This window comes from Copadichromis virginalis, linkage group LG4 (assembly GCF_057382275.1).
Source record: "Copadichromis virginalis isolate Kocher_CV1m ecotype Utaka linkage group LG4, C_Virginalis_male_GT1.1, whole genome shotgun sequence".
NCBI classification, from domain to species: domain Eukaryota; kingdom Metazoa; phylum Chordata; class Actinopteri; order Cichliformes; family Cichlidae; genus Copadichromis; species Copadichromis virginalis.
The window spans coordinates 26638340-26709208 of record NC_140621.1 but is presented as its reverse complement, the minus strand read 5'-3'; the positions used below and the strand labels follow the sequence as shown (position 1 = coordinate 26709208).

General features: G+C 39.6%; 5 protein-coding genes across 13 annotated transcripts; 3 read left to right on the top strand and 2 right to left on the bottom strand.

Annotated features, from left to right (window-relative positions):
• The first annotated feature begins 10906 nt into the window (after positions 1 to 10906).
• gpr146 (G protein-coupled receptor 146) lies at positions 10907 to 22541 on the top strand. The gene is made up of 2 exons (XM_085454616.1): positions 10907 to 11249; positions 18641 to 22541. The coding sequence occupies exon 2, from the start codon at positions 18682 to 18684 to the stop codon at positions 19681 to 19683; it is 1002 nt and encodes a 333-aa protein (XP_085310742.1). The 5' UTR covers positions 10907 to 11249; positions 18641 to 18681; the 3' UTR covers positions 19684 to 22541.
• Positions 22542 to 31071: 8530 nt separating this feature from the next.
• Positions 31072 to 33857, top strand: gper1 (G protein-coupled estrogen receptor 1). Its single transcript, XM_085455461.1, has 2 exons — positions 31072 to 31125; positions 32031 to 33857. Exon 2 carries the CDS (start codon positions 32480 to 32482, stop codon positions 33542 to 33544), a length of 1065 nt encoding a protein of 354 aa, XP_085311587.1. The 5' UTR covers positions 31072 to 31125; positions 32031 to 32479; the 3' UTR covers positions 33545 to 33857.
• Positions 33858 to 40447: 6590 nt separating this feature from the next.
• unkl (unk like zinc finger) lies at positions 40448 to 57842 on the top strand. 4 transcript variants are annotated; one of them, XM_085454611.1, is made up of 16 exons: positions 40448 to 40546; positions 41171 to 41380; positions 46062 to 46238; positions 47252 to 47385; positions 47526 to 47661; positions 47740 to 47857; positions 48849 to 48933; positions 49035 to 49201; positions 49374 to 49565; positions 50546 to 50596; positions 50697 to 50874; positions 50972 to 51061; positions 51162 to 51398; positions 51618 to 51805; positions 51886 to 52143; positions 52322 to 57842. In XM_085454611.1, the coding sequence occupies exons 1-16, from the start codon at positions 40482 to 40484 to the stop codon at positions 52475 to 52477; spliced, it is 2442 nt and encodes an 813-aa protein (XP_085310737.1). In that variant the 5' UTR covers positions 40448 to 40481; the 3' UTR covers positions 52478 to 57842. The 4 variants fall into 4 exon arrangements, with proteins under 4 accessions (XP_085310737.1, XP_085310736.1, XP_085310739.1 ...); XM_085454610.1 differs by having other exon boundaries at positions 50951 to 51061; XM_085454613.1 differs by lacking the exon at positions 49374 to 49565.
• Positions 57843 to 57929: 87 nt separating this feature from the next.
• Positions 57930 to 66990, bottom strand: LOC146711669 (dynein axonemal assembly factor 8). 6 transcript variants are annotated; one of them, XM_085454605.1, is made up of 28 exons: positions 66309 to 66990; positions 66120 to 66221; positions 65831 to 65926; positions 65627 to 65746; positions 65442 to 65544; positions 65260 to 65365; positions 64944 to 65183; positions 64638 to 64856; positions 64411 to 64555; positions 64156 to 64341; positions 63924 to 64064; positions 62896 to 63087; positions 62684 to 62791; positions 62404 to 62548; positions 62017 to 62323; positions 61704 to 61783; positions 61383 to 61537; positions 60829 to 60955; positions 60570 to 60701; positions 60331 to 60489; positions 59898 to 60200; positions 59549 to 59830; positions 59346 to 59455; positions 59124 to 59238; positions 58584 to 58786; positions 58407 to 58483; positions 58262 to 58331; positions 57930 to 58123 (listed from the first exon to the last, which is right to left on the bottom strand). In XM_085454605.1, the coding sequence occupies exons 1-28, from the start codon at positions 66393 to 66395 to the stop codon at positions 58055 to 58057; spliced, it is 4179 nt and encodes a 1392-aa protein (XP_085310731.1). In that variant the 5' UTR covers positions 66396 to 66990; the 3' UTR covers positions 57930 to 58054. The 6 variants fall into 6 exon arrangements, with proteins under 6 accessions (XP_085310731.1, XP_085310730.1, XP_085310733.1 ...); XM_085454604.1 differs by having other exon boundaries at positions 61704 to 61786; positions 66309 to 66989; XM_085454607.1 differs by having other exon boundaries at positions 61704 to 61786; positions 62017 to 62296; positions 66309 to 66989.
• Positions 66991 to 67502: 512 nt separating this feature from the next.
• On the bottom strand, positions 67503 to 69947 carry igfals (insulin-like growth factor binding protein, acid labile subunit). The gene is made up of 2 exons (XM_085454615.1): positions 69879 to 69947; positions 67503 to 69741 (listed from the first exon to the last, which is right to left on the bottom strand). Exons 1-2 carry the CDS (start codon positions 69895 to 69897, stop codon positions 68000 to 68002), a joined length of 1761 nt encoding a protein of 586 aa, XP_085310741.1. The 5' UTR covers positions 69898 to 69947; the 3' UTR covers positions 67503 to 67999.
• Between the last annotated feature and the right edge of the window lie 922 nt (positions 69948 to 70869).

Genomic DNA, 70869 nt, shown 5'->3' with positions numbered 1-70869 from the left:
TAATAGTTTGATTCCTAACTCTGATGTGATTACTGAGTTTAGGAACAGTAATGTGCTTCTTAATGCATGCATTGCATTATCCTAAATGCTGTTTACATGTCTCCCCAAGATACTGCATTCTGAATATTTTTCATTTTAAATGCATGAGATGTTTTTACACAACACTATATAAATTTCTAGCAGTTGTGGCCATTAAAAAAAAAAAGAGACAACGCTGTCAGATGATGGTGTTTGTCTGAGCACTTCTCTCCCACAATACCTCAGGGAGAGTCTTGTTTCTCTAAAAGCTTTCATGCTGTTCCAGAAATTTAGGAGTTCCTGCTGTCTGCAGTCCGAGAGTTCCCTGAACTGTGAGGTCAGCGGGAGGGAGAAGTGGTTCAGGGTTGGAACCAAAGCCAGAGACAGACCAGAGGCCAGAGCATTATGAAACACAAAAATACACAGCTGTGTGTGGACAGCCTCCCAGTGTTCAACAGCTCACTAATCCCTCTTAGATCTGATCATCAGCGCCAGACAGTGCCCATCCAGTTGTGCTGCTACATCTGGTGGAACCAAACAGTGCAATAATCTTGGCTTACGGCCACATCAGAGCAGGGGAGCCCAAGAGGCAGACGTCCTGGTCTCCTTCACTGAATCCCATTTTTGATCCTCTTTGTCATATGATGAAACCAAGGATAAAACTCACACATAGGTCTAAAAAGGCTTTCAGTTGATTTTTCCCTGTTTCGAAGGCATGTGGTCATAGGTAGAATCACATCAAACCATTAAGCAACTTAGCTATGTAAATTATTGTTTACCCAATTCTAATTATTCTCTCAAATTCAGCTAATTACTTCATTGAAGACACTGTAGTGCATTCCTAAATGTTATTTTCCTTAAATAAGCAACAAAAAGCTGTTGAAAACAAGGCTGTTGCACAATTAAAGTGTTTAAACCCAATAAATTCTTAACTAGATTAGGTGCAAGAGGATTTGCATGGCCTCCCCAGACTCAGCAGCTCTAATAAAAACAAACATCTGAAAACGACTTGCACTTCAATATGACATAACCCAAGCATATTGCATGCACACACTAATGACATTATTGGTTTGATTATTATTATTCTAAGAATTGATTCTGACTTGCAGTTTCAGAGTTATCCATTTAAATTTCCTTATCGCTATAGTTTTGCCCATGTTTTCAGAATATCTCAGCAATACCTGCTTGACACATCTTTTTTGTGTGTGTGTTCATCCACCCGTTTTTGTATTGTTTTCTCAGTATGACCTTAATGCAAGTTAATCTGGCAAGTTGTAAATAGGTCTTTTATGCTGGTGCCAAACAGCACCACCAGGGAGATGCTTAAGTACCACTAATAACCTATAAGCAATCCAAAACATGGCTGTTCATCCACATTACACCAAAAGAAGTGAATCGAAAACATAATGAATACATATCGAGGGGACATTTAAATGTGCTGCGCAGCAAAAGCTTGTGCAATAATGAATCTGCCAGCAAGAGAAAGTACATAATCAAGACCTATTTAATCACTCACATTCCTCATGGAGGTCACCCAAATCTTCTGGATTTTATTACCACTAAAAGCCTCACACAAGCTGGCCTCATTTGAACTGCTATACTGTGACAAAAGGCAACAATTAAATTTCCCATGAGATACAAGGAAAATTCAAGGAACGTGCCATAAAACTACCGCTAAAGCATACAGCTGAGGTGGATGTTATTGAAAAGGATAGATTACAAGGTTGATCTGAGGTCAGTACTCATTCTGTCACTGGGACAAGGTAACAGGAGAGCAGTGTATGGAAGCAGCTGTCTGTTTTCCTCCCTGAGCTCGAGCACCTCCTCGGTTACTCTGTAGTTTCTTCTCGAATACGCCCAGTCCCAAAACATCAGTCCTATTTAGTTACTCCAGGAATGTTAGGCCATGCAGCCATGTACTGTGCAATTTCACTACAACAGCACATTTAAAACAAAGGTATAACAAGTATTTCTGTTTAAAACTAAGTCAAGTGTGTATCAGATTACAAGCAATCAGTATTTGTTTATTTACATAGCTCAAAAAGCCGAGTATCAACGGAAAATGTGGAAAAAAAACAAACCAAAGAAGGAAATTGCATTTAACGGTTTCCTTTCATTGCTTCAAAGCAGATGTGTGCCTCAGCAGTTGAATTGTGAAATTCCCTGAAGAATGTCTTAAGAGGCTGTGTAAATATCTTTCAGTTCAAGAAAATGTGCAAAGAAAGAATTATTAGACTATATGAAACTGCCCAAAAAAAATGTTGCCTCAACTGATGATAAAATATTGGGCATTGTTTGATTGTCTTTGTACTTGCTATGTAACTGTGAGCAACACATCGTATATCTATTCTTGATTTTGTATCTAGAGTTAAAGTCAGTCAGATTAACTCTTTCCTTTGCCCTGTTCCTTATTGAAATATATGCAAACAGTCTTGAATTTTAATCTCTTTGTTATGCAGTTTTGCATTTCCTCAAGCACAACAAATTAAGAATTGACAATTGTATCGGTTCGAGTAAGCAAAAATGTCAAGCTAAGCTCCAATCCCAGCAGATCAGCTCTCTGTGTGCCAGCCTGTATCAGCTGACCGATCAGCTGATAATCTTCTATGCAGCTGATTGCCTAATCTAAAACAGGGCATGCTGTTTAAGCTTTTTCAGCCTGCATGCTGCAAGCCACTGAGCAACCCACCTCCACCTTAGCTCCTCATTTCATCGATGCCTCCCTGTTCCATTCCGAGAAACAGCTATCTGACTTTGATTATAATCATCCTGAATTAAACCAAATTAAATAGTTAATATGACTGCTGAATTGAAAAATAAATGGATGGACAGTATGTTGATATATATATGTAATAATGTCTCCCTACATTATACATGATTCATTTTACATGAGGAATATCTCCAAATGCATGGAGACATTGACTTTATTTTATAGGTTTAATTAGGAGATTTCCTGGTGAGTTATTATATCTTCCTAAAAACTCTCGGAGCAACTATGCTGCAACTATGTACTCACATACATATGTTATGTGGGTTGATATTCCTATGCTGAAAGTAGCTACTTACATGTGTAAACTTGATGGTTTGGATATAAATACATCAAATTTGCATGTGGCACAAGGCCGCAGTATAGCTCACCATGCTAATGTATATCTCTGGTCCTGCCGTTATTAACGTGAACCGTTGGGTGACCTAGTGATATTACACAGGTGCTGAAAGTACACACACAAGGTTGATTATTTCTTTTTTATTGCAGATGCTGGGAACATGGGCAGCACAGGAATAGCACATAATTGGTTTTTTTCTGCTGCCGATTGCAAAGTGTTCAGCTCCCTATCAGACAATTACGTCTTTCCTGTTATAAAATATGACTCACTGCATGTGAAAAGTCGCACATAGTGGGTCATGGTCATGGTTAGCACAAATACAGTTTTTCTATGGCGTGGGAGGGAACAAATATATTGCGCCAATTCTGGAAACAGCTTTTATTGGACAAAAAGGAACATCAGATGTATTAGCCTTAATTAATTAGTCAGCTAATTACTGGTATAACTAGTTAGTCTAATTAATAGCTGGTTATTGACTACACAACAGTTATTATATATGGTAAGAATATGGTGAGGGAAGTGTGAAGACATAAAAACAAACAAATGGATCCCAATAAGAAACCCGGAACTACAATTTATTAAGGCTTTCACAGCACAACTGTACATAGTATAATGAGTATAAGCTTAGAGACAGTGTTGTACTGTTATACATATGAGCTACATGTCTTTAAAATATTCATGTTCTACACCGAAATCAGTCATGATGCATGTGTGCTCAGTCATTTAAGTACATGTACACACACTTTACGGGACTGTACATAAATTATAGTGCCTGACTTCTTCTCAAAGTGTTCTGTTATGGCCATTATACCTTTATCAGCACTGATTAGAGTAAGATGTTTCTTCAGACTGACAGATGTGCTATTTGCCATCTCCCTCCAAGGCATACTGCTCATTTCAGCATAAATATGAGGATGAGCCAGGACAACAAAAATATCACCGCTGCTCGTGACATTATTTGGCTCACAAAGCCCAAATGTTAATGAATCTTTGGAGAAAAATGGATGACACAAACAGATGGGAAGGGAGTACCAAAAAGTGACAGCAAAAATCTTTCCAAAGCATAATTTGTCCCAGCAGGGAAACACACGCAGACACCAGCTTAAAGGGATAAGCTTATGTCTTGTCATATTAATCCATTCTCCATTGGGATTCCTTCCTTTCGAGAAACACCATTGGTTATATGTATTCATCTATACCTGGTCCACCATTAAATATTTTAATACTGTATTTACATTCATATTTCTAGTAAGAAAACCCTGGCACACAGACACACACATACACAGAAACACAGGCAACGCTTCTATTAGTAAAAACTGTTGACACAAATGCATATTACCATATTAAAAGTCTTTTTCCAGGAAACTGTCTGACAAGATAACAGACCTCAGTGTGTTGCAAAACAAAAACAAGCTGCACAGAACATACTGTTGTTTAAATTATGAACTTGTCATGTTTTATGATGAGAGCTTGCTCTGTCCTCTGCCAGTAAATGTAAATATTATGCAAAGCTTTGCTCTAGTTTGTTCTTGGTGGTATGTTGTGTGCGACCATATTATACTTTTCCTCTATTAAGAAATAAGAGCGTGTTTCTATTTTCTTGCTCTCTAATTGTATGTAATACAATACGGTTAGCCCTTTGTCTGAAACGGAAGTGTCAATAGTGAATAATAAGAAGAGCTCCTCCACTCTTTCCCCTGGCCTTTAAAAATGAGGAGATGTCCAAGCTGCTGGACAGCGCTGCCTGGTCTGCAGTAAACCATAATCTCCGCCACAGACTTAATGAGCTTAATGTGCACTCCCAGGCCTCTGAGCTTAAAAGGAGTGTGCACAACATAGTGCTATGCAGTTTGCCTCAATGTGTTTGTGAGGAGGCAGTTTCTCACATAAATATTTTTGTAAGTCAAATAAGTATTTAGCTGTGTCTGCTCCTGTGAAATATCTCAAATTTCTTTGAGCAACCTAATCATTGATTATTTAGGCAATTGTTCTGTGTAAAAGGACACAAAGTAAGACTAAAATCTGCTGAAATGCTTCATACTTTCAGAGTGTCCACAGACACTGTGTTTTTTCATTATCATTAGACTCACATTACGTGTCTGAGACCATCTGGTGCCAAAGTGACTGTGCAAACAGATGCATCCAGGGCTGAATGAAGCTGAGTGTGGATGAGCATTTGTAAACAACCCCTATGTCGTCATGCAGCCTAACATATTTAGGGGAAAGTAAATTCAGTCCAGAACCTTACAGTGGATTGAGGCTTCCAAGAAGAACAGATTTTTTTTTTTAGCGTGATTAGGGATAAACTGTGTTTAGTCCTCAGACTCACGACACACTGTGCCCCTAACACTCACTTTCTCCCTGCTGGAGTAAATGCCAGCATCACATGCACTGCCACGCAAACAAATACACGTCAGCACGTTTTCCTTGTTTAAACCTGCCATTAAGACTTTAAAAGAATTCACTTTATTCTGATGACGCTCATTAATCTAAAATTGAAAAGGTGTTAGACTATACCTCTGATCTTTAACTGATATAAACACGGGAAATATGAGGTGTAAATTCAAGGTTTAAATTCTTGGTTAGAGTAACAGTGGTATGTAAAAGTGTCTGCCTCTTCCTGATTTCCTATTTGGTCATATGTTTGTCACATTTAAATGTTTCAGATCATCAAACAAATTCAAATACTAGACAAAGATAACATAAGTAAACACAAAATGCAGGTGTTTGTTATTAGGGGAAAAAAATCCAAACCTATTTCCTGTGTGAAAAAGGGATTGCCCCCTAAACCTAGTAACCGGTTGGGCCACTCTTAGCAGCAACAAGTGAAATCAAGTGTTTGCGATAACTGGCAATGAGTCTTTTGCTGCACTGTGGAGGAATTTTGGCCTACTCATCTTTGCAGAACTGTTGTAATTTAGCCACACTGGAGAGTTTTCGAGCATGAACCGCCTTTTTAAGGTCATGCCACAGCATCTCAATCCGATTCAGATCAGGACTTTGACTAGGCCACTCCAAAGTCTTTGTTTTGTTTTTCTTAAGCCATTCAGGGGTTGACTTGCTGGTTTGGTTTGGATAATTGTCCTGCTGCAGAACTCCAGTGCACTTCAACTTATGGTCACGAACAAATGGCTAGACATTCTCCTTCAGGATGTTTTGGTAGACAGCAGAATTCACAGTTCCATTTCCATTTCTTCCAGGTCCCCAGGTAGCAAAGCAGCCCCAGACCATCACACTACCACCATATTTTACTGTTGGTACAATGTTTCTTTCCTGAAATGCTGCGTTTGTTTCACGTCACATGTAACAGGACTCAAACCTTCCAAAAGGTTCCGCTTTAGTCTCATCATTCCACAGAATAAATTCCCAGAATATGTTATGTCTTGGGGATCATCAAGCTGTTTTTTTGGCAAATGTGAGACAAGCCTTTGTGTACTTTTTGGTCAGCAATTGTTTTCTCCTTGAACTCTCCCATGGGTGGCATTTTTTCACAGTCTCTTTATTCTTCTCTTCTTCTTATTGTTGAATAATGAACTCTGACCTTAACTGAGGCAAGGGAGGCCTGCAGTTCTTTGGGTGTTGTTCTGGGGGTTTTTGTGACCTCTTGGATGAGTCATCGCTGCACGTTTGGGGTAATTTTGGTCAGCCGGCCACTCCTGGGAAGGTTCTCCACTGTTCCATGTTTTCGCCATTTGTCGATAATGTTTCTCATTGTAGTTTGCTGGAGTCCCAAAACTTTAGAAATTAGTTTGTGAAATTATGTTGTGATGCAGATATGGATGATGGAGAACATTCAACCAGGGTATGTGATAGTTTAAAATAAATTTTTGACAAGAGATTGTGTCTTGATTAGCTACAACAGATGTGCAGCATAGGTGAACCTGAAATATCTAAGCTGTCAGAATTGTTCATCCAACCTGGATAGCCTGTGCAGACCCAAGTTTACATGACAAAATGGTAAGTATAATACATAAAATCTCATTCTGTTTGTTTCTTTATCTGCAAACTCCTCTTAACACCATAGCAACCAAACCTTACCTGGCTAAAATGACCCATTTTTAAAAAACATTTATACACTTGTAAAATGTTACAGATGTATCAGATCATTTTTATTTTGCAACAGTGACATCAAATTTATAACCACAAAAACTGAATTGATATGATGATGCATTACGATGCAATCACATTGCCTGCCAACATTCTAGCAACAGGCTAAAATTATTTTGACCTTTTTGCACCCATCACATCTTATAAAAGCATTCTAGTTTTAAAATACCTGGTTGCTTCTCATTTATGGTGATAACATTTTCATTATAACTGCCTAGCAACCATCTAGCAACATGTTAAAGCGACCTAATATTAGCACATAAATAACACCTACCACACATTTTCCCCCTCCAGTGTGATCAAGAAACACACAAATAGGCCAAACAATACTGTAGCATGGACATGTGGTAGTTAAATAAATAAAACTGGTTTCCTAGTAGCAGGTATCTGTTTTCTAGATCTCTGTGCATTAAAGGAAATGTGGGGGATTTGTTTTTTGTTTTTTTTGCTTTTTAATGATAAATCATTTAAGTATATGATTCAATGAATACCTGTGGGGTTGAACGTGCCCCTGCTTTTAATTGTTCCTTACTTAAAGTTCGCCTCAATGGCCTTAAACAATTGAATGCAATTTCATGATATAAAACAGACTGTCAATCTGCGAGACAGCGGGCTGTGAGATTAACGTAATACTGAAATTCACTGATTGTAAAGAAAACCAATCGTTCATGAATTTGATCAGTTTTTTTCAGAAGCAGAGGGGGTGGTTGCATGAATGAGCACTTTGTGTTCCAAGGACAATGTGACAAATTCTGAATGTCTTACCGGACAAAGGAACACAGTCAACGGTGTAATCACTGGAACAACATCTCTGTCTCCAGGGCAATGCTTTCACAAGAAGTGCAGCGAGTGTGTGCTGTTCTACTGCAGCACCTCAATTAGCTGAAAAGCAATGATAAAAGACTGAGACAAGCAGGAACAAGGAAAATAAACACTTTACAAGAACTCTGGGGATTGAAGTTATACTTAATTTACAGAGTGGCCACTTTCAATCTAGTTGTGAAACGGAACTACAACTGCTTCTGTTTTGTAAAGGTTAGACTCTTTTTCGTGATGCCTTTATGTTGCTAGATAGTTGTACTATTGTTGACATTTTTCTGCTTGGTCCAAGCCTTTTGTAACACTGACTAATAAACTAACACACTCATGCGATACTCAGTATCCCTGCCTTTTGCATGTATAGCACAGAGTTTTCAGTTCTTATTAGCTGACAGAGTCAATGATAACAAAGGAAATAGTGTAGCATACAGTTTCCTGTATTATGACTACTTATCTGATTAAACTTAATGTTCTTGAACATCACAGTTCTCAGTATCTTTGACTGGCTGTAAGTAACCACCAGAAATTGTGCCGATGTAGCTACTTTGTTTCTTTGAAAGTGGAACAAGAGACTAATGTTCAGCACTCTTAAAGGGCAGGAATACTAACTGAGACGACGAAGCACAAAAAGCACAGGTACTGTACTTCTACTTCTCTTAGATATTAATGAAGTATATGTTTTATGTCCTTGAATACTGTGTTTTACTTTGTTACTGTATTCCTCCTTCCCTCAGGTAAGCAGTAAATTCACACTCTATGTATGACTCCTGTATGGGCAAAAAGGTTTTTGTTGTAGGGTAATTTAAATACTTAAGATCACTGAGCTCCAGTTCAGCTATAAAATGATGATATCCCAATAATTGCATATTTCTTCTTGAAACACCATTGCTTTTAAATAAATGAGTTTCTAACTTGGCCCATTATCTTGTAACAATGTAATGTTTGGCAAAATGAGCTATTAGTTGCAATAATCCTATAGTGTTACTTTTTATGTTACTGACATGTCTCATAATCCGGATTTCTGCTTTAAACTGTAAACAATTTGCATTATAATGCTTAAGCTCCTTAACCAAACTCCCGCTGCTTTTTCAGAGTCCATTCAGCAGGACAATGCAAACGATTTTTATTGTACTGCATTTATTGTAATGTTTCCTCAAGCTAATTACAAGCTTTGTTATATTCCAATTTCTTCCTCGTGCGTGTAACAAAGTAGAAATCCACCAGTACGCTACGTTTGGGGTTATGAATGTAACCTTTGTTTTCTTTCTTTCTGAGAGACGGGAACATTGCATTTCATCTTCATTAAAGAAAACAGAAACGGAACGTTATCATTACTTTCTCATTTAATTTTCTCTTTAGTTTATAAAAATGTGTCAAAATGCATTAAAACACAATATTTTTCTCAGGAATCATACAAAGCCACAGCAGAAATTGTATATACAGGCATCTGTCTTCACCTCTATCAAGACTTCAATTGTTTCTGGTGTTGCTCTCAACAGTTACTGTTTAATCAGCTGGAGAAACACCAAAGCTACTTTGAACTTTGCAGGTGTTATGAAGGTCAGTAATGGGTTGAAAGCCAAATTCAAATTTCTGATCAGTTCTGATTGAAATGAATTGAGCAAGAGCGCCTAAAAATGTTGCATGTCAAAGCTTTTGAATCACAATAAGAGTTTAAGAGTAAAGCAAGTCATGCAACTTGCAACATTAAGTTGGAAAGGAGGTTTGGAAACTTTCTTTGTACCCCAGAGTTTCAGCAATACAAACTCAGCTTTTGCCCTATTCTTTCACAACCTGATGTCTTTGACAGATTATACACTGATCCCAGACCAATCGACTTACCATCACTGGGTTGTCTGAACCCAACATTAAATTAGGTTATGGTTAGGGGTCCTTTGGCCTTTAAAAAAACGCATCTTTTAAAACAATGAGCTGGATTGTTTTAGATTGTGATGAGACAATAAACCAAACTGTGAAATACAGCTTAAGTAACAGACCCATGCATTTAAAGTTCAAAAATACTTTGCTCAGACAGGATACTACATCTCAGAAAAACATAACATTGGTAGCTGTTTTGTCTTTCACCCCAAAAACTAATCTAAAAATAATGCCGCCCAGTGATCCTGTTACAAACTGTGTGGAATGTAGAGGAGGAGGAATGCATGCCTATTTTGTGTGTGCATCATCATAAAAGCACTTTGTCTGTCCTGTGACAAAACTTTAGGTTACCTGTATATTTTTTTTCATGTTGTTTTGAACAGGTAAGTAAATTAAGGTAGAGGTTAGGTAAGTTAGGGACAACTAGTTATGTTGGGAATAGGTTTAGGTAGGATTAGGTTGATTGGATGGTTAAAATTAAGCATTGCATAAAAGGGTTAAGTTCCTGGTTGGAGTTAAGCAAAACAAAATTGGGGGACAGACTGCTACAAAAATGTTCTGTTTATTCATGATGAATGTTTTGAGATTTCGCCATTCACAGAGAAGTCCATAACAAATCAGGCTGTGTATTATGCCATTCTTCTGATGAATTACTGTGTATATTTTGCACCATGATGTCCTGGAGATTCATTGGACTCCTTTTTGGGGGGTATACAAAATTAAGTCCACCAAACGTTCGTAACTGATTTTAGTATGAAGGCTTAGCTTGAGGTTTGGATAAGGTTTGGATTAAGTTGAACGTTAAGACAGGACTCCAGGAAACAAACATAAATCAAAGTAATGTCCTCTAAAGTGATGAAAACACGAGTTTGTGTGTGTGTTCGTGTGTGTGTGTGTGTGGGGGGGGTGTCCCTCGCGCCCCACCTCCCTGTCCTCCATCCAATCAGAGCACAGAACGGCCACTCGGGCCTCGCGACCATGGAGCGGCAGCAGCAGCAGCGGGGAGCGGAGTGAGGAGACAGTGGGGGAGGGTCACGTGTGTACACACTGTAGAGCTCAGCAGCACTCCAGCAGTAGTAATGCCTGTAACGGTCGGCCCCCTTTCAGATCCAGCCTCGTCCGAAAAGTTGATAGATGCGAAGCGAAACAACTGAAATCCACTAAAACGTGATTTTTCCCTTCCCGCTGTTTTACTTTTCACGAGCGCAAGTCTTTTTTTTCCATACCCAAATGAAACGACTGAGAAATGCCAGTGGAAATGCTACATCAAAACCCAATGCCTCCCTAGGGTTGTCACCGATCCAAGCCTATACGTTTGTGGTGAGTTCTCTTCTCGTTTCCATTGTTTCATCTCGACAAATGCGAAAGGTATCGGTCTCTGGCTTTCACCTGAAAGTGGGAAGAAGTGAATTTGCACCGCTGGGGATGACTAGATGCGAGAGTGAGTAGTCGCAGTTGTGCCAACAAAGAAGGGGGTGTAATAAATAATGGTAAAGTCGTGACAGCTATCCTCGCTTTCATCTGCCTGGTCAAGTGTAATGACACGGCGTGAAGAAAAATAAATAAACCCCCCCTCCAACTCCATTAGCTGGTGTTTTCTTAGCTTTGTTCAGCTTCAGAAGTTCCACAATTTTAGCGACGGGCTTGTATTTGGAAAACAACACCTGACGAGGAGGTTTCTCACGGGATCAGCTTTCTGAGGTGCAGGGGAGAAAAAAAGTTGTATCATTTTGATCAAAAGGCCTCTCAGGTAATCTGCTCTTTATATGAATAATCATTTCCAATCTGTTGTTGATACCTTCTGTTGGGAGCTAAAACTAGTGGCTCTGTTAACTGTGAGGAATATGTATGTTATGACAAGCTGCAACATGAGCACAGCTTTGTTACCTAGGTCTGAATGCGCTCCCTTATATCCATGCCTACACATATACAGTCTTGTAGTGCTAAACCATTAAGATACACACAAAAAAAAGTCTTAATCTTAATTTTAATGAGGTTTTACACCCAACTTTCGGTTTGTTTTGACAGATCGTGTGTCTTTGCTTTACCTACTTCAGTCCTTTTTTTACTTCATCATTGCTTTTAGCAGATGCAGGAAGGTTATTACTGGTAATTACTATATTTTATCATTCATTTTGAAATGGGTGCCACTTCATTGCGAAGTAGCTCTAGCCACTAGTCAGTGGTGCTTGTCACCCAAATGAAATGCTTCTTAAGACTCGGTCTTTGCACTTGTTGTCATCAACTTCATCCATGTGACCGGAGGGCAACTGGGCGTGTGTGGCTGTGGCTTAATGACAGTAAGCCTGCTTTGTGCTGACCATTGAACTCTTCACTTTGTTGAAGCCGCTGACAGTTCAGCAAGTTGCCGGAAAAGAAGCCGGGAAGTCTGCTGAGACTCAGACCGACCTATGTTTGACCAGACTCTGTTACACTAGAACTCAATAAGAGGAACTACTGTTTCCTCAAAGATAATCAGATGATGTTTGACACCCCTTTTGAAGTAGATAATCCATTAAAGCATCAGTGATGCGCTCATTAATCAAGGAAGCAGATCTCTATCGTTTGCAGGAAAATGTGCCGTTTAAAAGCTTTCAGACTCAAGCTATTTTGCCTCCACTGTACAAAAACTGATAACAATTTGTACAATTTGTGCATAGAACCTTTCCCCAGGGCTTGAATTGGAATGCAATGAGTTACTTTGTAGATTTGAGGGTTATTAAAGAAACGCATGTGCTGTATTGTGTCACCTGTCACGTCTGATGTTGCTGCATAGCAACAGTATCTGAGGCGAGTCTACTGGGGTGATGGCCACCCCTCAGAGTGTGGGTTATTTTGAATATAAAGATTGTACTTAATGTACCATTTTATATCAATGCTGTAGTTATACAATACATACATAACAATAAACCAATGTCCACATTAATAAATCAGTAGTTATGATTCAATAATATCCTATATATGATGATAAGAATAACGCTTGCTTTAATTTTAGATACTTGAAGCATATTTCTTTATATATTTTTAACAGTCTAAATATTGGAAAACAAATAGTCCATGCAAAAACAATCTTCAGTGTCCAATATATTCAAAGCCAATTTTCTACACTGTTTATTTCTAATCAAATATTATGATTTCCGTCCCGTGGACAGCCGTTTGAAAAAGCCCCGGAAACACCCTTGCACAAAAACGTGCAAAAACGAGTGGCGTAATCTTATTTTCTGGCTGTAGTACATTCTGCTGCTGCTGTGTTGCTGTAGACATGGCTACAGAATCATGTGACATCACTCGCAGCTTTCTGAGAAGGGCCTGTAAATTCCAGTAAGGCTATACGAGGGGTGTGCGCCCAGTATGTCACACTGCTCCCATCAGGCGGTGATATCTGGCTTCAGAACGCTGAGACGTCAAGCACGTGGGCGTCACTGTTACACGATCGTGTTTGGTGGGGCCGAAGCATGCCGAAGCAGGGCTGCCCCCTCTGGGGATAATAAACTTAACCACTTTTCACATGGCGTAGTGCAAAAAGTTCAGACAAGGTTTAACCAAGTGTACAACTGCAGTCAAAGTCACGTTCAAGAGTTTTCAGCTTAGGCTATAGAGCTCTCTCCTGGTTTGCATGCTTGTAGCAGTAGATGTAAATGAATGAATAGTTATATCTCCTGTTAGCACAGCTCATAATTAATGTAGCATAAAAGAAGGGAACCGTGATGGGCATGTTCTCTAAGGAACGGTCCTTGAAAGACTTTATTCAACAACCGTATGAAAGGAAAATAAAGTGACAAGTTACCATTCTCCTTGGAAATTAATAAAAGATAATATGCATACTTCAATGACTGCATGAGCTTAGCCCTGACCACAACTGCTCTGACAGCGCTCGTGCCGTAATAACAGCTGGGTGTAGTGTCTCTCTCTGACCTTCACTCAACCCCAACAACGTCACCTCCAGCTGTAGCCTTGACAGGCTCCAAAATGGGATAGAAAATGAAATGGCCCTCATTACACTGAATCAAAACAGACGTGGATCATGCAGCATGAAGCTGTTCTGCCTCCGAGTCAGGGGTGGACGTTTTCTTACACCCCGCTTGTTTTTCCCTCAGCTGAGTAGAAAACTAGTGATTTCATTATCGTGGGCTGCTGGCAAAACGCGCAGAGCTAAAGTGCACTGACTTTCACGACATGAGTGGTTGTTGCCTAGAGTGAATGAATGCTTTTGGTAAACAGCGAGCAGTCCACAAGGATTATACGAAAACATTCATTAGAATGTGGGCTTTTCCAATTTTACATAGCAGGTCATTTAAAGATTAATCTTTGCAAAAATAATATTAATAATGCAACTCTGATATACTCTGCACTGCATTGGTTGTTTGTAAGATTGGATTGGTAATTAAGACAATGCATGTCTTTTGGTCATATTTTTTAATGCATAATATTGTCTGAGAAAATCGGCAATGGTTGTTTTACTATGCATTTTCAGTGTGATCCCTCTAAAGCTTTGTTTATGGTCAGAGCATTGGTTTTTGTGCACTCCACAAGTCTCCACAGCCTCACAACTATTTGACACCGGCATTTGAGGTGTGCAGTCGTCGTGTCAGAGCTCAGAAAAAACAAACAAACCTCAGCATCAATGCTGGAAAAAGTCAAAACAGGAAGCAAAGGAGTTTTCTCCAGAAAGTCTAATTTTTTTCCAAACTGTTGCAGTGTCTCTCTGTGTATATCATCTGTGACTTTGTGTACTGATATATCACAGAAATGGCGGTTAAGACCAACACGATCGTGAAATCGTGTCTCCAACATGGTCACGCCAATCGCACCACAATGGCAAAAAGGCTGTTACTGTTACTGTTGTCATTCACGAAGGCGATGACAGCAAGCATGAACGCTCCCGTTATTTTTCCTCTCGCATGACGTACAGCCTTTTTCCTACTGTTCAAAAAGAATAGAAGCAGAGAGAAAATGCGACCTTTAAGTGGAGAAAAATATCAATACGCCAGCATTGCTTCCTCTCGCAATGCAATTATTGATATGCCGCTGTCAGATATCGATATTTTAGTCAAATTACAGATTACAGATTCTGTAAGTGGATTTCCACAACAACAGCAGACAGCTCCTATTAACTCTGCTTTGGAGGGTTACAACAATACGGCTCCGATTCCCTATGGAGATTATTAATGGGGCTTTTTCTTCTGGAGTTGTTGAGCATCACTGCATCCTGAGTGACTTTGTGATTCCCACCATCTATGTGCCCGCAACAGGAAAGCACAACTTTGTCCTCATGGGGGGAGTACTGTCCAGAAGGTCACTAAATTTGTTCCTGAAAAGCAAACTAAGATCTGTTTTTGGCCCGATGAGCACTCCTTTGGATGGGAAGAGTGTCAGGGGAATAAACTGAGATGCGTATCAGGGATTTTCCTGAGGGTTTTTGGCATCCCACAGATGGTTTTAAGGGAAATGGAAAGAAAACTCACCAGCAGTGTTACAGAATTACACTTTTAACCTGTTTTCTTAACTTGGGATTCACATTCTCAAGCATAATAGACTTTTTTTAATAAGATAATTAGATAGAAATAAATTAGAAACCTACACAAAGTGCAAATGTTCGAGTCATACATACGAGAGAAAACAGTTGCCCTCTTTTTTTAACAACTCCTGCAGCTATCAGAAGCTGTAGAGTGAGCCAATGTGTTAATGACAGGGAGTTAGAAATGTCCGTATACAGCAGGTGCTAATTAATGAGGACTGCCAGCCACATTGCAGTGAGTCCTCTTTAATAATCACGAACTTCCCCTTAAGTCATTTTCTCTGTAAGTGATGAAAGGTTGTGGGAGGAAGTAAAGAGTGAATAAGCTTACTGTACTTCTTAGTATATGGAAGCATTGTGGTGGTGGTGGTGGTGGTGAGGGGGGTTTAGCACGAATCGATGAAAAGAGGAGCACTGGTTATAGTGTGCTTTTTTTTCAAGGTCTGCTTTCGTCAATGAGTCACCAAGCTGCCGGTGTTTGAGAGCAGTGTTTACAAGTGGGCTGACCAGTGCTCCCAACTCGGTGAAGACTGCCCTCCTCCCGATCCACTTCTTGTCCGTCTCTGTGCTCCAGCCCCCACTACAGCCCCGTTGCAGCCAATTGGAGCAGCACAGAGGAGAGACTGAGTGTATCTGTGTGTGTGTGAGAGGCTTAAGGCTAAAACAGCCTCTCTGTAGTGGTGTTACGTAAGCACACAGAAGAATGTTTCTCCTTTACTGGCATCGTTACTCATTCTCTGAAAACAAAACTGCCTTCCTACACTTTGTTTCAGGGTGTTCTCGGGGAGAAAATTTCCAGAAAATTCTGCACAGATTAGCGGGCGTACTGTTTCCATGTAAAAATGTTATCGTCCCTTCCCAAAAGCAGTTTTGCATGTGGAAACATATCTGTCAATTTAGTTCTGAGGAAAGGAAATATTGTGGGACCTGAGTTATTTACTTTAGTTTATAATAATAATCTTCCTAAGAATGACCCCAGTTAATTATGTAAGGAAACATCTAAATCATCCAGCCCCATCAGCTTCACTCCTAAATGTTCCTGACATCTACGCTGTCTCCCCCTTTCCTTTGTTTTTTGACCTTGTCCTGAACTCCAACCTACACCTCGTCCTTCGCTGACCCTTCACCAAAGCCTGCTTCACATTTCACTCTTTATAAATCTACCCATCGCCGCCTGCCCAGCCCCCAGGCAGCTTGGCAGTAACTTTGAACGGAAGATAAATGCTTTTGACTGGGCACCAAAGCTGTCTGTGAAATGTTCTTCTTTATCACGCTGCGTGTGAATGAAAAATATAAGGGCAGCTCTGCACAGTCAGCGGCGCTCTTGCATGCAACTGTAGGAGGGAGAACGAGGAGGCCGAGGCAGAGCGAGGGAGAGACGCCAAGGTGTCAAACAAATGCAGTTTTGTATTCTTCCACCAGAACAAAGGCCTCATTTGCTCTGGCCAGTGAGGAGCAACGGTGGGTTTTTGAGGCTGAGCTAGCAAATCAAACATATTGTGAGGCGTTTGTATTCAGTCAGTCAGATGCAGTGAAGTGAAATTAACAGTGTTACCCGTGGCATAATAGGCGAGACGTGGTGGACGTGTTTTTGTGTCGCGGCCTTGCTTAAAAAACTAATCATTTTAATAATATCAAGCAGGATAAACTCAGAGACCTTTTCATAAAAGCCATAAATATGACATAAAATAAAGATAGTTTTGGGTGATGTTAAAAATAAGTTTTAAAATGTTTTACAGTCATATATACTGCTGTACACGCATAGATGACAAATTAAAGGAAAAGCCTGAACTCAGTGGCTCCCTTAAGCTGTTGAGCGTATTTCGTTGTGCACATTGTTTAGGTGCACTTGTTCCCTAAAGCCCAGTCCGCATATAAAGGGATTTACCTCTGACGGTTGCCTAGGTAATCCACTAATGTATTTAGTCATATGTCAACAGCTGTATCCTTTACTTCCACGGATTGTTGCTTCAGTCTCTCACCTAAAGGTGAGGTACATTTACCTCAATATTCGCCCCCTTTGTGTCACCAGTGGTTATTTTTCCCCACCGTCACCACAAGTTGCTGAATTCATTGACATGTTATGGTCACTGCTAGGCTCTTCCTATGTCTGTGCCCCTTAAGAGGGAAATCCCTTTGCAAGACAAAATACAGTGACTGTTTTTATCCTATAATGAAACATTTCTGTCACGATGGTCGTCATCAAAGCCCCTCTAAAAGAAAGTCTGGCGACTTGACTGTTATTTTGACTCATGTCTGGGTTGTTATTTTAAAGCCCTTATCTAAATGAATGGGGAAACGAGAATGACTCACTTTAACGTAAAAATTAAATGTTTATAATCAACAGTCACATCCCAGGAAGAAAAGGTTTTAAAATCTTCTTCCTCTTGAAAGCTGTATGCATCACGAGTGAGAAGGAGTTACTGTTCTTCTTCTACTGTAACCCTTCTACTCCAACAGGATTGGCTAATATGTTTCCTGTTTAAGCTGTTAATTGGCTCACCACTTATGCCCTCATTGGTGGCCACCATCATTAGCATTTCAGAGGTCCTTCACTGTTCCCTGTGTGTCACTAGAGTCGTCTTTTTTCAGGATTTCAATGCCCTGATTCAAAGGGCGCAAGAAGCCACTTAATGATTTGCTCTGTCTGAAAATGATGGAGAGTTCAAATAGCAAACGTGCTATTCAGCTTTCTCTGGTAACCGTTCGATTGTTATTCGAAGCTCGCATTCAGTCCTAAACCGCTCTCTGATGACTCTGCATAGTTGTGGTACATTTATGGCACGCTTTATCTTTATCTGTTCTAATTTGCACTGCACCGTGTTTGGATTTATTATTCAAAGGAATTCCAAACATTACTCTTTAACAGTTATTAACCTCAGACTTTGCGCGTTTGTCCTGTTTGTACAGTGGCACTTGGCAAAAGGCGTGTAGGTGCATTACCTCCAGCTTCTGACAGTGGAAGCACGTGATGAGGGAAATTCATATATGTTAAACAAACAAAAAGAAAACAAAAGCCACACAAACTTTAGGATGTTGTGAACTTTATGGTTTTTGACAAGAATGGTAAACTAATCCTTATAGCAAAGCTTAAGAGTTTAATGAATCTACCAGGAATTCTATGTTATTTTTACCTTTATCATACACATATCTCATTAATGACTAATTCTTTTCTCCTTGACTCTGTCCACAGTCGACCTGTTGAGAGTGCTTGATCCGTGTCAGAGCCCAGCGATGTGGATCTGCATGGTTTACAATGAGACGGACACCAGCGTGGACTTCCGGCTCTGCCGGGACTTTGGCCTCATCCTGTCAATCCTCTCCCTCATCTACCTCCTGGTGTGTTTCCCACTGGGCCTGTGCTACAATATGCTGCTGGTCGTGGTCAACCTCTCAAACAAGGTGTCCATGACCATGCCTGATGTCTATTTTGTCAACATGGCCATTGCGGGTCTCGTGCTCAACCTGGTGGCGCCCGTGGAGCTGCTGAGCTCCACCTTCACCCGCTGGCATGTGTGGGAGTATAACAATGAGGTTTACATCACCCTACTCATCCTCTTCAACATCTCATCTCTGGTTATCATGTATTCCACCACGCTGCTCAGTCTGGACTACTACATAGAGCGCGCGCTGCCTCGCACGTACATGTCGAGTGTGTATAACACCAAACACGTGTGCGGGTTTATCTGGGGCGGCGCAGTGCTCACGAGCTTCTCCTCGCTGCTCTTCTATGTGTGCAACCACATCTCCACCAAGATGGTCGAATGCTCCAAAATGCAGAACAAGGAGGCAGCGGACTCGATCATGATGTTCATCGGCTACGTGGTGCCCGCCCTGGCTGTGCTTTATGCTTTTGTGCTCATTCTGCGCATCAGGAAGGAATCTACACCATTGGATCAGGACTCTGCTCGCTTGGACCCTTCCATACACAGGTTGCTGCTAGCTTCAGTCTGTGTGCAGTTCGTACTGTGGACTCCGTACTACATGACTCTTTTAGTACATACTGTAGTTGTTGCACCAGGATACATTAGCAGTGCACGTTACTTACCTATCTATTATTTCTTGAGATGCGTATCTAAACTGTTGGCGTTCTCCAGCAGCTTTGCAATGCCTCTTATGTACAGGCAGATGAACAAAAACTTCTCCAACAAGCTCCAGCGGCTGCTCAGGAGGCTGCATTGCAGAGACCAGTCCTGCCCTCGTGAACGCTCAACAGTGCAGCAAGTGGTGACGTGAGATCCCCCGCCCCCCTTGCTTGCATTTTCCACTTCTCGGCCTAGCCAGCACTTATCTCCCCTCTATAGCGCCAGTATCTGACGGGGATCTCTCACAACCCCGGACTGTTTTGAGAGCGACGTAGCTAACTCTGGAATTTCCTGTCACCTTCCCGGATTTTAATCTGTTCTATCTAGGTCTGCAATGAGGGGACAATGCAAACAAAAACCACTAAGTGCTGGGGGTTTTTTTGTTTGTTTGTTTATTTTTAATACATTTCTCCACCAAGAAACTCAGGCTTCTAGTTTAAGGGTAGTAAATTGGGAACAATCATCCAATAACTACCGAGGACAGAGTTTCACAACAAAAAAATCCCGTTTTTCCGCATCCTCCTTTGGGAGTGGGTGTGGTTTTTGTGCCTACATTTCACCTCTAACACACAAGCAGATCCAATAAGCTATAAAAGTTTAATTATCAAATGCAGCCAAGTTACTTAGTTTTTTAACAGAACCCTCTCCACCCCTGCAATGATGGTGGCTGGTATACCCATAAGCAACCACCACTAATGAACGGTGTGCATGCCAGTGGAAATCACTGTTTACCGCCCTCAAACTATAAGCCTCGGCCACTTCTTTTTTTTTATTTGAACTCAGTTTTCCTTCTGCTTTAATTTGTTTTGATTATCAGATTAAATAATCTTCACATGTTGAAGCTGGAGTACAATATTAAGTTTGTCTTGGACACCAATACTACCCTGTGGCTAGAACTAAGTACTGATATTAAGATATGTTCCCATTTTAATTTCAAAGATTGTATTCTGAAGTTTTGATCCACTCAAACATACAAAGAGATTATTTTTACGTCTGTCAAGCTCCACTATATATATACAGACACACACACACATCTACACCACTTTGAAATCACACAGAACTAAATGGAACACTCACGTAAAGCTTGTATTCAGGGTTCAGACATAACCAGTATACCTCGTGTGATCTCTGCTGATTATAACCTTACCTGATAACCACAAACAGTTTGAAATCCCCTCATTAAGCTGAGCTGACAGCCAGTGTTCTGTTAACTTTTGATCTATTTCTGCAGGAATTATCCACCCAGTGGATCAGTGAACCCCCACACAGGGTCACAGAGAGAGCCCTGAGGGGTTGTCATGCACAGGCCACAAGACTCATGACTGGCTGTGAAGTTTTTGCACACTAACAGTATCAAAAACCTTCTTAAACATATGAAAAGCCCACTTGATAAGCACCTAGAAGCAGTGTGTACAATACAGAAGAGTTTGAACTTTAATGCTGCTCACATGCACATTATTATCAAAGCTGCTTTGCTTCCTTGCCTGCCATGGTAAACAGTGAACATAACAATCTGATGGCGACGAATCCCAGCTATCAGAACTAAAAACACGTTCTAGCATTCGGTCTGCTGCTTCACCGCATTAGTTTGCATATTGAATTAAAAGGCCAGTTTGTTAATCAGCCTGTGAAATGATACACCAGCAAGGTGGGGCGTCCACTCGAAGTTAAATGGAGACGGGCGCGCTCTGATATGAATCGTATGTTTGTATTCAGTTTTAATTTACACCTTCAAGCACACATTAACTCTGTTAATGACCCAAAGCTGAGCTGAAATGTTTGAAGTATTTGAGCGAGTGCTCTTTTGCTGTAAAATGTGAAGGAATGCCAGATGTACTAACAGGTTTGACCCTTTTTTTCTGTCAAGATTATAACAAAGTCACATACACACTCTCTCTATTTTTCCAAGCATTTCATGCGCTGCCCTCGTTACATGCATATGGATTCGGTCACTGGGAAATAGTATTCACCTAAAATGCATCATGTGCTGCCCCACAAAATCCTTGAATGGATGGTTTTTGGCACAGTTAATCATTATTTGCTCTCAGTTCAGTGTCCTAATGTGAACTGAGCATTTAGGAATGAAGAGCAAACACTGGACTGAATTTCTAAAAGTCCTTTTATTTTGTTAAATTTATATAGAAATTGCTACGTTTTGTAATTATAAGTTCATTCCTCCGAAAAAGGTACTTAAATTGATTTTATGCAGTTCATGTGATACACTACCAACTGCATGTAAGTGTTATGAAAAGATATCCAAACAGAGGGTGCTCATAATTAATCTTTTTTAGCATAAGTCCTGAAGCTGCACCAAACGACACTAAGAGAGTGACAATCATGTAGAGATTCCAGTAGCTAAATAACTGCACTGTTTTGCTTCAAAATACCATCGAGTTTTTCTGAATTGCTTGAAGATGATGTGTGCATGTGCTGCCTAACTTTGCCTGATCAGTTTTCTTTAACCACTGCTGCAATTTCATCCATTAGTCTGTTTTTTTAAAAATGTTTTTTAACTATCCAACCCCAATCCCTTGGCAGAATTAATGATCAGCGGTCACTACATGGAGTGATAGCGTGATGTTCACATCTAGAAACTAAAGCGTGATCAAAGCTCAAATCACACCTAACTCAGATGGCTGCTCGTGTCTGAGGATGGTTTATTATTTCAGAGGTGGCCAAAACCTCGCGTCGGCGCAAAGAAACAGCCCTAAGAGGTCTTGTATGTTGAACGAGTACAGATACATTTTAGTTATTTGAACAACCAAACCTCAAACATCCAGATGAATCCACATTCAGATGTTATGCTTTTGTGACTGTGTATACAAATGTATATGTATAGTACAAAATGATTTGTATATATTGTATGTAAAAATCTTGCAGGAGGACACCGTGCTCTTTGAAAAAATACAGTATTATTTTCTGAGAGATATATTTAGATTCTGTAAGTACTCTACTGTCAGCTGAGTCAAAGACTGATTAAACAATAAACTAAAATGGATATAACCGCTCCTTCCTGTCTCAGTGAAATCTTACCATTCGTGTGGTCATGTGAACAATGTTTCTGTTTGTCAGATGTTTGTATTATTTTTAAATAGTGTACATGTTTGTGTTTTGAATCCATAGATCTGAGCTTACGTGGATGTTGGCTAAGTTAAAGTCATCTTGAGATGTTGGTTATTGGTGGACTGGTGGTGCATATGTGAGCTGTTCATTAGTGACGCTAATCTCAGTAGTACCCCTGATTAGATGATGGGATGAGTGAATCAGCTCTGATGTAGGCATTTATATACTCACTGGCCACTTTATTAATTACACTTTGCTTGTACCACCACAATCTGCCTTCATTCTTGACAGTAAAGATTCAACGAGATGTTTTCATGTTGTTTATGTCACATTTTTAAACTACCATCTTAATGTTACAGCAAAGATAGAGGCTCGTCTTATTTTCGTGAGCCTGTGTAAAAGCCTCAGTGCACTTTTATAGCTGACCAGACTGACACCTGGGATGGTCTTCCCCTGTAGCCCATTATGTGGGACAACATGTTGTGCATTCAGATTCTTTTTTTTTTTTTTTTGCCTTCCTGTCTGGATAGCTTGTTTTTTTTTTCCAGATCAGTTTCTATAAACCCAAGAGATGTTTTTACTGGAAAATCCCAGTAAATCATTCGTCTCCATTCGGATGCTCAGTGTGGACTTCAGCAGGTTGTTTTCACCACTTCCACATACCTTAATGCACTGAGTTGCTGTCATATGATTGGCTGATTATTGGTTAATACTTGCAGTAACAGTTGAACATGTGTATCCAGATGAAGCGGCTGGTGAGTGTAAAGTAGAATGCTTAAAAACTACACGTTTTAATGATGAAGGCTGCATAGAGTGAAAAGCATTGTTTTTTGTTTTCTTTTTTAAGGAAGACTGAGTGCATGTCTGCAACTTAATCCCACAGACCTTTATCAGATCTGGGAGGGGACTGTGAAAGTTGTGTAGGTTGTCCTGTATTTCTAAGCTGCAGTGAAAGCGATTGTGAACAATGCCACAGCTCCCTTCCTGCTTACCACATGGCTAACACCACATCTTTTGTGGAGGGACCCTTTAACCAGGACACACAGGCTGGGGAAAATAGCAGCATTCCCAACATTCTGTGGGTCTGACAGTCCGAGGCTGCTGCTATTCTCTGTCACAAAACAATGTTGTGTAGGCATCTAATAACAATGCCCTACACACTAGAGCTGCGCCAATGTCTGCAAGTAAGAGCTTGAAGTGTGTGAGTTAGCAGGATCACACTATAAACAGCCAACTTTTCAGTTAAATCTGAACAGGCTGAAGTAATCGGTTATGATGTTCATATTACAGTTAGGAAGCAGTTACACTGTATTGCACAACAGTGTGTGGATTAATAATACCTGAGAGACCAAAATATAGAGGCAAACATAAGATCTCCAGTGGGAAGAGGGGGGGGGTCTTGAATCATGTGCACTGCATCTGGAAATGATATGATAATGAAGTGAAAAAACATGGTTGTCATGGCTGCTGTTTCCATCTCTGAGGATTGAACTTTCTCGGAGCTTTTTAACTCAAAAAGCACAAACCATCACTCATCAGTTACTGAGTTTGTCAGTTGTTTGTCACTCTTAAAGAGCAGGAAACTTGTCATGCACGCAGGGATTATTATTCATATGTGTTGCTGATTACAATTGGGTAATTGGACATGTTTACAAGCCCACATGATTATGTCCAAAGAAACATACAAACCGCGTACAACCCAAACAACTGCACACCAACTAAAAGCCCTCAAGGAACTATGCAGCAACATGTTGCACTTGATACCAACTCCCCCAGGCCTGCAGGTGCATTAAGGAAAGCATATAGAAGATCTTTTCCAATAATGTCAAACGACTTTTTTTGCCATATACTGTAAAGTTACACATACACATTATCTGGTATGGATTATCTGCTTGGAATAAAAGCAAAGCGTGAAGTGTGAAGTGTGTCAGGTTACAAGTTTCACACTTTCGTCCTTATTTTGCTAAGTGCACCAGGAAAAGCTCTTAAGTGTACCAGCATGTGTCTGGAAATGGAGTAATGCTGACATAGCACAGATTTCGTAATGTGCTACATTAGTCTTAATGTTGTTTTTCTCCTTTAAAGGTTCAGCCAGACCAGAAGTATGAGGGTCGGCTTCGGTCTTACACACAGTATCAGAGACCACCTATGAAGATGGAGAATTTGGCTTGCCGTTTGAAATGTTTTATCTGGCACTCATCCACATTTCACACACAAACCTTAACCCACCGCTGTTTTTTTCTTAATGTGGATGAAAACTGGGCTATATAATGTAAAGGCAGGAGCAAGACCAAACAGGTTACAGTTCTCACGCAGGTATCTCACGCTGGGATCAGAAAAAGGGGAAGAAGTGGCGTCAAATCCTGAATTCCTAGAGCAACCAAGCCACAAGAAAAAGAGAGCGAAAGTGTCTGACTGCAGGCAAGGAAAACCCTCCACATGATAGTAAAAGAATAAGAATTAATACATTAAATAGGGCAAAGGAAGTGAAAAGGCAGGAGCACAGCAAAAAGATAGCAGTTGTACAAAAGAAAAAAAAAATCTAAAGATTGCAATTTATCAAGAACATGGTGAACATGTTCTTGATAAATGGCAGAATAACAGGGCTACGGTTCCTTTCACATGGTGGAAGGTCTGGCCTTGACACGTTTGAAATCTCCCACCATAATAAATTCAGAACAGACCAGAAAGCTTCAGGAAGGAACCTTCATGTTCAGCCCATCGCATCGCTTCAGCTCTGGGGAAACATGTGCACCAGGGCAGATGCTTTGATTTCAACCCACCCTTCCTCCATTGCCAAACCTGTTCTTTTTGCTTCTCATCTCCAGAAACGAAAAAAAATAAAAAATAAAAAAAAATAGACTAACAATAAAAATCCCAGCATCAGCTAAATATCAAACATAGGCCTGGAAGCAGTGCAGAGGAGCTGGACTCAGGCAGGATGTTCCATTCAGAGTTTGTGGTTGTGGCTGTGGGAGATGCTGAATAGAGCCAGCAGCACATCAGACCGGTAAGTGGAGGCAGATGAGGGTGCTGTACCCTCCCTCCTCCAGACCTCCCACTTTCACTCCCCCAACCACAAGCAGTTAAACCCCAAAACTTCCCATTAACACTGGTTGTACTGATAGTATTGCTTCCATATTTAGCCTAGTTCTTAAAGAGGAGTTATAACAATAGTATGTTTTGTAGTTATGACAGAATTTTATGGCTCAATTTTTAAAAAATGAGACCAAAAGAAATGTTTGATTCATCGTGCATTTATCCATCAGTTTCATCAGTTGACCTGCTGTGTATTTTTAGAATAAAAACATCAACATCTGACCTGCTTTAATACTTTGAAACACTCAGACACTTTCATAAATCATCGTAAACACCACAGAAGACTTTTACCGGATTCCTGTAACCCACTGCTCATCCCACTCCAACATCAATCACTGTTAATGCCAGTGGGCCATCCAGTGGACATAAGCATGAACTGCAACCTTTCTGACAACATTGAGCATATACTGTAAGTCCAGTTGAAACGCCTCAAGACAGAAATATATATTTGAAGCACAGTATGGAAATTCTATGTTATGCAGATCATGAAAAAGGCAAAAACTGGTATAATGATTTGTTTTTTATCTGTATAATAAAGAGCAAAATATGGAAAACAGAGATTTCCTGCAGCATTTTTAAGTAAGTTTTAAAAAGTGTCTTGCTCAATATCTTTTCAGCCGTGCAAGATCTTGCTGGAACAAAAAACAAAAAACCTTATCCAGATGAGGCCCAGACTTTATGTAACCTTTAGCCTGATTTGTTTCTCAGAAGTGTTTTATACTGCAGAGAAATCCAACAATCGGTCAGTGCCCTACCTTTTCTTTTTCAGCTTTTTATCGTGCTTTGGTGGGGAATGGCATATGTGAGGTATTTGTTCTCTACTAAAACAAATACAACTAAGTGTGCTTCAGCAGTCATCATGAATTTGGTTTTGTTGACTTGCACATTTGACCACTACATCCCCGCTTTCCCCTTATCTGTGTGAAGTCACGCAGACTGAATAACTCAGATTTCAGGTAGCTGGGGAAAAAACAATCACACCAATCTGGCTGACTGCATGACCTCTCGGACCTGCTGCTCTCGTCTTTCTTCATGTGTGCTGCTGTGCTGACCTTCTACCGCAGCTAAAATCCTCTTTTATGTAACCCACAGAAACAGCTCTCTGTTGTCCACTCTCCTGTCAAAACCCCAAAGTTGTTTGCACCAGCAGGGCTTCCAGCTGCTGTATTGACCCTGTCTGCTCCCTCAGACTGCTACTGTTGCTCTGCTGTACCATATCCTCACTGCCAAAACACAGCTCCTTGACGACATGAAGCTCTGCGACATATTGCTGTTGCATGCTGCTGTTGTCCCTTAAAAGTCCCTTCAATAATACTGCTATGTCTTTTACATTATTAAAACACAGTAAAGATCGTAATGCTTTATGTGAGCAACTCCACACACAACAGATTAAGTTGTAATCCTGTGCTGGGGGAACAAGGTTCACATGTTTCCCTTTTTTTACCTTTCTAAAGGGAACCTTTTATGCTTTTCTTCATCTTCTGCCAAATATAAATTCACAGTGGTGGATGCTGATATTTAATATGTCCAAGGTTTTGAGCTAATTCATTGGGTTTCGGCCTGTTTGATTTTGTTTGTTTGTTTGTTTTTTGTCTAATCCTGTCATCACATTATTTACGAGAAAGAAAATCATTCAACATCATTAGGTATTGTTTTTGTGTTGGCTGCAGTTTCTTCAATTCTAACATTTATTTTTGTTTTTCTGTCCAAACTTCAAGCCCAGACGCCTCTGAGTGCGTTGACCTTCCCTGACTTTAAATTCACTACCTCCACAGACTTTTTGTTGTTGCTCACATCTTTTTTTTAAAGCCCTGAGGCTGGCACACAGCAATACCAAAGGAACTTCAACACCATACCTACCAGCACTGATGCAGCTTTGACCCCAACTCCCTGCCTTCCCCAGGCTGTCTTTAAATGAAGCGACCTTCCCACCTTGTGAGAAGTTTACAGTCAAGTTTGGTCTTTTGGAAGCTTTTGCCTGAATTATCAATTTTTCTTCACTTTAGTCCTGCTTAGATGTTTTTGTTTTTGAAGGTGAGCTATTATGCTCTTCTATAGTTTCACGTTTTTTATCCTTAGACTCTACCATTGTGTTTTTGTATAATTCATATTGAGAAATTAAGATGTTTAATGATATTGTAAAGCCAAAATTAGAAAAAGACTTTCCACATCAAGCCTTTGGCTCACAGGTCACTGTGAGTGATAGGGATAGGATTATACTTTTCAGCTACTTGGGATACCAAAATGATAAAAAAAAAAAAAAAAAAATTTATGTTTATTGAACCTTGGCCAGTCTTGGTCGCCGGGGATTGCTCCGCCAGGACCTCTGCTCCTGGTGGCCGCCCAGCTCACAATGCATCCGACCCCTATGGTGCCCACCACCTGCAGGAAGATGGGCCCATGTCCCTTATTTTGGTCTGTGCCCAGCCGGGCCCCATGGACTAAGGCCCGGTCACCAGACGCTCACCCTCAGACACCCTCCCTGGGCCTGGCTCCAGGGTGGGGCCCCGACAACTCTACCCCGGGGAGGGTGAACTATTCCCTCGGTGGTTTTCTCATAGAGGTATTCTAAATCGCTCTTTGAACCTTCTGGCAAATGAAAGAAATTAAGTAAAAATTTGCATTTATAAGTCATATTGTTTTTGCTACAGCCTGTATTTTTGTTTAGGTGTTTCAAGTGAATGGAAGTCACATTGACGATAGAGGTTTTAAATATTCATGTATAAAATATTATACACTTGGAATTACAGGGTCAGGTTAATTTTAGCATCCACCACTGGATACGTATATAACGTCCCCTTTAATGAGTTTAATGAGTTCATTTATTATAAGATTACATCATTGTTTTCCGTAGCTGCTACCGTTTTTTGCAGCTGCCAACTGATCATTTGGGAATACCTACTCTTAATTATAGTAGGCTTACAGTGGGGCAAAAAAGTATTTAGTCAGCCACCGATTGTGCAAGTTCCCCCACTTAAAATGATGACAGAGGTCAGTAATTTGCACCAGAGGTACACTTCAACTGTGAGAGACAGAATGTGAAAAAAAAATCCATGAATCCACATGGTAGGATTTGTAAAGAATTTATTCGTAAATCAGGGTGGAAAATAAGTATTTGGTCAATAACAAAAATACAACTCAATACTTTGTAACATAACCTTTGTTGGCAATAACAGAGGTCAAACGTTTACTATAGGTCTTTACCAGGTTTGCACACACAGTAGCTGGTATTTTGGCCCATTCCTCCATGCAGATCTTCTCGAGAGCAGTGATGTTTTGGGGCTGTCGCCGAGCAACACGGACTTTCAACTCCCGCCACAGATTTTCTATGGGGTTGAGGTCTGGAGACTGGCTAGGCCACTCCAGGACTTTCAAATGCTTCTTACGGAGCCACTCCTTTGTTGCCCGGGCGGTGTGTTTTGGATCATTGTCATGTTGGAAGACCCAGCCTCGTTTCATCTTCAAAGTTCTCACTGATGGAAGGAGGTTTTGGCTCAAAATCTCACGATACATGGCCCCATTCATTCTGTCCTTAACACGGATCAGTCGTCCTGTCCCCTTGGCAGAAAAACAGCCCCATAGCATGATGTTTCCACCCCCATGCTTCACAGTAGGTATGGTGTTCTTGGGATGCAACTCAGTATTCTTCGTCCTCCAAACACGACGAGTTGAGTTTATACCAAAAAGTTCTACTTTGGTTTCATCTGACCACATGACATTCTCCCAATCCTCTGCTGTATCATCCATGTGCTCTCTGGCAAACTTCAGACGGGCCTGGACATGCACTGGCTTCAGCAGCGGAACACGTCTGGCACTGCGGGATTTGATTCCCTGCCGTTGTAGTGTGTTACTGATGGTGACCTTTGTTACTTTGGTCCCAGCTCTCTGCAGGTCATTCACCAGGTCCCCCCGTGTGGTTCTGGGATCTTTGCTCACCGTTCTCACGATCATTTTGACCCCACGGGATGAGATCTTGCGTGGAGCCCCAGATCGAGGGAGATTATCAGTGGTCTTGTATGTCTTCCATTTTCTGATGATTGCTCCCACAGTTGATTTTTTCACACCATGCTGCTTGCCTATTGTAGATTCACTCTTCCCAGTCTGGTGCAGGTCTACAATACTTTTCCTGGTGTCCTTCGAAAGCTCTTTGGTCTTGGCCAAGGCGGAGTTTGGAGTCTGACTGTTTGAGGCTGTGGACAGGTGTCTTTTATACAGATGATGGGTTCAAACAGGTGCCATTCATACAGGTAACGAGTGGGGGACAGAAAAGCTTCTTACAGAAGACGTTACAGGTCTGTGAGAGCCAGAGATTTTCCTTGTTTGAGGTGACCAAATACTTATTTTCCACCCTGATTTACGAATAAATTCTTTACAAATCCTACCATGTGAATTCATGGATTTTTTTTTCACATTCTGTCTCTCACAGTTGAAGTGTACCTCTGGTGCAAATTACTGACCTCTGTCATCATTTTCAGTGGGGGAACTTGCACAATCGGTGGCTGACTAAATACTTTTTTGCCCCACTGTAGGCTTAGGGCATCAATAATTATACTGGGATAGTTTAATCTATTATATTTTCAAGCATAATTTAATTTCACATTGATGTCTTCTCAGTAAATAGCTCTGTTTTAGCACATGGTTATTGTATGTCTGGAATAATTGTAGGTATCTGTGGCTAATCCATCTGAGTGTTCAGGAAGATGCCAAATCAGCCAACACTACATCCAACAGCTCTCCATAGTCTCAGGTGTAATAGAAATGAGCACAAATTATACTGATGTTAAACCCTGGCCAGTAGCAAAATGCCTGTTTTGTTTCCCACTTATTGAAAGTGACACCTCACAGCGTTTTAAAGATTTATCTGGGTGTAATTGTCGTATTGACCATGGGCATTGAATAAGCAACCGTCACTGTTTTTTGTTGTACATAAAAAATCAATTCTTTACTTATTATACAAGCATACTAATGAAAAAGCAAGGTAATGCCTGGTATTTTTCCACTGGCCCTAGGACTAAATGCTAGGCTACCCAGGTGAACAAATACTTAAAACAATATGTGGTTTCTATAACAACACAAGCTGGTTGTGTCCAGGTAAATACCACGCTGCATCTAATTGTTGCCAGAACTTTTCTTTGATTTAAAGTTTAGCACGCATCCTGTTCAATTCTGTGATTTTAGGATTTAGATGTTTGTCAGATCCTTGGAATCACTAAGTCGGAGGAGAAAGAGTAAGATAATGAAATGAAGCATGTTGACAAACTATGCGTGACAGATCATCTCTTGCCTCCCGCCCTCCCCTCATTTCCAGACAGGGTTGGGCCAAACAGCAGGTGGTGCAGAGGAGAAGCCTGGACATGGGATATACAAATCTCTGGCTCCCTGACTTCTACACCAGGCAAGCAAGAAGGAGCAATAAATGCTAGATTTATATGTAAGTGTATTTTTTTTATCACCAAATTCTTTGTACTGGTTGGAGATTTATGTATTTCATGTGTTTTGTCTTAAAAAGACAGAAAATAGCACATCACGTGTGGGTGTTACGCTATGTACTCAGTTAATTTCACTGTGAATGGGGCTTTCTCTTGTGTGAATGCAGTTACGCAAGTTATGTATTATGGTCTTCAACTTGAGTAATCACTCAGAAAGCTGTAATATATTACATTTCTTAGATGTCAGATGATTTTTACTGAAATTCTCCACCCTGATTAATTGATTGTTGAAAAAATATAGGAATAAAGTGAATTGTTGATCAATGCTGCCATCAGATTTCAGGGTTTGCACTGCCTTTAAATGTTTAATAGAAAAGTCTAATTAGCAGCACAATCATGACGTGCAATGCATTTAAAGAGCAGAGACATTTAAAGTAAAGATAAAAAAAATACTGTACACATATTGCTTTGTGAGATTCATAGTCTACACATTAATTTATGATATTTGCCTCCCAAGAGTGCATTAATATTGCAGAGGGGTTTACTCTGATGGGAATAAAACCCTGGGAGCTGAGAATTTTTGTTAAAGGTCAAGTTTGCCATACAGAATACACTCTGCGTTTCACCAGGGAGGGTGTTCGGATTGGTTGAGGATTTTAAAGAAGGATTTCAATGCATCTGTTTAAGTCTAAAGCTTGAATGTTAATGTGCACATTTGGTTGTTGCTATTCATTTATTCCCCTAACTGTTCTGTTTAAGGTGTATAATTTTCATGTTTTATCTTTGATAGTATTTTTAAGTAACTGTTATGTACCTGATATATCTCATTTGTATCATGATTATAACGATTTGTGTTGTTTTTCCAAGATTTTACCCCTAATTGTCTTTCATGTTGTTGTTTTTGGAGGGGCGTTTTTGTTCAGACAGCTCAGGTGTCACAGCAATAACATCTTGGGTCAAAGCCTGCTGAATAGAGATACACGTGGACTTGAAGAGACAAATCAGGACTCAGATCAGATGACTCAAAAGAGGAGAAAAAAAAGCCACCCTTTAATCTCAGGACTGCAGTTGTGATGTGAATTGGAGAAGCTGAGGGCCAATGGCCATTTTAAGACATGGAGGCACTCCTGTTCGGCTTCAAAAATCTTTTGGTAGATGAAACTTGATGTAAGCATGGGGTCAAAGAAGCCATAAAAGATTCTCTCCACTCACCTGACTTCTGCCAGCATGCCGTCACAGCATAGATGATTCACCCTTTGAAGAGGCGAAGCTGGGAACTACTGTGGTGTAATGATGTAGCAGCTACAGGTGACTTACACTTGGCTTATGATTTAGGACAGGCCGACCACAGACAGTATGGAAGGGCAGACAATCTCTTGGGTCTGGATATATGTAAACAGTACGGAACAACTGAACACTTCATATCCATACAATGCTACAGACTTAAGCGAAAACTCAGACAAATACCAGTCATACATCGTTGGTCTCTTCCTTTCCTGCCTGTATACCATCCTCCTTTTTCCTATTGGATTTATTGGTAACATCTTAATCCTGGTGGTGAACCTGAACCACAGAGAGAAGATGACCATCCCCGATCTTTACTTTGTTAACCTGGCTGTAGCTGACCTCATCCTGGTGGCAGATTCCCTCATTGAGGTCTTTAATCTGAATGAAAAGTATTACGACTACGCCGTCCTCTGCACCTTCATGTCACTTTTCCTGCAGGTCAATATGTACAGCAGCATCTTTTTTCTCACGTGGATGAGCTTTGACAGGTACATCGCCTTGGCTAGCTCCATGAGCAGCAACCCACTGAGGACTATGCAGCACGCCAAGCTCAGCTGTGGCCTCATTTGGATGGCCTCCATCCTGGCCACGCTTCTCCCCTTCACCATTGTGCAGACCCAGCACAGAGGTGAGGTGCACTTCTGTTTCGCCAATGTCTTTGAGATTCAGTGGCTGGAGGTAACCATTGGCTTTTTGGTGCCCTTCTCCATCATTGGTCTATGCTACTCTCTGATTGGGCGAATTCTCATGAGGGCCCAGAAGCACCGTGGACTGTGGCCACGGCGGCAGAAGGCTCTGCGCATGATTGTGGTGGTGGTTCTGGTATTCTTCATCTGCTGGCTGCCAGAGAACGTCTTCATCAGCATTCAGCTACTGCAGGGCACAGCTGACCCATCGCAGAGGACTGCTACCACCCTGTGGCACGACTACCCGCTCACAGGCCACATTGTTAATCTGGCAGCTTTCTCCAACAGCTGCCTCAACCCCATTATCTACAGCTTTCTAGGAGAGACCTTCAGGGACAAGCTGCGTCTCTTCATTAAGCAGAAGGCCAGCTGGTCGGCCGTGAACCGCTTTTGCCACCATGGTCTTGATTTACACCTCCCTGTCAGGGGTGAGGTGTCAGAGGTGTGAAGAGAGACAGTTACTAAAGTTACACAAACTTGCGTCAAATCAAAGTTACGTATCAGTTTTCTTCAACTGTTATTTAGCTTTGCCTCATACAGTAGCTGTGCCAGTGTCTCAGTTAATCTGCTCACTTTCTGAACAAAAAAATTAAGGATTTACACCATGAGAAGGAAAACAAGGTGTTTAGTAAATATCAAACACACAAATACAGTATATAAAATCTATTTCATGCTAATCTCCAAATTTACTTTTCCTTAAGTTCTCTGTGTGGCATCAGAAAATGAATGACAAGCAAGATGTTGGTATGTGCTATTTAAAGTCTGGCAAAGTGAGATTAATAATAATAATAATAATAATATATATATAATAAATATATCACCCTGTGTGATATATATATATATATATATATAGCATAAGGACGCCTACACATCCACACCATCATGTGGCCTCATTTGGAACTAAATTAGCAACCGTCTTTGCTCTCTTCCTGTCTAAGACAATGCAGTGCCTATTTATTTCTGCTTTTAAGTTTTTTCTTTACTTTTGTTGAAATGTTGCCATGTTTAGTGAAAGTGGACCTATTAAACTTATTTAAAACTCCAGATTTTTATGTTTTTACTCTACTGGAGTGACTTTGCATGATTCACAGCTCCAAATAATCCATATTTATCTCATACTGGGGGTCATTCAGCCCCTCAGTTCAGCTCCCTGCAAAAAAAGACGTAGCTCCTTCTTTATTAGCTGGCCCCTCGCAAGCAAAAGATTTGCAGATCTATCTCTGACAGCCATATTTGGTATAACCAGCCTCATAAAGAGCTATAAGTGGATGAAAATCTACATTTCTTTTACATGGATTTAGCAACCTGAAATGTTGGCCATGTTTAACATGACAGAAAACAAAGAAAAGCATAATAGGTCCACTTTAAACATTCACTGGAGCATGCAAACACATGTTCACAAACTTACTTTATTGTTATAAATAAAGAAGATGTCCCACTTTTCCATGAACTGAAAGTCAAAGTTATTGATAGCATCAATAAACCTGTTTTAAATATTGAGATTATTTTGTAGATCTTTCAGGAAATAGAAGTTAACACACAATCTCTATTTCTTAATTGATAAGCAGAACATTTGTGCTCATATTTATATTGAATCCAATGTCAGAATCGGGATCAGGGCTCAGTTTAAAGATGGCTGCAGTTATTACCTCACTTGTCAGTTCCTGTTAGCATGACGGTAAAGCAAAGAGGCAGGTGTTGTTTTTGCCAGAAGAGCAGGAGACTGAGTAGACATATCATTCAATGCTAACAACATAAAGCTGCTGCTTCATTCAGGCTTTCTTTAACATATATTCTTAATTTCTAAGTACGAGGCTTTGACAGACAACATTTCATCTTCTCATACTGCATCCACATATTTTATTTACAAGGTAAAAACTTCTCTTTTTTAGGTAGAATCAAACAACTAATGACAGTAACACAATTTGGCCAGTCAGACATGTGTTTGTTCCAGATTCACTGTGTTCCCAGAGGCCATCACTGCGATATAGCTGCCTGTAAATTGACAAAATGATTTTGACAGAACATTATAAACATTAAGATAATGACCACAAAGGTTAATTTAATTCAAATGAGCAGGTGCAGTGTACAAATTTTCAACTGTATGGTCCCTGAGGCGTTGCATGAAACCTGTCATAATTTGTTTGTTGATCTGTAATCAACGTCGTAAATTCTTGTGTAGTACTGCACTTCCTTCTTAATTTCACAAGTGCTTCTAGTCATATATTTTATCATTTATTATAACATGGTTCAAAGCATATTAACAGTGTTATTTACATTTTTACAAAAGCAAACATTTTACAGTATCATGCATTATGAATACTGGATACAGGAATTGCCATCACAACCAGGTTATCTTTATACACAATCTGTGTATTGCCAGCCTGCAGGCCGTGTGTGTGTGTGTGTGTGTGTGTGTGTGTGTGTGTGTGTGTGTGTGTGTGCATTAGGCGACCAAAGATAATGGCGTAACTGGGAAAAACAGGAGTCCAAACCACAAACTGTTATTCCAGCTGTAACGGGCCCTCAGCCTGGGAAAGCTACTCTCAGTATTGCTTCAGTGATTGTTTATTAGACATCCGCAAAAAATGCTAAACTTTTTGCAGTGCACGATGCTAAAAATTCTCTCGACTAGTGTTTCCATTACGCTAATTTTGGTTTTTTGTTTTGCACTTTCCCCATTCAACAAGCTCTGCTTTTCACACCTGTCCATAAATCTGTTAATCTTAACAAAGATTAAGCACAGATTGTATATTTGGAAAATTTATATGAACGTAGACATTATCTGAAGATTTATAATGTTCTGTAAACGGCACACGGCTATAACAGTGCCGTGAGGGCACAGAAACAGGAAGACAGGCAAGTAATAATGCAATGAGGACTGTCAAGTTCATTGATATAAACAAGCAACACCTAGACTCCAGAGGCAAGACCCTCTTTGTTAAGCCCTGAAGGAGAGGCAAAACCCCCCATCTGTACACATATAAACACACACAACTGTGAGAAGAGCTTTTCAGTGAACTATGTGAACAGCTGAGACTACTGAGGAAGGTTAAAGGGTTGTGGTGGCTGACGTCACAGAAGGGAAAAGGGTGCGACTTTTCCACTGCCTAAATTCAGTCCTTCCTCTTGATAATTCTGACTTGCACAATAAGCAAGAACCATTTGATAAAAGCACAAAATGAAATACTATTGACTTATCCAATGTTTGAATTTTTGGTCATTCCTTAAGACGGAGATCTGCTTTATTTCTTCATAGTTTGCTTCCAAGGAAAAACAATCGATTGTAATTGTTTAAAGTGGTCTTCAGCAACAGTTCTTCGCTCTTTCTGGAGGGTTTTAACAGTTCTTCTTCTTTCCCACGTCATTTGAATCCAGTGCTTTTACCGGACCATTTTCAGAACAATGTTTTTGTTTGTCAGAGGGCTCGGTGGCGCCAGTGTCCGGCAGCCTCGCCTCTGTCAGTGCGCCCCAGGGTGGCTGTGGCTACAATGTAGCTTGCCATCACCAGTGTGTGAATGTGTGTGAATGGGTGGATGACTGGATGTGTAAACCGCTTTGGGGTCCTTAGGGACTAGTAAAGTGCTATACAAATACAGGCCATTTACCATAACATAGACTTGTGAATCATTCAAAGCAGCTAATTCAAAAGTTAGCTAACTGAAGGGATGAACCAATTATGTGTCTTCAGTCTGAACAGTCTCTCAAAGTATTGTCCTTAAGAATTAAGAGGAAATTCAGCAGACACCTGACAGAGGACCTGAGAGATGCATCTGACCCTTCAGTTGATCCATCTGTTGTTTGCCAAAGCCTCAGACAAGTAAGGGTGGCTGTCAAGAAGCCATTATCAAGGAAGAGAAACAGATAGAAAAGGCTGAGGTATGCCAGGTATTACACAAGAACTGAACTGAAAAATAGTGGCAACAGGTCTCATGGAATGATAATTCCAAATTCAAAATGTTTGTTTTTTTCATCAGCATGTATGGAGAAGATTGAGAAAGAGGTGTTGACAGCCATCTGTAAAGCACAGTGGAGGCTCTGTCATGGTTTGAGGCTGAATTCTAGCCATTGGTGTTTGACATTGTGCCAAAAGTGATGGAAATATGAACACAGAAAGGTACAGTCAGAGTTTGATCAACCATGCAATGCCATCTAGAAAATATCTGACTTGCAATGGCTTTATTTTTCAAGGATGACAATGATCCCAAACATACTGATAATCCAGTAAAAGCATGGAACGATTGAACAATATCAGTCATGGATTGGCCTCCAGAGTGCAGACTACAACACTGAAGCAGTGTGGGATCATCTTGACAGAAAAGAGAACAAAGGGCAGCCAACATCTAAAGAAGAGCATTACATTCAATTCAACTCAATTGAATTTTATTTATATACCACAAAAGCAGTCTCCTCAAGGTACGTTATATTGTAACGCATAATAACAATGTCCTTCAAGAAGCCTGGAGACCTATTTCTGAAGACTGCTTAAAGAAACTACAAGAAAGCTTGTCTAAGAAAGTTCCAGCTATGTTGAAGAATAAAGGTGGTCATACCAGACACTGACTTTTAAGCTCAAAATATTTCTATTAACTCCATTTTAGCTTTATGTACAGTATTTCCATGCGTGTTTGCACATTTCAATAAAGCTGTGCACTAGGGCTGCTCAATTAATCGAATTTTAATCACGATTACGATCTGGGCTTTCAACGATCATTAAAAATGACTGAGCCGATTATTAGCCCCTCCCTCATTTATCCGCGACACCTTAAAGGCCAGTCCGTGAAAATATTGTCGGGCATAAACCGGTCCGTGGCGCAAAAAAGGTTGGAGACCGCTGATTAAGAGGACCCGAGGGAAGCTCGGAAAGCTAAGCAGAAGTTATTTGGAGAGGAGAGTGACTGCTGTTGGTTGAAAAGAGAGGTTAAAAAACTTCAGTGGTGTTGCACACTATTTTATATTATTTTTTAAAGTCATTGAAGCCGGTCAGAGCAGCACACTCCGTTTTGTGTAACTATTTTTAAATCCCTGTAGAACCTGGACCGTGTAAGCTAGCGCAATAATTTTTTTTGCATATGAAACCGGAGGAGTTGTACTTACATCTGATGCCATCAGCTTGTCCTCGGTCATGGTTTCCTTCCACATAAAGCTTTGCAAAAATTGCATAAAAAGCGCTTGCAGGAACAAAAACGTAATATTCCAGAAACACGCTTTGCCGATCCGATCAGCTGTTCGTAACACTTCCCACAGTGAATCAGACGTCAGCACGAACTATCACATGTCGGCCATTTCCTCCCCGAAACCGGAAGTGACGTCATTTTCGCGGAAATGTAGTTTTTTACTTGTAGGCCTTAAAAGCCTATACTGGTCATGTTTGACTTTTCTGAATAGTTTCTGGGATGCTTAGAACTCGAATTGCACTGCTGGAAATCGTTTATTTTGATGCACCTTCTGTTTTCTTTGCAAATTTGCATCATAGGATTGTTTTTTCGTTTTTCCTGCAGTGTATATAAAAATTGGTGTATCTCCAAAATAAAACTATGAAGACACTCAAAATAAATTTCCTGTTGTTGTAAACTATTTTTTGCAACTTTTTTGTATTTAAAGTTTTGAGGGATAAACCTCTTAAATTTCTCCAAGTAGAAATATATGTAAAAAAACAAAACCGATTTTCAATTTTCTTGTAGTTTATTGCAACTTTTTTGCAATTTATGTAGTTACTATGGACATAATGCATACATATTATTAAAATATGGGCTATAACAGTTGTATAGCAACTTGAAATGCTCCCAAAAATGGCACTACAACATGTAAAAAAATAATATAAGCTCTGGCGGACTTGGTTCTATGGTAGGTCTTAAAGGGTTAAATAAATATCGTCAAATAATCGAGATCTCAATTTCAGTGAAAATAATCGTGATTATCATTTTTGCCATAATCGAGCAGCCCTACTGTGCACCTATTTCTCATTTTCCTAATAAAATATAAAAGAAAGGTTGGGTGGCTCAAGACTTTTGCACATTACTGTATGTTGAAGGATTTGTATTGCTGAAATCTAAAAAGAATCTATCCTCTGCTATGAACATGAGCTGCTTAAAGCATACCAAAAATAATGCTTGAAAAATATGATTCCGCTCCTTAAATGTTATTTTTACATAACAAACATTCCCAACATTGTCTAACTGTAAGCTTAGCATAGGTGGGGCATGTCAATGTAATTACAACGGGATGCTCTGGAGCTTATGCATAAATATAAGGCAGTGCACTCGGTGCACCTGAGCAGCTTTATAATGGATGAGCTGTATAATTGCATTTGTACATTAAAATCCCAGGAAAAAAAGAACTTGAACAGTGCAGATTATATTCCCAGATACAGGAGTAAAGACCCCTGAAACTACCTGATGTCAATTTAATGTGGAATTCTGGTAAGCTGAGAAAGATGCAAAAAGCAAAACAACTACTCCTTTAGATTTTTCAACAATAAAGAAACAGAAAAAACAATCTGATATATCACCATCTCATAACATAACTTACTACATCAAAGCTTACTTACTACAAACTACATCACATTGATTTTTATCTGTCATTCCAGATAATTCATCATTCAAGCATATTTTTTAAATCCTGTGACATAACAGAAAGTTGGCCTGAAATTGGTTAGATTTAATGAACACTCAGCACATAACATGAAAAACAACTGATTCTAAGATGAAGCTTGGTTTTCTGGCCCTCTCTGACTGGAGCTTTAAACTCCACTTGTTGCTCAGTGATGGCTTGATAATCCTTTAAAAGGTTTAATTGGATGAGAGACCATTTATTTATACTACTCACAAGCAGTAAGGTGCATTTGACTAAACAAAGTCACTTTTTTCAAGTAACACTGAGGGTTTTACAGGTTTTAACACGACAAGCTTAATGATTGCAACTATTTAAAAACAAACAGACAGAAAAAGGTAAATAAAGGCAGAGAAATTATTTAACACAAAAGCTTTTTTTTTACTTTTGTGTTTAAGCCAAATATTAAACACAACCTATAGCAAAACAGCTATTCAGACTATTAAAAATAAATACAAAAGAAAAAGAAAGAACGCCATATCCATAGGTAAAAACTACAAAAAGAATGACTGAAATATCATGAAATCTCTAAACGAATGAAAATCTAAGTACAATACAAACAAATACAGGTATATTGGTATGAGGCGTAACAAAGGCATGTGAATAAGATATAAACAGTGTGTGAAGTGAGTCATCGTTCCGTGATTACAGTGCCCCCATACTCCCCCCGTGCGGTCGCGTTTGGTGTTTGCAGTGCGCTGGCGTGCAGGCGAACATGCATTCACGGGAGCAACAGATCCGAGCGCATGCGCAATTCATTGTTTTGACTGAAAATGCCGTCGGTTTCGAAAACGGCGGCCAATGCGTCTCCTCAAACCGAGAAACCTACCCACTATACGTGAGTAAAGCTGCTGCAAAGAAACAACAAAATCGTTCGCTGCTGAAAATGCTCTTTTGAACGCGCACCTTTGCTCGCGTGCATTTCCAGCATTCCTCAACTCCTGTGCGTGCGTTAAAAACATGGTGCTTTTCCTGGCTTTGTGACTACCTAACGTTACATAGCAGACAGCGACTGTACGCTAAAGACATCTGCGTCAATACAGGAAACTCTAGGATCTTAAATCACCAAACTGGTTAGCCAACCGTTAGCGGGATCGTTTTGAAGTGTTTCGTGCTGTTGATGAAAGGGTTTTGATGGGTCTGGTTAATATTACACCGTCAACTTGGTTCGCTAAATGATTAGCCAGGAACTCGCTAACCAGTCCGCTTGTAAATAGCTCGGCCTTATTTTGAGTTCCCTCTTGCTACGCACATTTATAGACGTACGCTCAGGTGCTCTGTACGAGCTTTACGACGAAAAACATACGTAGTCTTCACTCAGCATAGCAAACTAACTCTACTGACCCAAAATGTATAGTAGGCTACAACACGACTCCCTGCTAAACTTTTCCCTTGGCTAAGCTCTTACTTGCTAGCGGATAGCCGTTTAAATCCCGCTTCGTGTTTGCCCTGCTTGTTTCAGATACTTGAAGGAGTTCAGGACAGAGCAGTGCCCGTTGTTCCTCCAGCACAAGTGTACGCAGCACAGACCCTTTACGTGCTTTCACTGGCATTTTCTCAACCAGCGACGAAGGCGACCCATACGAAGAAGGGACGGGACTTTCAACTACAGCCCCGACGTTTACTGCACCAAGTACGACGAGACCACAGGCATCTGCCCAGATGGCGATGAGTAAGTCCCGCAACTTCAGTCAGGGCAGCTACATGAGTGTGTCACTGCGTCCTGGCAGCTGTTGACGTTTGAAGCATGTTTGTTTGATCTCAGTTTACTCTTTTCATGTCATGTTTTACATTTTTCAGGCTGTATGACCAAAATAGCTTTCCTGAAAGGTTTTAAAGAATTTTAGTTGTTTATGTATAATGAACATGTCTTTGTCTCGCACATAAAATGAAATTAATAGCAAGTAAAAAAGCAAATAAGAAAAAAATGATGCCAGCATTAGGTAACATATTTTGTGTTTAATTTTAACATCAGTATTGCTTAGAAATGTCCATCAAAAAATGACTCAGTGTTTTGTGTTTCTGATATACGGCTGCACATTTAATCGAATATTAATCTCAATCGTGATTTTGATTTTCCACAATAAAATGATGATGATTAATTGATATTGTAAATCCGTCCTTCGCCAATAGAACATAAAGCAAGAGCAAATCAGACACTCCCTGACGACATGCCTGCCTGTGCCAATCATAGCTGTTACCTGCAGCACACTACACAGCCTCAGGGCTCCTAAATGCACTGGACCGCAGTGATGACATAGTGTAGATAACAAACCGTTAAAAAGTCTGTCAGCGCAGCAGAAAGTGAAGAGCTCATTCCTAGAAGTTGGATCATCATCATTTGTTGTTTAGAAATGCTTTGGATTTAGGGCAGGTGATGTTAATAAATGCAACAAGCCTGCAGCATTTTTTCTAGATGTGTTGCGCCACAAAACAGCACAACTACTCAGTGTTCCATCCGCTTTACAAAGCAATCACATTCTTTTTGGCCAACGATGTGCCTCCATGAAAATGGACTTCAGGTTCATCATGCAGGTACAATGAATTGCATGAAAGGCTTTATATTGTGCTTCAAAAGGTGCACTTCGGTCTGGTGTATATCACAACACCTCAGAATTTTTAAATGAATAGCAATGGAGCACAATGTAAGAGTAAAAGCTGTACTTATTTTGGGGCTTTTTTTCCCCAATATTTTTCTTCTAAAAGCTTCACTGAATGAGGACCAGTTTTATTTGAATACAAATTTTTTTACATAGTTTTGTCATGCAATATGAATATAAAAACAGCTTTATATCTTTTTGTTAGAGCTGGGCGATAGAACGATAACGATATGTATCGCGATATAACTTTTACTCGATAGAGAAATTAAGCTATCGCGATAGACCTCGCCGCTCTTGTCCTCTTAAAAAAAAAAAAAGGTCAGCCGATCCAAATTCAGTAGCGCAGAGCTGAACCAATCACAGCCGCAGCGTCACGTCGCGTGACTTGCTACGCACAGCACAAGTGCCAAGCCGCACGTGTGTTTGTTTGGGAAGCAGCCAGCGGGTAATGGAGCCAGCGCATAATGGAGGAAATGAGTGTGCCGACTAGAAAAATCAACCGAGCGTGACCGAAGAGAAAACAGATGATGGTTCCAATGCCGGAGAGATTGTCGAACGGAAGAGCCAAAGAAGTTCCGTAGTGTGAAGGTATTTCGGCTATTTCAAGTCTGACAAAAAACAGAGTAGCGTGCACTGTAAATTGTGCCGAAAGCAAGTCTGGAAATACAATAAACTGGTGCATGCGTCACACTGTGCGCCACGTTATTGTTTCGGTGAAATGAATTTCTACAATACTGTTACTGTTAATTCTACTCTCTGCAGTGTTTAAATGCTTACATATACACACAGTTACTGTCCCTCCACACGTAAATCTACAAGTCTGAAATCACCATTTTTTTTGACAGGATTTGCCCTTTATGTGTAGTATGAGAGCAAACCCTCTTGTCCTTGAAGTGGGATATTTGGCTACGTTCACGCTGCAGGTCTTAATGTTCAATTCCAATTTTTTGATCAAATCCGATTTTTTTTTCTCTGCTTGTTCACACTACAAATAAAGTGTGACAGCAAACACGCTCTAGTGTGAACCCTCAAAGCGGCCCGCATGCGCAAAAGAAGACGTCACACACAACGCGCTCTGTTTAGACCCAGACCAAACAATATTGTTTGACTGATGGCCCTTAATATAAAGACTTGTGTCGGACTTTACGTTTCCCAATTTTTCTTTAAGTTGTAAAGTTATTTTGTTATTTACATATGGCCTAACAATGATCCATATTGCTGTTTTAGAGAGGAGCGGTGCTTCAAAGGATAGTTGCAGATTTCTGTCAGAATCTGCAGATTATACAGTACAAATAAAATATTCACGTTTCTTCAACGTTGTCTTCCCAACAGTTTCACTGGATGGCCAGGAAGTGTTCGCGATGTCTTATCTGGCGCTTCACCGGCGCTGATAATTGCCGTCTGTCTTGTGTCAGTGACGTAAAAGACGGATTTAATGCGACATGACCGTTCAAACAGCAGTCGCTTTCTAAAACATCAGATATGTATCAGATTCAGTACCACATACGAAAGTGACCCAGATCGGATTTGAAAATTATCGGATTTGTGCCGTTCACACTGTCATACCATGATCGGACATGGGTCGCATAGGGTCAAAAAAGTTGGATTTGATGCGCTTTCGCCTGCAGTGTGAATGTAGCCTTTGAGAGGCTGACTCTGCCCCCCAGCATTATATTTACTGCTTCTGCTATTACCTCTGTCTAAAGGCTGTGTAATTTGACACACAACCATTTATTTATATTCCAGGCGTCATATTTTCGAAATATCCATTTACCACAGTGCCCCATTTATAGTTTAATATGTGATTACTGATTATGGAACATCTGTAGTTTTGTGTGTTGGGTATTTTGTGGGCTGTCCCTGGGGGGAAATGGTTTCGCTAAAGGGCTGCGCTTCTCGGTGAGGTGGAAGTTTAATTATCGAGCTGCTAAAGGGTTGCAGTGACATTCCTAATACTAATGCAATAATTTGCGCCGAGTAGTATATACAGACAGCAGCCTCTCGGTGTGACAGGAAATTGTGATGGCGCATTTAATCGAGTGCCTGATAGAAATGATTTAAAAAAAAAAAATGAAATGATTAAAGTATTCAATCCTTACAATTCCTCCTCTACTAATGGATGCTATTTTTGTATGACCTTATGTGTTGCTATAGCAACTGCTCAAGAAAGGAAAATTTGGTTTATTCAAGAGGCTTATTTGCTCTACATATCTTGAGGCATTGGTAGTGTGTTAGCCCTGCATTGTGGTAACAGAATAAAGCGTTTTAGCGCAACTTCACCTATTTCCAACATGTATGGAGGAAAACAAAGTCTGAAGCAATTAAAGCTCAAGCAACATGCATATAAAGAACAAGTTTAACATTGACTGATTCAGCTTGTGGCCTTCAGGATCATTATAAAACGTGCTGCAGGCAACATTTTAATGTGTGCAGACTAAATAAATAAGTAAAAACATTTCTATATGGCCAACATACATATCCATGAAAGAGGCAACAGCACAGATGGCTGGGTGTATGGTCATGTGGCTTAAAGCCAATCATTGTCCCTGAAAATGGGGTGTGCCCAATAGAAAACCAGGGTGGTACTTAATGTGGCACTTAGACAGGAAGAGTGTAAATAACTGGGGTTATTTAAAAAAAGAAATCCCCATCTAGTATCACACACATATCCACTACAAGGGGCACTTTAAAACAACAGGAAGAAAAGTACAGTGGGTAAATAAAATGACGTATGCATGTAAATGCTTTTCACAAAAAGAAAAAGTGCTTTCAAAGGGATATGTCATCCAAATAAAATGGTGTAAACTATTAAAAAAATGCTCTGAAATCATAAAAAGAAAAAAATACACATATTTTGGAACCACGGGGAAAATCATATTAATTAAACATTCTTTGATATTATTAGGTTAGGGTCTTTTTTAAAATAAAAAATCAATAAATATAAGAGATATTATTGTCTGATATAGGATTATGTTCAACATTCCTGTGTCTTCCTTGTTGTACTTTTTTATTTCACGGTGCAACAAATGTTTTGAGATGGTGAAAGGTCTGAATTACCAGCAGGCCAGTTCAGCACCTTGGGCTCTTTGGATGAGAAACCATGCTGCTGTAACAGATGAAGTTTGGGGTTTAGTATGCCCTACAGAAATATTCAATCCCTTCCCTGAAAAAGTTTGTGATTTGGATCAGAATATATGTTGCTCTGAAGCCAGTATATCTTTTTAGCTTTGATGCTGCCTTTGCAATCTTGCAAATCCATAGGTACTAATGCACCCGTTATACCCCATATCATACGGGTCAGAGATGCAGGCTTTTGAACTGAGCACTGATAACTGCAGAGCTGCTTTTAAGTTTGAAAACATTTGCTCGGAAGAGTGTGTTGCAACTTGTGTGGTTGGTACACAGATTGCAACATTTACATCAAGGTTAAAAGTGTCAATCACTGGCCTGCAAAGTTACCATTTTAAAACTCTAGATTTCCAGAGTCCTGCACTTACAGCAGAATCTTAAAATATGTACAGCTATAAGAATTCCTTTATAGTCCTTATGGATTTATAGTGAATTGTTATAGCATTAACATTAATAATCGAAGAAGGATGAAGCATTTTAAAATAATTGTACTTGTGCTGTATGTTTAGTTTTTGGACATTTTATGTTGCATATTATTTCATTGCCTTGTCAGATTGTTTCTGTTCAGATATCCTATTTGGATCAACTGGTGAAAGTTGTGAATGTTTTCTTTGTTTTTCTTAGCTGTCCTTATTTACACCGGACCACTGGTGACACAGAGCGCAAGTACCATCTACGATATTACAAGACTGGCACTTGTATCCATGAGACAGATGCTCGAGGGCATTGTGTGAAGAATGGCCTCCACTGTGCTTTTGCTCATGGGCCACATGATCTCCGACCTCCAGTCTATGATATCAGGTGACATGCAAAGCAAATAGTGGCCTCTTTTATGCCTGCCAGACTTTTCACTCAGAGCTTACAATGCATTTAGCAAATGAGCTACATTAAACCCCTGCAGTGCAGAGTAGCTATTTTGTATGTGTGGATTTGGTTTATAGAGACTTTTTTTTCCTGAACAAGTTATAATATATAAATATGTTTTAATGAGCTTAAGGAGTCTGTTTAAATCAGTGCATACACTCATAAGTAATGGTCATTTTCTGCTCTGCTGACTTTCATGTGAGCTGGACAAGTAAAACACATCAATGACAACCTGTTAAAAAGAAACGCCTCCAAATTTGTCTTTATTTCTCATGTCTCAAGACAGTCTGACAACATTAACAATTAGCTAGTCATTTATAAAACAAGTTACAGCCAAATTAAGAAAAAGAAGACATCATGTCTTGGTTTTTCCAGCATGGACTACACTCACATTACAAAGAAATGCTACTATTGAAGATGAAAGAAGGGTGTGGGCACAGGGTCTTGGTTTTCACGCTGTCTGTCTTTGTGAAAGTGACAATGGTTCAGACTCAGATGAAATTACCAGCTCACACTACTACTTTAATGACATCATTGTCAGTGTTTCTGCTGTAGCTTCTCCAAAATCCCTTAAAAGTTTTACTCTCAAAAACCATTACAGTGGGCCCTGTTGGATCCTTTAGTGGTCCAATTCCAGCCCACAGGCCGTAGGTTTGCAGTTTCCTTTGGATGTACTATATACAGCTAATCCATGATATGGTGTCTCTTTATATTTATTTGTGTAGTATTTTGAGTTTCAAAGTAAGCAAATATCATTAGATTGAAACTTGTTTTTGACTGGTTATGAGAGTAGGCTTGGAGATTTCCCCTTCAGAGTGTTTTTCAGTTTCCTTTAAAAGTGTTTTTTGGTGTTGTTGTTGTTGCTTTGTTTTTTTTTTTGTTTTGTTTTTTTTTTGTTTGTTTTTTTAAGGTACACTGAGTTAAAAATGTTTTTAACTCTTTATGCACAGAGAAATCCAAGCACAAGAGGCCCTCCAAAATGGACAGTTGGGATCTGGGGAAGGGATTCCTGATTTGCAGCCTGGTGTGCTAGCCAGCCAAGCTATGATTGAAAAAACTCTGACAGAAGATCCCCGGTGGCAAGGTTAGAAACTCCAACTTGCATGCCGTTTGTTGTATTGAATGCTAATCAAATCAATGTTCTTTATTTATTCGTTTTGTTTATTTATTTATTTTTCATTGTAATAGGGATAAGAAAGTAAACTGCGATGCCTCTTTTTGCAGATACCACTTTTGTTTTAGCCAATTATAAAACAGATCAGTGTACTAAGCCACCCAGACTATGCAGACAGGGCTATGCTTGCCCCCACTACCACAACAGTAGAGATCGGAGGAGAAATCCTCGAAAGTTCAAGTACAGGTGAGTTTTCATTCTGTATAAGTTAAAATATGAAGGCTTCTAATTCTAAAATGTTAAAGCTGCCTCTTCTGAATGCAGGTCAACTCCTTGCCCTAATGTGAAGCACGGTGATGAATGGGGCGAGCCCTCAAAGTGTGAAAGTGGAGACAGTTGCCAGTATTGCCATTCTCGTACCGAACAGCAGTTTCATCCAGAGGTGAGTTAAGTTTGTTTTAGTCACGATGCGAGTTTTTCAAGCTTAGAGTGAAAATACAATGGCCATAATGCATAATATGATGTATTTTTGAGCATTAGTTGTGCCTAGAAGTAGTGTGAAATGTCAACAAAATGTTCATAGAGATGCTTATAAGCAAAAAACTCTTTCACTCACATAATTATAACCATTTTATGTTAATGCTACATTTAAAAAAAAATAAAAATTTGTAATAGTAAGATTATTTTAAAAAATAAGATTATTATTATAATCTTAATTTTAAAATTAAGATTATAATAATAAAGATTATTGCACATTTTCATTACTAGTACATGTCCATGGTACTGTATTTCTTGTCCTGTTCATCTTCTTGCCAGACAGATACATGTATCATTGAGAAAAATTACAAGTGCTCGGTGGATGTTGTTTATATGGAAAAACAGAGTAATTTTAGCCTTGTTACTAGGCATGTACAGTTAAATTTTTGTGATGGAAGTTGTTGTTGTGAAATTAAAACAATAGGAAGCTTTCATAAGGTGCTGAAGGAAAGGCTAAAAATGGATTGTCACCCATTGATAGGTGGTTTCCAGGCAACATGATGGCATTAGATCCTGCGTAATTCAACTTCTGTGGATATAGATTCAATTCAGTTTTATTTATCTAGCAGTAGTTTATAACAACGGCCACCTCAAGATGCTTTATATTTATTTTGTTTATTGTAAGTAAAAAGCCTACAATATCAGTGGTATAGAATGAGAGGCCCCCCCAGGAGCCTAAGCCTGTAGCATAACCATTGGCTGGTTCAGGGTCACCTGAACAGACAGATTTCATGTATTACAGTCATATTACTGTGACTACATCACTCATCTCCTCGGTCTCTAATGTATGAACCATAATATTGTTTTGTTGATGAGACTGACGCTGTGGTTAGTTTTCTATAGTGAGACACATTTTCATCTTATTTCTTTATAATCCTGATTTTCTGTCTCCCAAGATCTACAGATCCACCAAATGCAATGACATGCGCCAGACTGGATACTGTCCCAGAGGACCGTTTTGTGCATTTGCACATGTAGAAAGTAAGTGCATGTTTGCCTTAATACTATCTGAGTACAGTGAAAAGGATTTGAGGGTGTTTTGAGACTTAACATATACATATGTTATGTTTATATGTTTTTAGGAATTCCTTCTACAGAAGAGACCATGAGCTCATTGCTAACAGCGATACAGTCGAGTTCTCAGTCCCAGCTGAGCTCTCAGCAGTATTCAGAGTGTCCAGTCACTGAGTGGAACAGTGGAGGAAACTCCACCAACAGCACAGCCAGTAGCAATGGACAAATAGGAAGTGTAGGTTGTCTCCATTTCTCACTCACACGAGACACAATTTTAAACAGTTTGATTTCAAACGTCTGAGAACTCTGTCATCACTTTCATAGCTCATCCATTGTGATGTTTTTATTTCGTGTCATTTTTTTGTATTCATCGTTTTTATAAGACCATGTGCACTTGTCTTTCTCAGGTTTCATGTTCTAATAGCTCAACTGTAACGTCAAGCTCAGGAAGCGACACTTTGTTATCCCCAATGGGATCCATCAGCAGCAGGCTCAAATCCTTAAATAATAATAATTCATGTTCAGAGTCCACCACATCCAGTGTCTCATCTCTGACGTCTAACTATCCCAAAGCTCCGGGCTTTGAACGTGAAGATCAGGTACACAGACTGCTCTCTCTAACCTCGGGAAAACCAAACCCCACACACAGCTTAGGGCTTTACACTTTTATCGCAGCCATTTGTCACTCGTTTATTGTTTGCCATGCCATTTTAATTTGACCACTTCAAGCCCTTTTCCTCGTATTTCATTGTTTGCTTGTCATGTCATTGATTTCTTTAAAATATCCCATTACGTACATGCACTATATGTATGTGATGATGACTTGTTAAATGTTAAACACCTGTCGAATATTACAGGACACTTTTCAATTGCTTTAAAATGACTTTAAAAGAGCTAAAATTTTGTATTTGAGACACTACACTAAGGCCCAGTATAAGATGAAATAACTAGAACTGTGAATCATGGAAAGCTGCTTTATTAGAGCCCTAGAATAAAAATATGGCATAAAAATGGTCTCCACCGCTCCCCTGCAGCTGAGCCACAAACCACATCCTGGACTTTAAAATGAACATAATATGCTCACTTTATGGCATTTCTGTTCGTCTAAAGAAATGTCAAATCTTCTGAAGTGTAGCATTGTCTTATGATCAAGCTGACCAGCAAATAGTTTCGGTTCTTAAACTGCATTTGTGGTTTTATAGTTCCTTGCTAAGAATTCCCCTAAAGGGAATTTTTAAATGTTTTCTGGCTTTATAGAAGACTTCCACTCACAGTAAAATGTTACTGTCTCCTGCACTCACGATTTGCTAGTGCTACAAGATGAAGGCAGAATGAAGTAACGTGATCGGTTTAATTACAGTCTGCAGTCAGTCTGAAGAAAGGTGCTCCATAAATGTTAATCATCAGAATGACAAGAGCCGTGAGCGCTGCGAAGCCTAAGTGCAGGGACGGTGAAAAATGGTTAAGATAAAATGTGTTAGTCCAGGGCAGGTGCAATAAAACTATTTTGATTAATACTGGCTTGATGTAAAGGATATGGCACTGAAATAGACTGTCTTTGCCATTTGATCATTTCCAGATTAAGAACAAGGGACAGGTGGATCAAAAAATGATGGACCAAGAAAAACAGGTTTGTTTTTAGTGAGTCATTTAGATAATGTGTTTATTTTATTATGAAACTTGTAATTGAGAACATAGGAATTAAACGCTTTACTGTGCTTTGCTTTTAGACACAAAATACTGTATTCTCTGTGGTGAACCCATTGGCATCAAGCTTTACCTCCAGTATAACATCAAGCTTGGCCTCTAGTATTGGTTCAGACAGTTCTTCACCCACCACCTTATCAACGATGAATGCAAAAGCCACTCCTTTCTATCCAGGGAGCAACACAGTGGAGTCTGTCATTGGTAAGTGTATGCAAAACAAAGGGAAAACAGCTTGAACTGACTGTCACTCTGCAGTTTGTTGTCAAATTTCAGTCAGATTTGTTTTGTTTCCCGTCAGGATCCGCACTGGACCTCAACTTTAGTGACATTAATGTTGCATCGCTTGATAAGGAGTTAGAGGATCAAGATAACAGTGTGGGAATGGCAGGTAAGGTCACTTCATATGTTTCAAGCACTTATTCATCACAAATCCTTCCATTAGGATTTGTGTGTTTCTAAAGAACACCTGTATATGCTTTGTCATTCAGGTCAAAGGGTGCTAAGTGGATCTGCTCCTGTCAACATTCCTGGCTCATTGGCACGATCATCTTCTTTTAATTCTTCATCATCGCTCTCCACCTCCCCTCTAAGTTCTCTCTCCCAGTCGCTGTCACAGTCCCTGCTGTCTGGGACAGTATCTCAGCAAAATCAACCTTCAAACATGCTAGCCAAGCAAGAGCACGGCCTTCTGGGAACACCCACCTCCTCTTCCCAGAACTCTCTGGGTAAGCTGATCGCATTTTCCCCCGAGCAAGCTGGAAAGCATTTGCTTTCATCAGCCCCTTCCTTCAGCTTCCCTTCGGTGTTTAATCTAGTTCTGTGTGCAGTAGTGAAGCTGAAAGTATGACTAATAGAGATGGATCGTGTAAAAAGTGACACAAGTTAGTGCAACCAAGATTTTGTTTAATCTAAATCGCTCTTATCTTAACACGTCGCTCACCTAGGCTTGAACGGAGGAGCTAGCAGCATTTGGGACTTTGTAAGTGGCAGCTTTTCACCCAGTCCATCTCCAGTTTTCAGCAGCCTAACCTCCACAACCACCAGTGCTGATGTGGCCCGCCTTTTCAGAGAGCTGGATGAGGCCAAGAGGAAGATCAAACAATTTGAGGAGGCCTGGCATCAGGTGAAGCAAGTAAGTATACACACTGACTGTGTGCCAGTTATTTCCCTTTTTATACTTTTTTTTTAATTCAACCCTCACCTTTGTTCCAGGCCTGTGAAGCTTGCCAGAAAGACGCTCATGAAGCAAAGGAGCAAGCAAAGACAGCAGAGGCAGAGCGGCAGCTGGCAGAACAGAAATGGGAAGAAACGGAGCGCAAGCTGAAAGAGCTCCAGGGGGACTTTGATGCGCTTTGTCGCACCCCTGGAACACCTCTTCTACGTAGCTATGGAGAGCTGGACCAGCTTCCCTTGTCTAAGCTTCACTCCATCCAGAGTCAGCTGCGTAATGACCTAGACCTTATAGATGGGGTAAGAAAGCCCAGAGCACACACAGCATTTCATTTGTAGCATCGGTTTAGTTTTAAAACAGTTTGTCAGACTGTCATTCAGATCCATGTTTGTCATCAAGCATGTTTATTTGAAAAGTCTGCATGAACTGCATTTCCCTAAGTTGCAGCTGATCTCAATTCTCTTCTTCCCCCAACAGGTAATATATCAGCTTCAGTCAAAGAAATGTATAGTTTGCCAAAAGCATGATCGTTGCATTGTTCTGCAGCCTTGCCAACATTATGTACTCTGTGAGAACTGTGCACCTAGTAAAACAGAATGTCCCTACTGTAGAACAAAAATATTGAAGTGGTGATGTACAGTTACTTAAGGTACTATTTAATCAATTAGCCCTTTGAAAAACTACTAATAAATATTACAATTTTCTACACAGCAGTGTCTGTTAGGATGAAATGGTGTTTGACTGACCAAACAAATAGTATTATCAATCAGATTGCATACAGGGGATTCAATCGTTGTGGTTTTTGCTCATTTTATGTTCACTTGACATCAAATAGCCAAGCACTTTCTATATGAAAACCAGGCACTTAGTTAATGAATAATATGGAATCATGATTAAAACATTGTACAGGACATAAAATCAGGTCCTCCTAGCACACAGCCACCTGTCTACTATCCCACCTAGGCAAGAGTACATACAAAATTATACATTAGAAGTCTGCTACTAAGCTTACTTAAAAATTCCGTACATAAGGACTGAGTTTGTATCTAAATGCAATGCTTATAACTTACAATTATGAACTGCTTTAATGTGAATAAACATTAAAGCATTGAACCATAAGGATGTTAGAGTGACATCTCAAAAATTGGCAAATGTTGGGAACATGGTGGCCATCCAAAGCTGAGGTTATTCTGCTGATGGTAAAGCTAAAGTGAGCAAAACTCAAAGCAGATATGTCTTTAATTACAGAGGAACTCATCCGGATCAAAAAATAACAATTTGGAAACCATTCAAGAAACCAGACATCCTAGCACCAAGTGACTGATGTCTAATCCAGGAATCACATATTTGTTTTAAGCTCAATTAGTCTGATCAGGAAAACAATATGTGCACTGGTGGTGTATGTGATGGAGAACCACAAAGCAGGTCCGTGTCAAGCTGAATTAGTATACATTTCATTATTAAACACAGCGCTACGAGAACTGTTTATGTGATGAAAACCACATTTTCATTGTAGTAAAAAAACAGATTCATAAAATACTAAAGATCCAGTAAGGTTTGTCATCTTTAAATCAAGAGAAAATCTCAAAACACCATTTAAAGCAGTCCTCTTTAATTAAAGTCATATTTTCTTTAAACCCTCCAAAATAAAATTTCACCAACTTTCTTTTTTAAATGCAAAACAGTCAAGCATCATTATTTTGACCAACTTTCTGAAGAAGTTTTTCTTATTAAAAGCACTTTGTTGACCTGGGACTTTATTCAAGGGTATATATAAATATATATAAATATAGAAATTTGCTTTAAGCTGCTTTGTAGGTATTCTTTTGTGTCTTTATTTTTTAGATTTATACATTTGTTTTCTACATAATAAGCTACACAATGTCTGAAGCTTTTGTGTGTACTGTGAAACATAATTGAATATTTCATGTTTCCTATTGTTAGATCATAGCATGGTTCTACATATTAAGATTTCATTAAAAAAAAAAAAGTACTTAATAGTTTCTACTTTCATAACTAGATTTATAAAAATTTCAATCAAATAAGTGCAAATTTAAACTGCACTTTAGGCATAACCAGCAGCTGTAATATCAGTAAGGCACATGCTACATGTTAAGGCTGTTTTTCAATCAGTTTTGTTTTGTAGAAATTTATATAGCCTATCCATTAGAGAAGCATGTATTGTATTTGCTATAAGCCTGAAACTGGGATTTTTTTTTTCTTTCCTTTTTTCCCACTTTTTTTTTTTTTTCCTCTTATTTTTTGTAGGAATCTAGCCTCTTGACCTTGTCTAGAACATATCGGCCTCTAACTCTAAAGTGCCTTGCCTTAGTTCAAAAGGTTATGTGTAGAATTGTCAACGCAAACACAAGTAGTCAAAGCTTGTGCACGCGTTTTCTGCAAAATGTGTATTTTAATTCTGCAGAGGCATTGACATGTTTATGACTATATGTGTGTAAATATAAATATATGCCAGTGTATTTGGCCAAATTCCATTAAGTATTTCTGCAGAAGATGATTGAATATGAAAATTGTCAGTGCCTGTGTCCTGACTTTGCCCTTAGAAATGAACCTTCCCCTCCACCTACCCACTCACCCACTCATTCCTTGGTTGTGGTGCTCTTTTGGTGCAGCTTCAGTCTTTGAATTTAGATTTCCAGTTTAAGATTTGGGAGTATGCAAAGTTAGGCCACATGAATTTATACGGCAACATACAAAATGCTTTTTTTAAACAGTTCAGTAGGGTTTGTTGTAATGATTCTGCAGTGAATGAAGATTTCCACAGTAATTTTCTGCGTTGGGTTTGTGCTTAGATTCCCGTAATTCAGATGACCTTCTACTGTGTTTAAAAAAACAAACAAAAAAAACCCTTTTTATTCTTGCTTTAAAACCAGTAGAAAGTCATGCATCTCCAGGTACACTTTTTGCTACTTATAAATGGGAAAATGCATTGTTTACATTTACACAGATGACAATTAAGAAACTCAGAGGAAAAATATCAAGAAAGGTTAATGGTATTTTAGGATTTTCATGATTATATTAAAGCATAAAAGGCAGGCTAAACATTTCATGTATTGCATGTTATGCGATATATTAACCAGCTACACAAAAGGAGAAAAAAGAAAAAAAAAATGTTCGCACTGTGTCACACTGCCAGAATATTTGTACTTATTTTAGTGTAGTTAAGGCTTAATAACTTCTGCAAGCTTCGCTGCTACTGGAAAAGGTATTAATGTAGTTTCTTGTAAACATTTAGATGTTTGAATGTTGTTGTGCATCCACAGCTCAGATTTCAGATCCTGGAATAATGTCTTCTGCATCTAACTTGACTTAATCTTTTTTTCTTGTTTCAAATTGAATTCTTCATTTGTAAATTCATTTCAGTCTAAGTTTCAGTACTTTTGTAAATCCTTAAAATGATGTCAAGGACCTGCACTACAGTAGATGGTCCCTTTTTTGTTTATTTTTATTTGAATTGATTGAAGGTTGGCTTTGTTTCCTCACCCCCCTATACACTGGATAGCAGTGTACAGTGCAGCTAATTCACAGTATCCTTTTGTTCTGTTTTGTTTTGCCTGTGAAGCCAACAAAATTAATGATGTCTAGTGGGGAAAATCTAAAAATGAACCAAAGCGGTGGTCTAGTAGCTGTCCAATTATGTATTGTGAGGGGAAAATTTACCCTTGAACAGAATTCAGACAAGTACTCGAGTATTGGGCAGATCACCCTGTAGCTGTCAGCATAGCTCGGTCTTTCCCGAATCTCTAGGTGAGACAGCGTTGTGAGTGGCAGGAATTCTATTTTTAGATGGATTTATTGTAATTTGTTTTGCATTAATATTTCATTCAGTATATCCTGAGTCAATAACAGGACTTTGCCAGTGGCTTTCGCTTACAACAGTAACAGACTTGAGCCCATGTTTTGTAGTTTTACCAAAGACCTGTATTGTTATTTCTTTTCTACTACATTTCATCATTTGTCTTCATTAATGAAAAGTGAAATTGATTTTAAAAAGTAAATCACCTAGTACCTTAAATAGTTAATGTTCATTAACAGTAATCTTTTTTTTTTCTTTTTTCTATCTAAAGCTTGTCATAGTGAGTGGCAGATGATTATAAATGCATGGGTCAGATCCTTACAAAATGTGTATTCGTACATTTGATTTTTGTATTAAGTATACATTGACGTTTATGGCACATTGTGCAGTACTGGCAAGCACATGCTGACCTTAAGCGCGGATTCAGTGTAAGTTTAATTGTTGTCTACAGTGAAGGAATGTCAAAGGTGAATGACATTTGTGCTTCTGAAGTGGCCATATAAACTTCACTACTGTTGTGAAGTCAATTTTGTTTGTTGATTTTTGCTTATCTACATAAAAATCAGTTTGGAAATGAATAGCATTGTGTACTGTTATGCTAGGCCTGTAAGGTGCTTTCTTTTTATCCGACTCTGTTTTCTGTTTCTTAAAGCCGTGGTCCAAATTAGTTGTTGTTTTCCCGGGGACAGATGACAATTGTGACGCATCAATTGCAGATACAGACATAATTCCACTTAATTTGTTGCTGACCCTCAGTCTCTCTAGAGACTAGTCTACCTGCCAAAAATTTCTAGAAGAAATGAAACGTTCTCTTTGGAAGCACAGCTTGGTTTTTCTTTACATTTCTTCAGATTTCTTTAATTGTTTCTCTCGGACCAATTACGCTTTCAAATGTGTCTGTGCCTTTTAATAATTCTGTAATGTGGATTAATTGAAGAGACAAAATATAACTTGCTCAATTGGAATCAAAAGTTCAGTGCCTTACAGTATTTTGTGGACCATAATGTGATCGCTAAATGTCTCATACATTCAGCCTACTTCAGCTGAAAGGAAAAAGGCTAATCTAATGAGGTTTGCTTCACCAGTTTAAGAGGATGAAGCAGATTTTTTTTTTTTTAACTGACTGATAATCGTCTGTATTTGCCATGCACTTCAAGAAAACACAGCAACGCCCGACCACTGAACACACAGATCTGATGTGGATTTGTCATTTGATATCAGAAACCCAACAGTTTGCAAAGAAAAGCACCAAACAGGGAGAATCTTGTATATGAACTGTAATAGATGTATCATTATGCTCTGCATTGGAATAGTTTAATCTATTTTGCATTATTGTTAGTTGTTGTGTCTTCTTTGTTGTTGTTTTTTTGTTTGTTTGTTTGTTTTTAACATTATAAAAATGGAGCCAGAAGATTTATGCAATCTTGTACATGTATGGAGCTGTTCAAATTAAGTAAAAAAAGAAATATTAGTGTAAAGTCAAAAGTAAATGATCTTAATGTGGAGCCGGTTGTTCCATGTACTTTAGAAAATTTCAGTAAAAATGTTATTTTAACATTGAAACCCTGAAATATTGAATGTATTGCTCTAAATTAGAATTTCAATGAATAGGTCACTGGATATTATGGAGCGCAGTTAATTGATTATGATGTAGCATCTAGTTGTGAACTTCTATTCAATAAAATTTATTAGAACTTAAACAAATGCAAGTTTTCAAGTTTCTATTTGTTAGCATAATCATAAAATAACTATAAAGAAAGAAATGTATTTTTCTCAGGGTAAAACAGTGATTTGTTAGAGAATGTTAAATCTGAGGAAACTGCATTTCATGGATCTATTTACTTAATGTAAGTGGGTTTAGACATTATAGATTAAAACATATGTCCCTTATTTTGTGATGAGCTGTATGGATATGTAGGAAATTCTATACTGATAATTGTAGAAATTATTCTGTTGGTATATATTGATATTTTTGTGTTGTGAACACAAAAACAGGTGCAAGTCTTAGAATACTAGATGTTTCTTTTCTACATTGAGGATTGTGTACCGCATATTTACTGTAGTGTATTACTAGTTTGTTAACACTTGTTAAATTGTTACACTACAGTTATGCAATGGTTTACAGAGTTCACAAAATTATTTTTATCATCTTGAGAATTAAAATAATTTTTCATCTGAAAAGTGTGACTAATTTTTGTCTCAAACACAACTGACAGAAAAAGATTTTGCGCCTTAAAGAGGAAGTGGACTAGCAGAGGAGGCAAAATGCTGTTTTTGAATAAATATTTATTGAACAATATCTAAAAAGTAAAACAAGTGAAAGCTATAAATTTCTATGCACTTTTTGGAGCAACCTTTGGAAAATATGCTTATACGTGCACACATTTGAATGTTTATGGCACAGTGACATCACAGCTCTCAGAAGACAAGGTATCAAATAGGTAGCATATCAGCAGCATAGCCTGGAAAACAATATAAAATGAACAAACTTCAAATGTATATTAACACATTGTTAGGGTTATTAAGCTGCTGAGGATGTGGTTTATTTAAATATATTAAGAATAAAAAAAGAATCAAAAGTTGATATTTTTCAGGTGTACCTCTTTTTCATTTTCTGGGAAGACAATGCTTTTCCCTACTTGCTCCAGGTCTGGCCTTTCCTTGTAAATCCTGTTGCAATAATGCAGAATTTAAAAAAATAAATAAACAAAGTCTACGTTTATCAAGTTTGTTTTTCCTCCATACCTTTTAAGAATCAGGCCAAACTCAGTTGCGATATTTTCTCTTCGGAGAGCCACGATGAGACAAGGAGTTGAGTTGATCTTTTGAGAGCATAAGAAAACAGCCAAAGTCAGCATCTGACTGCACTGTCTGCATGAATTTATGGTCCAAATAAACCTGTATCAAGGTCCCATTCCTCACCTTCTCCCTTATGCTTGACGCTTTAAGTGTCTCTGATATATGTTTTTGCTGCTCATCATCTAGGATGCTCATCCTTCCTGCCATTAGATGGCAGTCTGATCCCAGCACCTGCTCCACTATCTCCAGTTGGGAAGGCACTTGGCTGCCTGGTGTAGCGTTCAAGGGTATCAGCAGACAGGTTGTTTGCCTGTGCTTCAGGGACCCTAGTACCAACAAACAAGCAAAACAGAACATTTGTTTGCATACAGCTTACAAAGGTTACCTGGAACTGAGTCATATTTCAACATCCTTTCCAAGAGAACCTCTGCCAAAAAGATAAATCATTTAAAGGGACATATTTGCTTAAAAATAACTAGTGAACCCTGCAATGTTCACTGTTGTCAATTAAACTGAGTCATATTTAATAATGGGGAGATGTGGATTCATTAATATGAGTACATGGCTAATGCGTTATGATTAAAAGGCATAGGTGCTCATAGCTCTGTTTTGTCAGCAACAATACCGTATAATTAAATAAAATATTAAAGAAAACACCAGAACCTCCATTTGGTCGTGACTCAGAGGAGACTGAAAGACTTTCCTGAGCTGCTTGAGTCAGTGTGCAGCTCCGCTGACGCTCTACGGAGGCTAATGGGTCTGAACATAAGCTGAGTATCTGGGGAAAACAAATCATCTGTTTTTTAGCCAAAATTACAACCCTTGTATTCAACATAGGATGGCTTTGAAGTCTGGTTACCCATGTCCCGTGTTTAACAAGCATACCTGCTCCTGTCTCATTGTGTTGGTCTCAGTACAGCAGAGCCCCTCAGGAAAAAACCACCTTACATCCATAATTGCTTGCTGATACGATCCTGATCCTGTAACGTTGGTTACTGACATTTTAAACATAATACTTACATGGTAATCCTGTTCTCGTGTACGAGTATACAGGGTAGTGATCACAGAAGCTTATAAGTAGGTCGTACCATGACAGGTCATCCACATTGAAGAGTCCTCTTGGCTCAGCATGTCCAGCAGCCTCTTCACAGCATTTTCTCCCTGAAGGCAGAGAGCCAGCGAGGGGCCAGAGCACAGGTTGTGCCCACTTTCTGCACGCAGCAGTGAAGTAGCACCACTTTTGTCATGGGTCACTACCTGTATGCCCACCAACGTGAGGCCACTCTGCTGAAGTTTGCTGACTATTTTAGTGAGACTGTGATTCCAAGCTCGTGGTTTCAACAGGCACACGGTGAGCAGCATCTGTGGGTCTGAACAGAAAGTTAGCAGCTCTGATGTATCACTGAGAGCACCTTTCATAGAGAACAACAAACTTACCGGGAATCATTTCATGCTCGAAGAAAAAAAGGGAGGCTTGTCTGAGGGCCACTTCAGGTGTGGGAGACATGAGGACACTCAGGCTTTGAGGACAGTCATGCGGTAGGAGCTTCCTCAACGAAGAAAAATCAGCAAATCCTCTCAAAGCACACACTAGAGCTGGAGAAGACATCAGCGTTTCCATGCTGGTGTAGCAGAGCGGATCTCCCACCTCATACGGGCTCAGCTCCTGGGCTTGAAGTCGAGTCAGCACAGGAAGCCACTTCAGGCTGAGGAGCCTAAATCTAGCATGTTGTTCATCACCTATAACATTAAAAAAAAGTATTGCAATCAATTAGAAACAATAAAGGTAATTAAAAGAATTGTGATGAGGCCAAAAAAAATCACTCAGAATGAGGTTTGTTTAGCTAGTTGTGCTCTCAGATACTTCTACCTTCTTCTATCAGCACTCTGTTTAGGAGGCTGAGGCCTTGGGTCAAGTCCTTCCCACACAGAGTCAAAACTACTACCTGCTCCATGTCAGGTCTGAATGAACACCTGTGATGAAACAGGATCACACTGGAGGGATTTGGCACTGCCCACATGCAACTAACTACAAAGAAAACATATATAAGTAGAGAGTTACAGCACGGGATCGTCTTCTCGTATCTGTACTGACCATAAACTGCTTACCAAAGTTTTGGAATAAGTTCTTGTTGATCGGTACAGTGTGGAAACACAAGCTTGGCTCTGATGTGTGAACACCATCCTTTCCTGAGTGAATGTAACCCAGAAGCTTTTGAGCTTTGAATTCTTTCATTAGCACTGAAACATATGACAGTTGGACGAGATTATGTTGACAGCAAAGACTTCCAGCATTATAAGACACACATTTTGACATTTCACGTTACAGAGATGAATTATGTTATAGGGTTGAGACAGATTTTGAGACCTGATGGTAGACCGACACTGTGACGCGATGCATTTTCTTTTCTCAGCAGTAACACGAGACAGTGAGAGGGCAGCTCTAGCTCTTTTTGATCTGGAGTGGAAGCAGGTGGACTGCAGAACACAGATGCCTACCAACAAATTATATATTATTATATGTTTTACTGATTAACTTGTACCTATGAGTAAAAATAAAGTCATATTATATTTCTCTTCTATTATTATTGTTAGCATTTTTATTATTATTATTAACCCTTATTTAACCACGAAAAAGAATAACTCAAAGGACAGCAGTACAATAATAATGACTAATTATTCAGGTTATTCAAGCAAAACATTTGAAACCTGAACTGCCTTAAATTCATTTGATTCCAGCAGGAAAGAGCTGCATTTGAATGCTCTTTTTCCAAATTCAGTATGAACCTTTGAGACAGATAGAAGGAATAATTCTTGAGACCTAAGACAATCACTTTCAAAACCTTTTTTGCTTAGATTTGATTGATTAGAGCTTCTCTCTCTAAGACTCTGTGTACTGAGCGAGTGTCTTGGTTCTTCTACCTGGAAGCTGCTGAGGCCCAGGAGGGAGGCCCCGTGGCTATGAACCTGCAGTCTCTGCAGCCCTCTAAGACTGAAGCCTCTGCGTTCACATACAGCCAGCACTTGGCCATAGCAGCATGGAGGAACAACAGGTGACACCAAGAGGAGGAAATCAGCTACACAAATTAGGGAGAGAAAGAAGAGGAGCTCCACTCAAGTAAAATGTTTTTATCCTTGATACAAACAAGGACTTTGACTCAGGATGATAAAAGTTAAAAATGAAAGGTAAGCACTGACAAATTTTCCCTACTGTGACAGTTTGGACTTGCTGAATTATCATACCTTTAGTTGTGGCACACAGGAAAGAAGATGATCTGCTTGGATTGGACAGGATGGCTCCAGCTCTGTCATCTGAAGGCACACTTCTAAAAAGAAAATGTTAGGTAGCTGATTCTAAAAACATCACACTGTAACACTTTAAAATAAGCTCCAGTCATCCCCACAGGATTACACCAACACCCATCAGTTAATGACATCAATTAAATGTAATAAATACCCTGGAATTTGTCCAGGGTGGTGGAAAATGTGCAATAATCAGTTATTTGATAAAAAAAAAAAACTTCATGGACATAGTTCAAGAACATTTTCCACACACCTGTTGTGATCCTGTGCACTTCCTCCCTGCAGTCTTCCTGAAAACCACAGGCACAGCTCACTGTGGACCTGACTGGCCAGTTGGGGTGAATAGATGAATGGTGGTTCTTGATCTCTGCAGTGTAGACCATCGCTGGAAGTGGTTTCTGCCTTTTTGGGCCGCAGAGAATCTAAGGAGCTAGTTATGTCCTTCAACAAGGAGTGGGCATAAGGACCTCGGACTGCTAGAGTAACAACGGGATGACAGGGCTCATGGTCTCTCAGACTACCCGCTGTTCTACCTGAATGAGAGGAGACGTTTTCAAAGGCTTTTTTTAATCAGTAAAAAAACAAGCATCCAGGCCAAGTGGAGTAACTTTAAGCACAGATGGTATTAGTTATGTCCTACCAAAGCGCTCACTCAGAAGCTCCTGTGGTGGATAAAGCAGCCGGAGACCACACACATCGAGTCCTGAGTCTAGGACCAGCTGGAGGGTGTAGTGTGTTAGAAGAGGATGTTGAAAGAAGCCACTGCACCCCAGAACAACTGACACCTACAACAAAGTCGAGTAAAAATAAATTTAGTCCCTGCTGTTCCTCTGACTCTGTGCTTCCTGCAATCAAAAGAAAGCCGTTAAAGAAAGCACAATTACTCCTGCAGATAGCACTTTTAAAGACACCCCGCTCACCTCTGTGTGCACCTCCTGTGTGGTCTCTTTCCCCTTAAAAGCACGATCCCGAGTTTCCACTGTCTGCCAGTAAAAACCTGGACTTAGACCAAATGTCCTCTCTATGACCTAAAAAACAAAAAACAAAAAACAAAATACAGTGAGCAGGAAGGAAAAACATCTGAGTGCTCTGATGTTGGGAGTCTTAAAGCAACCTTCCTGCAGCAACCCACCGTTTGGTTGGAGGTGGCAGAGATATAACAATTTAAACAAGATGAAGGGAGGTGGATGGGAGAGGTGCAGGGTCGCTGGTCCAACAGGTTTTTAAGGTGAGGCAGCCAGCTGGTAATTGCAGTGAGTGAGGTCTCAGAGAGGAACCTGCAGACATTATTATAGAAAGGTGCATAGACGTCTGTGTCCCGTTTCTAGAAAACAAATATGAGATCTGCGTCACTGTCAAATTCATGAGACAAAGGCTACATTCACACTGCATGCCTTAGCACTCAAATCTGAGCCACGGTTTACATCCCTTTGTTTGTTTGCCCATTCAGTAACAAAGCTTTCACATACTGTTTCTGATGCAGTGGCTATTACTTCTGTATTAGGTGTCAGGATGCCGTTAAAGGAAGGAGAATCTTGACTCTGACAGTAAAATTCCTTCCAAAAAAATAGCTAAAAAATGTTTTAATGTGAAAAGATAATCACAACGAGTTTATATCCAAAACATCAGACCACTTTGTTGAAGCGATAGCCTGTGCAGCTGAACTAGAGCCAGGCCATACTTTCATGTCATGCCAAGTACCATGTCACTTTATCCTTTATTTAAGCAGGCAAAGCATTAAAAAAAACTTCTACAAGCATTTTACAATGCCAATCTGGGAAAGGGTAGAGCCTCTTGAGGAACTAAGTTAGCTTCAAAGAAGTCTCAAAAGCAGTAAGAGTCGCTGGTAAAATTTTGCATCCTGGTGGTGAAAGTTTTAGCTAAAAGTTGCAGGGGGGTAATTACAAAAAAGGAACTGTGTCTGCCAGCACATCTCCACTCAACTCTCAGGTCAGGTTAGAGACCGGTGACATGAATTCTGATTTTACTGTTCAGTCTGAACTCATGATGTACCTACAATCTTTGCAAACTATATACAGACCTGTGTCTGATTTAGGCCACAGACTGAATTGGCTCAAATCAGAATTTAAAAGATCAGTTTTGTGCAGTTTAAATGTTTTTTTGTGTGTGTAATTTCTTCCTCTTTTGTTTTGCATGTACCCTTGCTGGATAACAGTGACGAGCCACAATTAAAACATGCAAAGCCAGTCCATCTTCTGTCCACAGCTGGTGAAGTCCTGCAACCCAGAATGGGACCTTTGCACTGATCTTGTCTTCACTGCTACGTGGCTCTGAACCGACCTGACAAAACATGAACACAGAGGGGAAAGAACTCAAAAAAACAAACTACAGTATGGCTAACATAAGAAGATAGAAGCCACTGTCCACTAACCAGAGACAGAAACCATGCCACTAAAGTGTTATAGATGTGCAATTTGGTTGCAGCTGGATATTTTCTCTTCCCATGTCCTCTGTCTTCTATCACACCAGGACTGCAGAGGTTGACTTTCAGCAGCAAGGAGCCCTTACTTTCAATACCTGCTGGTAGTGTGCTGATTGGCTCTTGATGAGATGCTTCCTGAAAAATGGGAAGTAGTAAGTGTAGGGAAATGCACTGTGCATTTACTCTGAATTAAGTGACACTTACAAACTCATAGAGAACATCAGTCATTTCGGCAGCTGGCTGCTTCCCGGACACAGATTTGGTTGGACAATGTTTTTCCAGCTGCCTAAGAGTTTCCTGGGCTTGTTCATGGTGAGACGCCTTCTTAACCCGTCGTCTCAGTTGGTCCCTAATAGTTCGTCATCATCGCGGTTAACATATTTGTTTATAAGAGTTAATACAAATAAAGGCAAACAAAACAAACTCCATACCTCTGCTGTTTTGGTTCTTTAACTAAACTTCCTAAAACAGTTTGTGGGCTTTCCACTTCAGGTTCGGATTGTTTATCTACCCACAGATGTTCTGACTTAACATCTGTGCTTGCTTCCACGCCGAGCTCTGGATGACGCATACGTTTATCAGGATATTTATTCTCATTTCTATTCATCTCCCTTACTTTTTTAAGCAACATACTCTTTCCAGTCTCTTCCCTGCAAGCACAGCAATGACAACATGAGCATGAAGAAAACAAGCACAACTGAAGTGTGACCAACGTTCCTGACGCAGGATGTATTTACCTGCCTCCCATATGCAATCCACGGTGCACTTTTAAATTGTTTTTCTTTGCAGGTGATGTTTTCTGGTGAGTGTTGTTGTGTTTGGCTGACGTCTCTGATGGAAGACTTGGGGATGTTCTTGCTGGTTTTACTGAGGGATCAGGGCAACGCAGGTCAATATAAACAGTGGAACATTCCCGGTGGCTTAACTGCAAATCTATTCCGCACTTTTCCACTGATCTGCTCGACATTCTATTTTCTCTGCAAGAAAAAGGTCGATTATTATAATAATATTATCTTTAAAGGCTCACGGATCCTGGGCAGTGATATGACTTACTTGTCGGAGTCTGGACTCACAGGTTCTAACACAGACGCAGTCTGATTCTTACAGAAAGCAGCTAATTTCTCCATTATATTCTCCTGCAACTTGTCTGTGCCACCACCTGCAAAACAAAGATTCAGTTCATAAACCTGTCATCGATCACTACAGCCTCAGTGAATCGTTTCATAATGACTTACCTTGATGCGTTTTCAGGGGTGCCACTGTTACATGGGGTTGCAAAGACAGCTTGTTCTCTTTTAGATTTTTAAGGGCATCATCCAAGTCCCACTGGTCAAGGCTCTGAATGTAAGTTTTTAGAGAATATTTACTTGCATTGTTTATAACTGCTTTCATATAATGTTTTTCTACTCTTCAAACTTACAGCAAGTGAGAGAACAGGGCAACCATCATAGGATTTCACATTTTCCAGGTCTGGTTTTAAAGAGGCCTTCAGCTTGACTCCTTTATTCAACACCTCAGAATTATCCTCACCAGCACCCGCCTTTAATGATAACAAGAAAACAAAGTACATTTAAAATGCTGTGGCTTTATGGTGCTGTGCTCTAACCAGACCAGTATATCCCACCTCAGCATCATCCACACAGGCTAATGTACTGCTTTCTACAGTTTCACTAACATCCATCGTTTTGCAAATCTCTTCAGATAATGGTTTTGGGAGCTCCTGATTGAGGGAAACGAGACAAATAAAAATAATAAAAATAAGAAATAACAATGATCATTCAGAATCAGAATCACAGAAACAGAGGGAAATTGAGTATTTATTATTATCATTCATGTCATCATAATCAGTCATTCGTTTGCTTGGGTTTCATGATTTTTCTATCATTAAGAATAAAAAAAAAAAATTCACTGACCTCAAATTCAGCATCTACTGAAAAACTGTTGAAGTCCTCAGGAAGCTTCAGGGAAAGAGCAGCTGGTCTTTCATATATGGCGATGATTTCGTCTTTCTCTGGCTATACAACGTTAAAACGGCATTAATTGTGTAAATAAATAGTTATTAGCGGACGTTAGCAAGATTTAAGTTTAAAAACACAACTTACAGGTGAAAGGTCAAAGTCCATGGTAGGAATATTTGGTTTAACTTTCTCCAAAATTGAATTCCAACACGAAGAACGGTTAAAATCCATTTATAACAATGTATAAAAAGAAACTAATTTAAAGTAAGAACGTTTTTTGTGTTGTTGGTGTGTCTTTGAGCTGAATGTGTAATTGCTAGTCCCTGGGTACTTCTTGGTTACCATTGGAAACGAGAAGCTTCACAACAGTGTTGCCTTCAAATGCTGCCAGTAATTTCCATACTGAAACGCGAAAGTTTCGCGAAAATGTGAAAGCAAACAAGTACTAAATTGGCATAGTGTTCCAAAGTTGCGTTGTGTGTGTGTTAGGGTAGGTAAGCTCACCAGGATGTAACTTTTCTAAATATAGGGAAATGTTCTTTTTATGCTGGCTAACACTCTTTTATGACCTTTTAAACAGGAATTTTCCTAGTTTGCTAGCTACCGTGCTAAAATTGCTTAAAGTTATAGTTTTCATACAGCTGAATAAACGTCAAACAGAAAACCGATTAAACAGAAGTCTGAGATGATCGAATATTTACGCCAGTGTCCTGTTATATTTTAGACAGAAAGGAGCAGACGGCTGAGTTTATTTAACTCCACCGAGACATCTGATGACGCAAAACTGAAGGCTAGACCGTCCAATTTCACAGCCGCTCACTTCCGGCCTACCGGGACTTCGGAGGACCCGGCCCACGTAGACCGCGAAGGCCGGGTCCTCAGGTGGATGCATTGCAGGCTATGAATTTGGACACCCCTACAGGTGCTGTGCATAGCCATACTATACCTACTATTTCAAGGCCTTCATACGATTTTACAGGATTGCTTGATGTTTTTTCTAATTTTAACTAACCAATACTCAGACATTTTTGATGCATTTGTTCCAAATTACAGATCCTGTTTCATTTTTGTGGTAAGCCAGGCCAGTGATAATGCCAGGATTTAATCTGTGAAATGTTTTGAGTTATTCATGTTCAAACATTTCTTCAAATTTCAAAGGCCCATGATGATGATGATGATGATGATAATTATTAATATTATTATTTTACTTTGCTTGAAATTACTGCAATTAAAGTACTGTCGGGCCTTATCATAATCTTAATACGTTCTGTGCTAAAGTTAAGTTATCTGTGTTACAGATCATTTTATAACTATTTTAGCAAAAGTCAATGAACCACATTTGCACATTTGAAATGTTTTATTAAATATCTCAGGCAAACTCATATCCATATGAAGCACTTCAGCAAAGGTATTACAAATTGAGCTCTTCACATTCCATCATGCTCTCTAATACTAACATAAATTGATGTGTCACAAAGCATTGTGAAGTTGCTGCATCACATTTTGTTTTTCCTAGTGTTGACAATCTGCCAACTGTCATCACATTCAACCACAACCACATATTTAACATATCTAATGAAGCAAAAGGAATATTGGTTTTCATGGGATTTCCTTTGAAGAGAATCCAGATATGTTTAGAAACAAATAGCATTTTCTGTAAAAGCATGAGATGGCAGGAGCTTATCTGTTAATAGCTATATAAGAACATGAAACACATTTCAGTATTGCAGTTTTGATGTTCAAATCAAACTTAAGTAATTTACAATGTTGAAATGCTAATGCTGATAGCAGAATTTTAACCAACCAGCTCCATAAAACTGTCTTTGTAGTGCAGCTTAGCAGTTTTGGAAGTGTTCACCGTCCACATCCCGTAAGTCCTGACCTGCTAGGCGAGGTGGGCTGGTGCATGTGATGTTGTTGTATATGGTGATTGTCGTATCAGGCTCTTCACCTTCTGCGTGGGTCTCCACTAGCCGAGGAATCACCTGTGACTTCCTCAACGCGTAGTTTCTAAGTGGGAGGTTGCTGCAGTCACATTTCCACCTGTTTCCAGACAGTAATAGTTTTTCTATATTATCAGAGAAGTCTGGGGCCAAGCTTGTTAAGGCATTATCTCTCAAGTCTAGGTAGCGCAGCCTTGGAAGAATCTGCCTTGTGCCATTTTGCAAAAACTGTCTACACTCATTGTTGGACAACAGCAAGTACTCCAAATTCTTGAGGCCAGAGAATGTATGGGTGGTGAGAGCACCCAGCTTGTTGGAACTCAGATCAAGTCCCGATAAGCCTACCATATCCACAAAACTCTGGTGTTCCACAACAGAAATATTGTTGCGTTGCAGAAATAGCCTCCTTAAACCAGACAGTCCTCTGAAAGCTTGAGTTGTTATCTTAGTTAAGCAGCCTCTGTCCAGATGTAGGCTGTGAAGCCTTGGCAGACCTTTGAACATTTGGTCTGGAAGAGTGCGGAAGCAGCTTCCAGAAAGGTTAATGACAGCCACATGAGAGAGGCCTGTGAAAGCCCCCACGTGTGCTTCCTGCACTTGATTGTGTTCTAGTTCTAGGACCTCTAAATGGCCAAGATCTTCGAAGATCCTATCCCCCAGATTTCTAATCCTGTTGTAACTCAGTCTTAGTTCTTCTAGGTACTGCAGATCACGGAAAGTTCTAGGCCTAATTCCAGTGATAGAGTTGTGAGAAAGGCGAAGTACATGGAGATTGTGCAGGCCAAGGAAGGTGTCATCATGTAGAGAAGTCACTTTATTGTTTGTCAGATCCAGCCATCTAAGTGACTTCATGCCTGCAAAAGCTCTGGGGACCACTGTTAAAATCTGATTCTGTCCCAGGTAAAGCTTTTGCAGTTTAGTTAGTTTAAGAAACACGTTGGCTTTGATCACCTTCAGGTAATTTCCTGTCAAATCTAACTCTTTGAGCTCACCAAGGTTTTGAAAGAGCTGTGGCTGCAAGTAAGCAAGTCTGTTTCCTGCGAGTATCAGCTCTCGCAGACCTTGCAGATCATGGAAAGCTGTCTCAGGTAAGACCGTTAATGAGTTCCAACCTAGGTTAAGAAGCCACATTTGTGAGAGTCCTGCAAACAGTCTTTCCTCAATGCGACTGAGTTGGTTGTTATGCAGACTAAGTGAAGCAAGGTTGGGTGTATTCTGGAAGACTGTACCTGGTAATACCCGGAGGCGATTCCGCTCAAGGTGCATATGTGCTAGTGACCCAAGGCCCTTGAAAGCCTGAGGGTCAATAGTCGTCAGCTGGCCATTCTGAAGATTTAAAAAGTCCAGGTTGGTCAAATCCCGAAAAGCTGCGGCTGGGAGCGTTGTAAACCGGTTGCCATCCAGCCAGAGAGAATAAGTGGATGGTGGCATGTCAGTTGGTACTTGTGTGAAGTTGTGAAAACTGCAGTACATGTTGAGCTCCGAGATGAAATCATCGTATTGACAGGTGCACACCTTAGAGCAGGGAATGGGATCTTCAGCCACCTTCTCTGTAGCTGCTGTGTCTGGCTGTGGAAACACCAGTGATGTTCCCAATATCCAGACTACCATCAGAGCAGTGATTTGCATACTAGCTGTGGAGAGAATATTAACATGTAAATATAAAAATGTAATACATAAATTCATTATAGAATGCAAAATATGGTTAAGAAATAAGAAATAAACATTAAATTATAAAATTGTTAATAGTTAAAGGCCAGAAAAGATTTACCTTGAGTTTCAGAGGTCATGATTTAAGGCAGACAACCTGTGTAATAGTGAATGACTGATCCTTGTGCAACTGTATGTTGAATGAAAAGTCCACCAAGCCCCCAAGCTTCTTTTTTTTTTTTTGGTCAGGTCTACTTTTTCTGCACCATTAACCCATTCATTTCCATCAGAGTTGTTAGTAAGTACATTTATTCATGTACTTTTTCTTAGAATTTTCAGTTGGGCTTTCTAAACCTTTCTTCCCAGCATCAATACTGATCATTTCAGTGTCATAATAATAGCATAATAATAACAAAGTCTGCAAAATGAGAATATTTTAGACTTTCCATTCCTCTCTGCGGTTTTTGCTGTGCTGAAATTTCTCTTTTTATGTATCTCATTTCTTTGTAAGCTTTCTAAAATATTGTCAGCCCAGGTGGCTGGCAGAGTCATGCCACTGAGTGCATTTACTGTAGATTTTAACTGAGATACAGTGTTAAAGAGATAAGATTACACAGTGCACTGAGCCATTGACTGAATTTATGACGTTTTTCAGTTTTTTTTTGTTTTTTTTCCTGCTTATAGGTAACCCATTATCAAAGGAACATTTGTCTAAGGATAAACTGACTGAACATATATTTCACTTCCAAACTTAAACTTGGAAGCATACATCATATGCATATTAAATATGCAATAACATTTTGTCATCTGTTATTGAACAATACTTTTGGAACAAAGCTGTTATATTTGAAAAAAATTAAGATGTATGTGTTTTGACAAAAGCTGCATGTGACATAGAAACTGACAGCAGTGCCAGAAATGCTTCATTCACAAAGTTCATAATGTAGGATGGGGTCAGTTCCAGAGGTCAATTTCCTTATCAATGGCTGTAATGACTAACTTTGTGTTTGCTCTTTTTCCTCATATCTGAGATCTTTAGAGAACCATGCTAAAGCTCTGAAGGCCAAGCAAATCTAGATAGTACTGTGTGCTTACTCATTCATTTGATTTAA

Bases quoted from the DNA above. Each gene is read 5' to 3' on its own strand.
- gpr146 (XM_085454616.1), top strand. From the start codon at position 18,682: ATGTGGATCTGCATGGTTTACAATGAGACGGACACCAGCGTGGACTTC.
- gper1 (XM_085455461.1), top strand. From the start codon at position 32,480: ATGGAAGGGCAGACAATCTCTTGGGTCTGGATATATGTAAACAGTACG.
- unkl (XM_085454610.1), top strand. From the start codon at position 40,482: ATGCCGTCGGTTTCGAAAACGGCGGCCAATGCGTCTCCTCAAACCGAG. The intron at 41,381-46,061 runs GTAAGTCCCGCA...TGTTTTTCTTAG, and splicing joins ATCTGCCCAGATGGCGATGA to CTGTCCTTATTTACACCGGA. The intron at 46,239-47,251 runs GTGACATGCAAA...CTTTATGCACAG, and splicing joins CCTCCAGTCTATGATATCAG to AGAAATCCAAGCACAAGAGG.
- LOC146711669 (XM_085454604.1), bottom strand. From the start codon at position 66,395: ATGGATTTTAACCGTTCTTCGTGTTGGAATTCAATTTTGGAGAAAGTT. The intron at 64,556-64,637 runs GTATGGAGTTTG...ACGAACTATTAG, and splicing joins AAAGAACCAAAACAGCAGAG to GGACCAACTGAGACGACGGG. The intron at 59,456-59,548 runs GTACGACCTACT...TTAAAATGTCAG, and splicing joins AATGTGGATGACCTGTCATG to TAACCAACGTTACAGGATCA.